Here is a 72089-nt window from a genome sequence, read left to right on the forward strand (position 1 = left end):
TCTGCTAAAGGAGCCCCTCATCCTGGGCTGAGAACAACAGATGTTCAGAGTGTAACCTTGAACCAGTTTCTTAGGGCCTGTTCTGGGCTGATTTTCAAGAACAGGATGTAGCTAGATGAGTTATCCTTATCATCCATGCATGTGTAACATTCTTTTCTCTGTTATATAAAAGTAATAATTATATAAGGCAATGATTGGCACAATTATTCACAACTTTCTTGGATGTAATCCAGCTAAAGAATTAATAAAAGCCTGTTAAGGCAGGGGCAAACTGCACTTTCTCCTCTAGAAAGTGACCAGTTTTGTCCCCTCTTCTCCACAGGAAAAAAAAAAAAGAAAAGAAAATGGATGATACCACTTAGCTATGTGAACTTGGAGAAATTATTTAGCTCTCTTGAATTGAGGCTCAGTCTCCTTACCTATAAAATGGAGATAACAATAAGTTCCCTTGTAAGTTTGCTATACGAAAAAAAATGGCAATACATATAGACTGCTTAGCAGAGTATTTCACATATTTTAGTTGCTCATAAAGAGTGGGGCCTCCTTACTGTAGTAACTGGTCTTTATCTACTCGTTAGCCATCTCTCTAATTCCTTGCTAACAGAATCCAAACCTTCACCCAGTTGCTTTGTGCCCAGCCCCAGAGGATGAATTGTGATTGGCCTAAACCAATGTTCCTCAACAGGGACATTATTAGCATTTTGAGTTTGGTAATTCTTCCTTGTGTGGTTCCGCCCCCAGTATTACAGATGTTGCATATCTCTGGCACCTGGGCTATGAATGCCAGTGTCATTGTCCAGGAGTCAGACAAGCAGTGCTGGGTTGTGTGGCTACATCACCAGGCAGACCACTCCTATCTCTCCTGTGAGCTTAGCCCACTTTATCCCAGAAAGAAGACATGCCCTCTCCCTCCTACAGGCTTATTGGCACCACCCTCAACAGGAGACTGTTTCGATGTACCCCACCACCACGTCCCAGTGGCCCACCCTGCTGAGCTCAGTTCCACAGGGCAAAGAGAGGGCTACTAGGAGCTGAGATATTCGAGTGTGTTTCCCTCAGAGCCTATTATCTGGGACCAGAATGAAGTGCTTGGCCCTGTCCTGCAGGCTCAGCCAGCATCACCCCCAGTGGGAGACTTCTGATCTGTCCCTTCCAGAGCCCCAGTAGCTCTGCCCAGCTATGTTTGTCCCTGCAGAGGGGCAGCTAGCTGTACCCAACCTGAACCTGTGGTGCACTTCTCCTGGGGGAGCTATTGTTGGTGACTCCGGCAGAGACTGAGTTGGTTGGCTCGGGATTAGGGGCCACATTCCTCTCATTGAATGTCTAATTGCGTGATCCCCAAGTAGAAGACATACAAGCCCCGTCCTCCTGACCCAGGTTGCCCCGCCCTACAGAGCTCGCAACCTGTGGAAGGGGCTGAGGGTCACCGCCAGCCAGGGCACACTCTGCAGTCTTCCTTCTGAAGGCTCTGGCAGAAGATCAGGCAACCTCAGTGGGAGGCATGGTAGCTGACAGATGGATGTGGACCTCATATCTTTTACAGATATGCCCCAGCTTTAAGCTGGAGGAAGCCAACTCTTGTACAAAGATTGGCCTCTCCCACACACACCCAGGCCTAGTAGACACAAACACAAAGAGTGAATAGTGTGGTACCTCCTGACAGGGAGACCAAGGCCGGTTACACAAAACATCTGAAAACAACCTGTACCTGAACACTGCCCCAGTGAAAACAGAACCAACACAAACACTGGTGAACTTTAGACCACACCAGAGCTCAACCCAACTAGTCACACAAGTGGCATACACAGAGGGGGATTCCGGCAGGCACAAGTCCCTGCACAGCATTTCATATACGGTGATGGAGGTTTCCCCTTACAGTCACCCAGCCTGTAGGGTTAACTCCACTCACAAAAGGGCCAATAGCATTCAAGACTGAACTACAGCAGGAAGGTACATGTAACCCACAAAATGCATTCCTGGAGCACAGAGGTCAAGTGATCTGGAAGAGTGTACCAGTAAGCCCAACAAAGACATCTTCATCACAAAGCCGTCATAACAAGTTTGAGAATCATAGAAGACCTACCTAATACACTGAGACAAGAAAGGGAGACAAAGAAATATGCCCCAAATGAAATAACGAGAGAAATCCCCAGAAAAAGAATTAAATGAAATGGTAACAACTGAAATACCAAATGCAGAGCTTAAAATAATGATTATAAAGATGTTCAAGAAACTTAAGGGAAGAATGGATGATCTCAATGAGAACTTAAAGAGATAGTAAGCATTAAATAGGACATAGAAACCATAAAAAATAACCAGTCAGAAATGAAGAATACAATATCTGAAATGAGAATACACTAGAAGGAATAAAAGTAGAGTAGATGAAGCAGAGAATCTAATCAGTGAATTGGAATATAAAGAAGCAGAAAACACCCAATCAGAACAGCAAAAAGAAAAAAGACAACCCCCCCAAATCAGGATAGCATAAGGATCCTCTGGGACATCAAGCATACCAATATTTACATCATGGGGGTATCAGAAGAGAGGACAAGGAATTGAAAACCTATGTAAAAAAAAAAACGATGGAAAACTTCCCTAACCTCATGAAAAAAATAGACATACAAGTCCAGGAAGCACAGAGTGTCGCAAACAAGATGAACCCAAAGAGGGCCACACCACAACACATCATGATTTAAATGGGAAATGTTAAAGACAAAGGGAACCATAAAAGTGGCAAGAAAAAAGCAGTTAACTACAAGGGAACTCCCATAAGATTGCAACATGCTTTCTCAACAGAAGCATTCCAGGGCAGAAAGAATTGGCATGAAATATTCAAAGTGATGAAAAGCAAGGACCTACAACTAAAACTACTCTATCCAGAACAAGGCTATCATTTAAAATTGAAGGTGAACAAAGAGATTCCTAGACAAAAAAAAAACTAAAGTGCTTTGTTACCATCAAACCAATACCACAAGAAAAGTTGAAGAGCCTCTTTTAAAATGAAGAAAGAAAAAAAGAAATCGAGAAAGAACAACATAGGTATAAAGAACAAAATGGCAATAAATAAGTACCTATCAATAATAACCTTAAATACAAATGAATTAAGTGCTTCAATCAAAAGACACAAAGTAGCTGAATGGGTAAGAAAATATGACTCATATATATGCTGTCTACAAGTGACACACCTCATAATAAAAGGTACACACAGACTAAAAGTGAAGGGATGAAAAAAATATTCCATGCAAATAAAAAAAATTTTTAAAGCTGGGGTAGCAATACTTATAGCAGACAAAATAGACTTTAAAACAAAGGCCATAACAAGAGACAAAGAAAGTCACTACATAATACTAAAGGGATCAATCCAACAAGAGGATATAGCCTTTGTAAACATATATGCACCCGATGTAAGAACACATAAATAATACAGTCATAGCGCAGGATTTTAACACCCCACTGGCATCAATGGACAGATCTTCCAGACCAAAAAAAAAAACAAGGAGACGGTGACCTTAACCCTGTAGAGGTCATGGCTGATCTGAGAGATGCAAACAAACTCTTTTCTTAAATATTGTTACATATGTCAGGTGCATAGGTTCAAGGTCATGACTAGCTGTGCGGTTTTTCATGACTAATGTTAAGCCTTAATATTTAAACTGTCACTTTGGTTATAACATGCATTAGGTGCTATACATCCAATATGAGTCACTAACCAAAATATCTTCGCAAGTGTTGTGAAAAGTATTTATGCCTTGAGCATAGCAATATTGTTTGCGGTGACTGTTACCAACGTTTTGGAAAGCCAATAACTTCAATTAAAAGTATATTTTCTCTTCAGTTTTCTAGATATACAATTCTGTATGACAGCTTTGTTTGTCCCTTTTCAACATTTGTTGCAAGGGTCTAGAAATTGTAAGAAAATGATAATATTGAAATTTGTGAGGAAGGGAATTGGATCTGTGAGAATGTGACATAAAGTTGAAACACTCAAAGGATTACAAGCTCAGTGAAATTGTGAAACATAACAAAAATTCTATTTATATTCAAGGGGAGATGGGAGGAGTGCTTGCATATCTCAGCCTTGACTAAAAGTAGAAAAAGCTTCCCCTGTGAATTTGTAACCATGTGCCTGCCTGCATATTAACTTTGAATTTTTACTATCCATTTTACCTGGGAACTACCAAGCTCATAATTTAACATTAAAAACTTATCTAAGTCCAGTGATACTTCCAAGAAGAAGCAAAAGCAAAACCTCTCTGGAGGGATACACATTCATACTAGGACTCGCAAGATTTATCTGCTGAGAAGAAGTTACAATCTAAATTTCAGTGCACAGGAGAAGACCACTGAGGGAGAGTCAGCAGTCACAACAAAGAGAAAAATTAAACTCACAAGAATTTCAAATAATATATTTATCAGATAGAAGTGATGAAATCAGCATGTTTAAAATGGCAAACATGAAAGAAATTATCAGTAGGTTTCAAAATAATACATATGACACACACACCGAGACCCTTTTCAATATTGATTTGAAAAGATACTAGTAACACTACTGAAAATAATCTTTACAATTATATTTATAGAAAATTTAAAAACTCAATAACTTTTTAAAGCAGCAGATTAACAGAAAATAATGAATAAAGTTTAAAAAATGAAAGATAGTTCTGAAAAATTATCCAGAATAAAGCACAGAGATTGAAGAGATTGCAGTTATGCAGTAGAGGTTTAAAGATTCAAAAGAAGAAGAATATCTAACATGTTTATTAGGGCTTCAAATATTGTGAATATCTGAACATGTCATATCTGAGAACTTTCCACAATTAAAAAACATTAATACTCAGATTCAGGAAATAACACCAAGTTCCATACAGTATTAAGTAAAAATGCATCCACACCTAGACATACTGAAGTGAAATTAAGAGAATATCAAGGTCTAAGAGATAATCTTGAAACACAAACTCTTACTCAAGAATGATAATTAAGTATTATGTTGACTCTCAATAGCAACAATTCTTGCCACATGGCAATGGAGTAGTATCTTCAAAATGCTAGAAAAGATGTTTTGATCTAGAATTTTATGCATATATAAATTATTTATAAATGGCAGCAAAATAAACACTTTTTGGGATAAGGACTGAGAAGCTTTTCCACTAATGGACTATCACTGAAGTAGTAAAAGGTGGACTTCATAAAGGAATTAATTGAAGCTTCAAAGCAATGAGACACCACAAGAAGGCATGGTTACTAAAAAAACTGATTACCATTTTGCTAATCTGAAGAAGCACTGACTCAAAAAGAGCATTAATACTGAAAATGACTAACATATAAAGATAAGTCAGACTTACGGGTCACTTAAAAATTCAAGGAATTTAAGTAGGTTTTGGTTGGAAATAACCAATTGCTTCACTAAAAGAGACTTAAACAATTGAAAACAATAATTATTTTGCATATCAAGAAGTCCAGAGATCAACAGTCCATAAATTGGTGCAGCAGCTCAGTTATGCAATTGAGGACATAAGCTCCCTTCCTCATTCTGCTCTTTCTTCTACAGGAAGTCTCTGCTATTTCCCCTCATGTCTGGGAGATGGTCAGAACAGCTTGCGTACAGCATTTTCATACAAATATGTTCACAGGCAGAAAGAAAGATGGCAGTGAAAAATATCTTCCCTTATATCTTTATCTTTTTATCAGGTTAGAAGATATTTTGCAATAGCTTCAAAGCAGACTTTTCCTAACATTCCATTGGCCACAGCTGGCACATAACCAATTGTTGGCAGAGGGGAATGTGATTTTCCTGTTTACTTAATCATGATTTATTGCCTTGTGATAGGCTCGCCATCCTTGAAGTTATTTTTTCTCAATACTTGAATAAAACCATGGCTGTGTTAGGAAGGAAAAAAAGAACAAAATGCCTGTTGTTTAGGCAACTAAAATTGCCTGTCTAAGCATTCTAAGGCCCTGATACTGTTCCAGAGAGGAGAGAGGCATTGGCTAACTTTAGACTTTAGATTAATTAGACATGCTAAAAATGTAAGGATACATGCTATAAGTAGAAATAGAATGTAAAACTTCCAGCTCATGGAATAATAACAAGGAATAAAGAAAAAATAGTTTAATCCAATACAAGGCAGTTAAAGAGGTAAACCTAGAACACTAGGCACGGTTTCATAGATAGGAAAAAGTTTTATGCACTAGCTCTGTCACTGACTGGCTATTCACTGGAAAGTTACCTGTCTCTCTGGTACTTGGTTTTCCTAAATGACTTTTAAGGTCCCTTTCAATTCTAACAGTCCATGAAACAAATGCATGTTTTTTGGAAGCGTTCATTAGTTTGTATACTCTAGAGAACATCGTCATCAGTTCTTTCAAATATGAATATGATGGATCATATCATCATTAGCACATATGCACATGAAAATTTCAGGAGCATCCAGGAACAAAAAAACATTGTGCTAAAGTTGCTTAATTTAAATCTCATAAATACCTTGCCTTAATGAATGCAGTTACTACCACTGCCCCTTTCTTCTCTTCCAAAGTATTTCCTATTGCAAAACAAATTCACGTTACTAATTCTCCCAGTTTTGTATGTCTTGGGGTTTAAATTAATTAAAGCAATGACTCCGTAGAATGAAGACCTGATTTAAGAAATCCTGAAAAGTCCTCTAAGTTCCCAAAATTGACCTCTATCGTATTTTGTCTTTGTTCAAAGTTGATGAAAGCTCTTTATTTTAGCTTCTCCCTAAGTTCACCTGCACCTTCTTAAGCCTTTCCTTAAGTGGGGACTTAAGTGTTTTCCCTTTGAAGCATTTCCCATTGCATGTAATCAAAGAATAAATAGTATGAGTTTTCAACAAAGCAGACAATTCAAACAAAGGCCTGTTAACTATCAGGAGAAGATTTTGCTAAGCAAGAAATAAAATAGAAGATGCAGGTGCTAGTTCTCGAAGTGAAATTATTTACCCACCTTTACCTGAGAAATGATTATACTTAAAAATGTACAGAGAAAGTGCTACACACTGGTACAAAGGCAATGGAATCTTACTAAAATAACCCCCCAAAAAATCTGTTTATGCAATGCTGGAGGTATAAATATAATGGTTAGAAAGACAGGAATTTAGAGATGATAAATAGTTTAATCTGCTGTCTCTTGGAGAAAAGCGTGGTTCCACGATACAGTGTCCTGACATGTGTCCAAGTACTTACAAAAGCTTGAACTAGCAAAGCCTTAGAATTAGCATGGCAGGAAAGGCATCAAAAGGGTAATTTTTAAGTCAATATTTTTATCTTCATATATTTTACCTTACCAAAGGGATAATCAGAGACAGATAGTAGGAATCAATCTACAGAATTTGGGTTTCTTTTTTACATTTATCTTTATTCACACAGTCTTTATTCAGTTCCTAATAAAATGCATGGTGCTGAAATAGGTACTGTGGGAGATAAAAGATGAATAGGACAAATAATCCTCTCTCAGAGAGTTTGCAGGCTAGTTGGGGAATTAGATATGCACAGAAGTAGCTATAATGTGTAATTGAAAATGTTGTATATGCCATAATAAATGTACAGATGATATACCATGAGAAAGTTCAGAGGAAGGAAAAACAACCTCCAGCTGGGATTTAGGAACAAGAGAAGAACATCTGAACTTGACTTTTAAGACGAGGTATGATATGATTATGCATAAAAGAATGCAAAGAATATTCCTGGAAGAGTAAGCCCTGGAAAAAAACATGGAATCCAGAAAGTATGGGATATAGAAGGAAAATGTGAGCAGAAATATTTGGCTGGATATTAATCAAAATAGCTCACATTTACTGAGCACTTTTGTAGCTGACACTCTGCCTGATCCTTAACAATCATTAACATTTAATATTCACAAATCATGTTGAAGCAGAATTTTTATTCACTTTTGAAAGTTAAGAAATTAATACTAAGTATCAAAATTTAAACAACATGCTTCTTTAAGATGATTATTTTGAAATCCTTGTCATACAATACTTATCTCAATTTCTTTGGGTTTGGTCACTGAAGCTTTATTATCATAGTTTCCTTCGGTGATGTCACATTTGCCCAATTCTTCATGATCCATGTAGCTTTGCTTTGCCTCTCTCTCTGTCTCTCTCTGTCTCTCTGTCTCTCTCTCTCTCATCATTCGCTCTGGAGGAAGTTACATACCATGTATAATAGTAAACCATTGTATGAAAAAGGTCTATGTCTTGAGGAACCAAAGATTCTTGCCAATATCCATATCCACAGTTTAGAATTAAATTCTCTGGGTTCAGTCAAGCCTTCAGGTGACTGTAGCCTTGGTGGACTTCTTGACTATAACATCCCAAGAGACCTGAGTCACAATCTCCCAGCTGAGCTGCTCCCAGATTATTGACATTCATAAACCATAGGACATGATAAAAGTTTGTTGGTCTTCAGATGCTAATTTTGGAGTGAGTTGTTACACAGCAGTAGATAACCAATACAGATTTTGGTAACTGGAAAGTGGGTGATGCTAACACACACCTAAAATACATGAATGGCTTTGGGAAAATATTAGTGTTTTCCAGAGTTCTGTTTTCACTTCAGATGTTCTTAACCTTACACATTCTTCTCTGCATGATCTTTTACTCTCATAGATTTAAATCAAATTTTATATGGATGACTCCAGAATCTATATTTCCAATGTAGATAGTTCTGAGATTCTTGTTCATATTGCTGACTTCCTACCTAGCATTTCTATCCAAATTTACAATAAGCATCTATAGCTAAACATGTCATTTATGAACTTATCGTCTCTACTTCCCAAACCAGCTCCTTGTCCTACATACTTTATCTCAGATTGTGACATCCTATTCTCCTCAGTCATTCATTCTAGAAATCTGTGAGTTATTATCATGTTCTGCATTCGAACAAACATCTTTTCCTGCCTATTTAAACTGTTAGGTATTCCCTAGATTTGTACCACTTTTCTTTCTTTTCCCACTGTTCCCTCATTTTCTCATGTCATTTATTTCATCTGTCACCTAACTGTACTCACTAGCTCTAAGCTTGCCCTTATAAAATCTATTTTCCACACAGTGGCCCGTATTATATTTCCAAATTGCAAACCTGATCATATTTATCTTTTTATTAAAATTTTCTAGTGGATATTTATGTCTTTCTGGATAAAGTCCAAATTCCTCAGTGTATATAGAACAGTTCCTATGATCTTGATCTTAACTATGTTCCCAGATTAATTTCATGCTTGCCTCTCTCTCACTGTACACTTGAACAAAGGTGGTTTTTATATTTCCCCAAGGACAAGCTTTTTTTGCCATTATTCCTTTAAACCTATTTCCTCTGCCTAAAATGTCATTGCCTTATATTTTAGCCTAGTGTACTCCTTCTTTTCCTCTAGAAATAAGGTACAATAATCTTTTGGGGGTAACCACCATCCATTTCTTCACCGGAAAGATTCAGGGAGCTCTCCTTGACCATCTCATAGTCCCTGGAGCACACTGTGTCATAATGAAAATTTTATCTTATTAAAATTGTCCACTCTCATGAAGAGCTCCATAACAAGGCTGTACTCCTTAAGGACGAAGTTTATGTCTTAGTTATCTTTTATTCTAAGTGCCTAGCACTGTGACTGGCTTGATATAATTTTGTCTCTTGAACAATAACATCAGGAATTGATAATTGATTGGAGGTTATAAGCAGAAGGAAAGGCTAGCCAAGGGTTAAAGATGACTCAAGAAGAAATGGGAGACAATGATTCCCAAACTTTATTGTTGGTAAGAATCAACTGGTAAACTTGTTAAAATGCTGATTCCATAACCTTACCCCTAAATATTCTAATTCCTTAAGTCTAAAATAGCTCCCAGGAATCTGAATTTTTCCAGGCACCCAAGTCATTCTGATGCAGACCTTTTCTGCACAACAGTTTGGGAAACATTGGTTTAAAAATGAAGTTACAATTTGATGTCTCTGTGGCTTAGCATGTATGTCCATTTTTCTTATCCATTGTTTCAGGCTTTGTGGCATATAAGATAAACTTAATTGCATTTAAACACCATTCTATCATTTTAAATATTGCATATAAAATTCAACCCCACCCTCCACCAGAATTTTTAAAACAACAAGGTAAGTTTCAAATCTTCTGAATGATAGATATCGGTCTTCAATCCACAAACGAATCACAAAGAAATAGATCGTCGTAATCATATGTTGGGGAAATCAAATCCAGACAGTCTGTATTAATTTATATATCTGGATATTGGCCTCTTTATTCTGCTGCCAGCATTACTTTTTTAAAAAGACACCAAATCCCTTCAAAGAAGGTCAAGTCAGACAAGGATTTTTGTTTTCAAGCTTAAGTAATCTTCTTGCTGAGACTTTAGGGAATCTAAAAAATCAAGTACACAACAACAAGGTCTGAAGCAAGTTATTTTAGAGTAATGATTTCTTTGAGAATATAAGATTCTTCTACTCAAGTGCTTATCCAGTTGAACTAATGTCAGTTTTATTCATATATGAATGTGGGTTTTATTACTTCTGTACCTTTAGAAAAATCGGCCTTGGCTGCTGTGGCTCAGTGGATTGAGGGCTGGCCTGAGAATAAGGGTCGCCGGTTTGATTCCTAGTCAGGGCACATGCCTGGGTTGCAGGCCAGGTCCCCAGTTGGAGGTGCATGAGAGGTAACCACACACTGAAGTTTCTCTCCCTCTCTCTCTCCCTTCCCTTCCCCCTAAAAGTAAATAAATAAAAAAAAATTTAAGTTACATAAAAAAAAGGCACCTAGCCCTAATGTTATTGAATGGAAATAGAATAAAATGTATATTCCATATTATGCACAATCATCATTTAGAAGAAATTTTGCTGAGAAAGAGCAATTATATCCACACGTAAGAAACTTAAGAAGTTAAATTGTTAAATTGCATGTATCTGCAGCTAAAATATAAAGAGATCTTTTGAAGGCATAGATGGTAAAGAGAAACAGCTGGTTATTTTCAATATTGGGAAGCATAATGTTGATAACAATTTTCATTTTAATCACCAGAATTGGACATTGAACAAACAAAAAGCTGGTTATTTGCATTTGGATACTTTGTCTGAAATTAGAGTACATTGTTAGGAGGCACTTGTACTTTAGCTATGACTTCAAGTAGTAAAAAATCACGTTTGTTTTATATTAATCTGAATAACAAAGAGGGATAGAATATTATTCCACTGACAAGTTCATAATCTTAAATAGGATCAAAACTGCTTTTATTTCAAAAAAAAAACCTCTGATATACTCATATAGACTGATAAATTGATGACCATAAAAAGAGATAAATTAATCTAGCATAAATAAATCCATAACTAAATGCAAACAGAAAAGGAAAATTAAGAACTACATATTTCAAAGATCTGAAAGATAAAAATTGTAACTGAATGAAGTTTAGAAAGTATCCTTAAAACTGATAATTTTCTAGGAAAAAAGAAATTAACAATTAGAATATGTAAAAAGACCTAAAAAATTAAAGACATTTTTTAAGTGTAAAAATAAATTCCTTCTTAGACTACTCTTGGCTAAGATTCTTCTGAGTCTTCATTGTTTCAAAGAGTAGATAATTTTTTAAAAGATTTTATTTATTTATTTTTTAGAGAGAGGAGAAGGGAGAGAGAAGGAGAGAGAGAGAAACATAAATGTGCAAGAGATACATCGATAGGTTGCCTCTCACACATCCTCAACTGGAGACCTGGCCCACAACTCAGGCATGTGCCCTCACTGGGAATCGAACCAGTGATGTTTCAGTTCACAGGCTGGCATGCAATCCACTGAGCCAGACCAGCCAGGATGAGTAGATACTTTTCTATGCTATTTAGTCTGTTTCAGAGGATAAAGAATGAAAGAAATTGCCCCCAGTACACCCTATGGAGCAAATATAACCCTGATAAAAATTTTAAGAAGCATAGAAAATATAATTTAAGTTATAGTTGGATCTTATTTATGATCATGCAAAAGAGAGATGCATGAATACAATAGAAAATACTGGCAGTTGGATTTAGCAATATACTGAAAATAATACATATTGGTTTTGGGGTATTTATTCAGATTGTAAAAATTGTTCAATATTTGGAAAACCATTCACATGATTTATAATATCAAAACAGATGAAAATAACATCAATATAATAGATACTGAAAAGATATCAGTGGAGGAAGTTCCCTAATTTGCTGAGAATTTTTATCATGAATCTCAGAGTTAATATCATACTTTATGATGAAAGACTAAAAGTTCTTTTGTTCTAAGTTCAAGAATAAGACATGGATGTCTGCTCTTACTTCTTCATTTCTACATTTTACTGGAGGCTTTAGCCAGGGAAATTGGTCAATAACATGAAATAAAAGGTATCCAGTGTGAAAAAGAAGAATAATACATTCAGCACAGGGCAAAAAAAAAAAAAAAAAGAATTATCTAGAAACCGTCTCATGAGAAACAGTTGGAGAAAGTGGGGATGATTAGGTAATACTAATTTTCTTATATTTAAAAGACTATTATGTGAAAGGGTAAAAAAAGCACAGTCATTGTTTAAATGGGAATGATAATAATTTTGTCTAATGTTGAGTTCTTTTGATGATTAAATGAGCATATTTATAAGTGCATGTTATTATTTCTGCTATTGCTAATATTCTTATTTTTCTAGAGGGCAGAGCCTGGGCCAATAATGTTAGAATAAATCATATTTCAGCCAAGCACAGATAACAATAATAGGTGTGCAACTGTAAGGGATCCTGCCTGGTTAGGTAGTGAGCTCACTGCCATTAAAAGAGCCCAGGTACCATGGCACAGCAGGTCAGTTGGTTGTAGCGTCGTCTTGTACACCAAAAAGTTTGTGCATTTGATCCCGGTCAGGGTACATGCCTAGGCTGCAGGTTCAGTATCTGGTCTGGGCACATATCGGAGGCCATTTGTTTCTCTCTCAGACCAATGTTTCTCTCTCTCCCTTCCTGTCTAAAAATCATTAAGAAGCATATCCTCAGGTAAGGATTTAAAAAAAAACAGATCCAAGGCAGAGGGTAGATTACCGCCAGGATAATTCAAAGGATATTCCCATTTTGAGTGGTGTGGGAGCTAAAAAAAATTGTCAGAGCAGCCTTGCTCTAAGAAATCACCTGGAGATCAATGTGGAAGCAAGAAACGGGTTTATTGAGGGTTAGAGGGTAAGGTCTCCTCCTGGGCCGACTTGAGGGCCTGTGGGAGCAAGGGGAATGGGGTGCAAGGGAATGGGGAGCAAAGGAATGGGGAGTGGGGAATCGAGACTCATGGTCCTCCTCGTGGGCCCATAAGAGTCCCACCTGGACTTCTGCCGGTGTGTTTTTGTTTTTTTTTATTGTTTTTCAATTACAGTTGTCCCATTTTTCCCCCATTGCTCCCCCCAACCCAGCCCACCCCTTCTCCCACAGTCATATCCCACCCCGTTGTCCATGTCCATGGTTTATTTATACATGTTCTTTGACTAGACCCTTCCCTTACTTATTGCCCTTCTCTCCCTCCCTCCTTCCCCCTGATAACTATTATTCTGTTCCTTGTTCAATTTTGTTCATTTGTCTGTGTTGTTCCTTAGTCTCTTGTATTGGGTGATATCATATGGTATTTTTCTTTCTTTGCCTGGCTTATTTCACTAAGCATAATTCTCTCTAGTTCCATCCATGTTGTTGCAAATGGCAGGAGTTCCTTCTTTCTCTCTGCTGCATAGTACTCCATTGTGTAAATGTACCACAGTTTTTTGATCCACTCATCTACAGATGGGCACTTAGACTGCAGGCATGCTTTTTAAACTTGCTGACCACACATTTCAGCAAGGGTTACTTTGTCATATTAACATATTCAGTAGATCGGGTCATCTTGTCATTCTGACCAGGTTAATTAACATATCTTGTTGTTCTGACTAGGTTTGCATCCTGGCTACCTCTATATTCTGACAAAAATATATTAATATTTTTCCTTCCACCTTCTAAATTCTTCTGCCTGGACCTCTAGCCAAATTAGCAGTGACAGATTAACAGGAGAAAATCAAAGTTTAATACATACATATGGAGAATTTACATAAGCATGATCATTCTATGAAAATCCCAAAGACAGTGAGGCAACATCAGGTCTATAAAACATTTTTAGGCAAAGAAGAAGGGGAACAGGTTATTAGATTATAGAAGTAAAAATGGGCAATTTACATGGAGTAGAACACACAGTGCAGGAAAATCCTTGCCAGGCAACTCAGAGACAGTGGGAGGGACATAGGGGTTATCTAGGTAACAGGCCCCTGCCTGAAGCTCTCTTGTTTACAATACATACTTAATCCAAATTAGGCTATGGCTACACCCTGAATTCTCCTTTTTGAAACAAGTTTCTCTGAATCTCTTGGGCAGGAAAAAGGAGGAGGGGGCGGGGGACGGGCAAAGGTTCTTTCTGAGTCTTTTGTTTCTTAACAAACAGCTTAAAAATCAATATCCCAAAAGCACCTTTGGGGTGGCAGAATTTGGGTCCCTTCAGTGGAAAGTTAGGCAAAGTTGGTTAAAGAAGTCACATATATAGCTCTAAGAATCTACAGTGTTCTGCTTTAATATTTAATTTTTATACATCTGGTACAAATAACATTTTTTACTCTGTTTTCCAGCTCTGTAGTTCCTCACCTCCTGCTACCCCCAGCTTCAGCCCCAGATAGAAGATGAATATGCAGGAATACCCTGTTTCTCCGAAAATAATTCATCCCCCGAAAATAAGACCTAGTGCAATTTTTTTTTCAAGCTTAGAAATATAAGGCCTCCCCTGAAAATAAGACCTAGCGGCAGTCAAGGCTACAGCTTCCCCCAAATTCTTGACGGAATTCAGAGTTTGGCTGGTTATGCTGATGTTTGTGATGACATGACTACAGTATATTAATAAATGCTGATTTTTTGTTCAACAATAAATGTGAATTCTTGTTCATGGAAAAATAAGACATCACCTGAAAATAAGACCTAGTGTGTCTTTAGGAGCAAAAATTAATATAAGACACTGTCTTATTTTCGGGGAAACACGGTAGGTACAGCCACTATAGAGAAATGTATGAAAGTTCCTCAAAAAATAGAACTACCATATGATCCAGCAGTCTCACTTCTGAGTATACAACCAAAGGAATTGAAATTAGAATCTTCTACAGCTAACTGCACTCCCAAGAGCTGAGATTACTTAGAATTTTTTGACTTGTTAAAGTCAAATCAAAGTAGAGGGAAATCCTCACTAATTCTGTAAATGCTATCATAATTTGTTACTGACTCAAGGTCTCTTTCAGCTCTCACTTGCCAGGTAACATTCCTTGTGTATTCAAAACTGTATGTTTCTTTTGTCTACCTGGAAGCTTTTTGAGGGTAGAGTCATCTACTACCAACTCTGCCATTAAATTGCTTTATTACCTTGAAAAATCTTTTTCTTTTTTGGTTTGGTCTGGATTTCCTGATCTGTAAAAAAATCGGGGTGGGGGTGGGAATGGATAAGGTGTAGAGGATGGTGAAAGCTGAAGTTACAAAAGGAAGGCCAACTCGCTTGGCCGGGATCAGGTATTTGCAAGGTCTTGCCTGTTTGTCTACATTTGCTGATGGGTCAGGTATTTGCAAGGTCTTGCCTGATTGTCTACATTTGCTGATGGGTCAGGTACTTGAAAGTCTTGCCTGACTGAATACTTCTGCAACATGTAGCCTTTTGATAACGAAAGCTGGAGCCGTGGGGGCTGAAAACAAAGCAGGAGCAAGGAACGTCCTGACTATTAGATTAGAGCAGAGGCTACTTGCAAGATATCTGAGAACACTCCGCCTACAGCTTTCTCAGGAGTTTCTCATCATTTTCGTTCCTTAGAAGTTTCACTTGTTAGTTTTACCTCGTGACTGCTGATGTCAGTAGCCGATGTAATGGAACATTATAAATAAACTTGGTGGACTCAGGACGGTGTCATTGTCTCTCCATCCGAGGGCAATGGACCACTTCACCTCGCTTTGCAGTGGACCACCTGACCCCCGCTTGTGTCTTGTGTCTTGTGTCTTGTGTCTGTGTTTTTCTTTTAATCTCCAGGTCGCCCTCCTCCCTGGTACGTTAGGTTTCAACATCGAGCTGCGCGGGTCGCGGCAATAAGGTAATATTCTTAACCTTTTATTTAAAATGTTATTTAATTGCATTTTTGCCCCAGAGTTAGCAGAATGGTGTTACTTCTGAAGAGCAAGTTTTTAAAGGAAGCAATGATGCTTCTATAAAGTAAAAGTACTGAAAAGAAAACCAAAGGAAGTAGTTAAGAGCTAAATATTCTTGAGTTGAAAAGCTGTAGATGAGGCTTGATGATAGCCTCAGAAGAAAATTACGTGCTGTAGGATTATATTTACTTCTCAGGAAACAGCAGGAACCATTAAGCATATACCAAATGCCAGCTTACAACTATTATTAATGAGGTTTTAGCTGTAGGTTTTCATATTTCTTTATAAAGGAAAGGTTACAGCTTTATAAAATACCTTGTCTATGGAATTGTCTAGTGGACGATAATAGTTTCTACTATTATCAGAGCATAAAGAGATGCCTCACGGTTTTATGATATCAGGAGAGTAAGAACTACCGCCAGATGTTTTAACTGCTCTGTGCCTATACCTTTGCTTCTTCTATATTATCAGTCTGGAGAGACCATGCAGAGTGATATGTAGAGGAAGCAAGTATCAGGTTGCCCAAAGAAGGTCTTCTTTTACTAAACTAGCGTGGCTCAAGCATTGTTTTTACATGAAGGTCAGGTTTCAACTACACGGATTATTCCCTAGATAAACTTGAACTAGAAAATTTAGCTCACTGAACTTTACAATCTTTATTTGTATAATAAGCATAACATTATCTTACCATACCAGTAAAAATTGTATATACCCGAGGTCTGTCCGGAAAAAGTCCAGCCATTGATAATATAATGAAAATGGTTTGTGCAACATCCATGTAACCTGACAACCAAGGAGAGGGGAATGGAATGCGCATGCATGAACTATGATGACCTCACTGTACTAATTATTGGGGGCAGTAGACGCTCCTGAGTGAGCTTGTGAGTGTGTGTACTGTGTGGTTGTCACATTCAAAATGACTGAGCAAGTAGAGCAACGAATCTGCATCACATTTTGCATTAAGCTTGAACATTCCTCCATGGAAGCTATTCAAATGATTCAGAAGGCTACAGCTATGGGCAACTGGTGGTTGGCAGCTTCATAATGACAATGCACCTGCTTGTTATCACATTTCATGCAGAGTTTTTTGGTGAAACATATCACCCAGGTGACTCAGTCCCCCTACAGCCCAGAGTTGGTGCTCTGCGACTTCTGATTTTTCCCAAAACTAAAATTACCTTTGAAAGGGAAGAGATTTCAGACTATCAATGAGGTTCAGGAAAATACAACAGGGAAGCTGATGGTGATTGGGAGAACTGTGTGAGGTCCCAAAGTGCCTGCTTTGAAGTGGACTGAGGCATCATTGTCCTATGTACAATGTTTCTTGCATCTTCTTCAATAAATGTCTCTATTTTTCATAGTATGTGGCTGGATACTTTCTGGACAGGCCTTGTATATTTTAGTGGTTCAGAACCAGTTGCCTCAAGATATGCCACTCTGTCCCTGGCTGGTGTGGCTCAGTGGATTGAACACCAGCCTGAGAACTAAAGGATCACCAATTTGATTCCCAGTCTGGGTACTTGCCTGGGTTGCAGGCCAGGTCCCCAGTTAGGAGTGCACGAGAGGCAACCACACATTGATGTTTCTCTCCCTCTTTCTCCCTCCCTTCTACTCTCTCTAAAAATAAATAAATAAAATCTTTTTTTAAAAAAAAGATGTGCCACTCTGGCACACAGATTATTTCAAACTGAAAACAGGGCCTCAGGAAGGACCTTTTGTTACAAAGTGGGGTCCCCCCCAAGTCCCCAGAGTCTGTGGGTTGGGGGATGGAGGGAAGGGGAGAGCTTTCAAGACGCCTTTGCGCACGTATGACTGGTAGCCAGTGTTTTAGCTATGCAAATGGCTTTGGTTCTTCCAAGGCCCCAAGGAGATAGGAGGGGTTTTGATCATAGAATGGTGAAGAAAGGGCGTACGGGGCCTGCGCAAGGTTCTGTGAATGGTCAGAATCGGTTACCCTGCCCACTGCATCACAGGCCATGGTGAGGGATTTAAAAATAAGGTGGCAGCCATTTTAGGGAGAGGAGAGGAGATCCACATGGTTTGGAGAGAGGGAAGAGAGAACCACGCAGTTTGCAGAGTAGAGTTCCACGCTTTTTACAAGGAGGTAGAGTAGGGAGAACCATGTGGCTTTGAGAGGGAAGAGGAGAGAACCACGCATGATCCAGTGCAACATGGCACATGTTTTCCTGGACTGTTATATGGAGGCTGATGACATTGTACCCCAGATCCTGAAGGAGGCAGCTGACAGATAAGGGATGGGGAACTTCTCAGCATGTTTTTGGCTTCTAACTTTTGGGGAGCAAGGGAAGTGCCTGGTCCTGTGGGAGAATAAGGCTTTGAGCTGAAGTGCTTGCTGCTTTTCTCAGGTTGGAATATTGTAAATAAAGACCTGTTTTCCTCAACACTAGTTGTTGGGTTTTACACCAAGGGGCCACGTGAAAGAACCCCCTTTCGCTCTGTAATACTTTGACCTTTCCTTTTACTGCCTTAAAGAATTTAGACAAAATACTTGCTCCAGAAGAGAGCTATCATCATAAATGACTTTTATTATGAACTAGGTGTGATAGACTGGAAGGAACCTAGGAAGGTCCATTAGACCTAACTGAAGTCCTCTCTGTGACCCACTGTTTCAAGATGGCCCAATACTGTATACATTTTTTTACTAAACACTGATTATTTTCATCCTCCTGCAAGTTGGCTTACTTCCTCTTCCTGAGGTCTGAATGACCAATATACCTTATTTTGCTTTACTCTCTTGGGATGTTCCATGTTTATATGAATTCCTTCTGCATGAGTACTAAAAGTTGATTTTTCTCCTCTTAATCTGCTGTATGGCATTTGACGTATTTACCAGCCAGAAGAACTAAGAGGGAAAAAGGAGTTTCCCCATCCCCCTAAGGATTATTTCAGGCTGATTATTTTTAGAAACAGCAGACACAGGAAAAACTCTGAAAACTGAGTCAAAGTTACTCTTTTGTAAGGGTTATTTACATTTATAAGGGAAATCTCCATTTTGTCAGGGTCATTTACATTTATAAGGGAAATCTCCATTTGTAAGGGTTTCTCCCTCTGTGGAGGGGGGTGACTCTAAATCTCTAGAAAGTTTTATCGGTTGAAAGGCAAGGACTTAATCTGCATCCTTATTTACTGAGTTTTGTCTGGTAACCTTCTATAACTGGGCGCTCCCCCACCCCCAACATCTTCTTTTGTGTTTTGCTGAAGATGGTAATTTAAGGTGGTGGCATGAGCCATTTAGGGGAGTTACTCAAGTTTTCCTGGGTCTCTTAGGTACATAAGAAGTACCCATATCGTTACATTTCTTTTTGTTTTTCTTCTGTTAATCTTTTATTACAGAGGCTATCTCAGCCAAAAGTTATTTTTTCTTCCCTACACACACACACACACACACTGCTTCTGACGTGATGGATGTAGCAAATACAGTGTCCTGATCCATATCACCTCATCCCACCTTGGATTTCTTTGAAGCTGCTGAATCCTTACTTTTCTTTCTTTCTTTTTAAGACTTTTAGAGAGAAGGGAAGGAAGACAGGGAGAGAAACATCAATCAGTTGCCTTTTGCACGCCCCCAACTGGGAACCTGGCCCACAATCCAGGCATGCGCCCTGCATGGGACTTGAACCGGTGACCTTTAAGTTCTTAGGCCAGCATTCAGTCCACTGAGCCACACCAGCCAGGGCTGGATCTCTACTTTTCTTCCACAATGACAGCTCAGGGTGAAAGGAATCTAGAATGAATAGTGGAGAAGAGAGAAAGAAAATGCATACCAGTTGCAGCCTCAAGATCCACTACAGTAACAGTAATTGTAGACTGTTCACCGAACTCTTGCTTCTCAGTCTCCCCTTGGGAAGATACAACCACATGGACCACAGGGAATGTTCCTATCAATGTAAGAAAAGTCCAGACCTGTAGAGAATTTTTATGACTTTATTTAAGTCAAACTGACAATTACTGGGAAGCAAAATCTCAATGGATTGAGAAAATGCTCTAGAGAATAACGGTTTTGTGGTTTTTCCTATGTATTAAAATCAAAGGAAGTGGTGTAAGGAGGGGTACATAAAATCCATTGGTGGTAGAGTAGGGAGGCCAGAGAAAGCAAAGCAGGGAATTCTCTGGGATTGGATAAAGAGTAAAATAGAGAGATAAATACTTATTTTACATTGGTGGGTATAGGATAGTTAATAATTAACACTTACAGCACATATTGTTGATATTTGGGCAACAGGATAACAATGAGGGGTTTTGGTCTTGTGTTCTGGTGGGATATAGTGCCCTGAGGGGTCTGGAAAAGATTAGTCTGACATTCCAAAGGTATGTTATCATAGATGCGAAAAGACAGTAAACAGGCTCAGGTGAGGTAAAGATTGACCTTTGTCTAGGAGGAAACCGGACTAGGGCAGGACTACCTGCCAAGACTCTAATTAGAAAGTTTTGATTTCAAACCATCCTATGCGGTCTTGAGTTTGTAAGGCCGTCACGCAGGCCTCCCCTGAGCTTGTCAGGTTTAGTATTTTTGTCCATATTCCCCAAATCTGCTCAGAGTAATGGACCTGTTTGGTAGAAGGGGTGAACCATGATAGGGTCATAAAAAAGTGCTCTCATGTTTCAGGGACTATGATAGAGCAATAGCTCTAGCCACTGCCCTTCTGGATCTACCATTACTGCCAAGGTCTTACTGCCCATGGGCTTCACCCAGCCAATGACTGAGCATGGTACTAAGGTAGGTGCATCGTGAAGTGACGTGGAGCTCCTACAATAGAATTTGGATTGAGGTCTCCCCACTGACCTGGCCAAATTACCCTTGGAGTTGCCCTATAATCTAAGTCTCTTTCAACCCTTTTTACCCTCCTTCAAGCCTCCTTTCTTCCCTTTCTTCTTCCAGTGGTGTGAGACCTGAGTTGCAATCTGAAGGCTCTCCTCACCTCCTGCTCCCTCCCCAAATGATCCTTTTACATACCTGATCTTGTTCTAGGATTTGGTTCTCAACACAACTGAGCCATTACAGCAGGGAAGATTATAAATATAGGAACAAGAACAATCTCAGGGGCAGCTTTTAAAACAATGGGGGTTGAAGTATGAGGACAAAAACTGTACCTTCTCACATTTTGGAGGGACAGGTTTAGAACAGATTCAGCAGTGGTGGTCCACGTGCAGTCCATAGACACATAGGGCTCCCTGAGAAACTTCCAGGGAGTCTGTGAAGTAAAAACTTTTCCCCCACTGTGTTGACGTTTGTACAGGTGGTAAAAACTCAGCAGTGGGTAAACTGCTGGTGCCTCAGCATAAATCAAAAAAAATTAATTTCCTTTGAGAAAGTTCTTTATTAAACAGTAAAGATTATTCATTTAATTAATTCTCCACCCTTGAATACATATGGTTTTTTTTCACACTTTTTAATAAAGATTTTATTTTTATTTCTTTTTAGAGAGAGGGGAAGAGAGAAAGAGAGGGAAACGACAATGTGTGGTTGCCTCTCACATGCCCCCAACTGGGGACGTGGCCTGCAACTGAGGCATGTGCTCTGATTGGGAATCGAACTGATGACTTTTCAGTTCTCAAGCCACCGCTCAATCCACTGAGCCACACCAGCCAGGGCTGAAGACATGTGTTTTTAATATGCTATGTGACAAAATAGGAAGTACACATAAAGCACTTCTGAAAGCACATATGAAGTTAGACTACTGTCTTGAGGAAAAACATTTGTGCAATTATTTGAGTAATGGTACAGAACTAGCTACTGTATTTCATGGAACACCATTTCTTACATGAAAGAATGAAAGAAAAAAACTGTGGTTATTCAGATTTTATTATTTTGCAGACATTTCCTCAAAAATAAATGAAATGAGCCTGCTCCTTCAAGAAACACAATGACAGCAGTTGGTTCCAATAATAGTATTTGATATTCAAGTGAAAATTAGACTTTTGGAAATTTTACATTCATCAGCATGAGTTTTATAGCTTCCCAATATTAAAGCCTTTTCTGATGAGATGGGTGATGATATTTAAAAACTGTGAAATAATGTTTTTCATGTGGCCATGCAGACATTACAAAACCATCTGTGCAAAAATCCATTCAACATGCCAAATGTTCATTGATATGGTTTTAGATTTCACATTGCATTTATCTTTTATTTTCAAACGGCAATTATCTTTAAGAAATTCCTACTTGTTGAATTTTGTTGTAATATCAAAAATATCCAGCCCTGACTGGTGTGGCTTAGTGGGTTGAGCATTGTCCCACAAACCGAAAGGATGCTGGTTCAATTCCCAGTCAGGGCACATGCCTGCGTTGTGTGCCAGGCTACTAGTTGGAGACATGCGAGAGGCAACCGATCAATGTGTCTCACATGCATCGATGTCTCTCTCCTTCTCTTTCTCCTTCTTTTCCCCTCTGTCTGAAAACAAATACATAAAATCTTTTTTAAAAAATCCAAAATAATTTGGAAAGGCAATTAAAACACTGCTTCCTTTTCGAACTAGGTATTTGTGTATGGCTGAATTTCTTCACATGCTTTGACCAAAATGGCATATTGTTCTAGATTGGATGCAAAATCAGTGTTGAGAATCCCATTGTCTTCTATTGCGTTAGACATTAAATAGGTTTACAAAAATATGAAATGAAAAAAAGGTAAAATGATCGCTTTTAGTGCTACATTATACTTCATTTTGAAAAAATAATTTTAACATAAAATGAATTATTTTTAACATGTAATGGATTATTATTATATTTAAGTGAAATAATGAATAATCATATTATAATTTTTCAGTTTAATTTCTTATGTGGTAGATAGCAGTTGATATAAACTCTTTAAACAAAAACTCTTTGGACTCTTTAGGATCTTTAAGAATTATTAAAAATGCAAAGGGGTCCTAAGCCCAAAACATTAAAAAATTGCTCATCAAGCATATTGCTTTTAAGAATTGCATATTACTACAAACATGAGGGCACTGTTGCTGTTTAACCATTTTCTCATCTGTGCACATTTAAGCTATTTCTCATCTTTTGCACAACTGCAAACATTGTTTTTGTTCCTATTGGTGACTCCTGAGTAGATCATCCTCTGATACGACTTTGTGCATTTTATCCTCCATCTAGTAATGTAGCTTCTAAGACTTTTCTCTTTCAAGCCCTGCTCACCTTATAAGACTCATCTCCAGTGCCACTTGAATGGGAGGACATAACCACAAAAACAAAACCTTTTTGGAGTTCTCAAATTTTTAAGTGTAGAGGAGACCCTAAGGCCTATTGTTTTGGGAACTGCTTTGCTACATGGTACTTCGTAGTGCCCCCACCCGCCCACCCACGCCCGTTATTCTCTCTTTTTTTTTCCTGTCTCATCGTTCCCATCCACTGCTGCACTCCTGCTTCTTGGAATAGCTGCCCAAATTCTTATCTCATGCCTGTTTTAGTGGAAATCTAGATTAAGATTGTACCCAGCCCATAGTAGGTACTTTAAAAGATAGATTATTAGTAGCATTTTTACTTCCTAGCTTTAAGATCAAGTATAAGTTATATAATGTTAGTTTTAGGGGTCTGCCACATCACCACTAAGTCACCTAAATTATGAACAAGATTTAATTGCTAAAATGAGTCACTCTAAAATACTTCTGTGTGTTATATCTATGTGGTTAGTCTTTCCTTCTCCTGACCTTTGTATTTCCAAAGGATTCAGACCTCTGATCCAAGAATAACATTGGCCAGTACCACCATGAGCACATCATTATTTCTGCCTCAGACATCTTATTGTTGGGATGCTGGAGTGTATAAGGTGAAACAGCCATGAACTACAAAGATTCATTATGCAACTGGTTTTGTATTTGTTTTGTTCGTTAATGTAGGTTTAACACAAATTGATTTAACTTATTTTAAAATAGTGACCTCTTACTCTGAGCAAGATAGGAGGTAGAGGAAAGATAGCCCGTTTCTACCTCTAACTTTGGAAAGTTAAGATATTTCCAATAGAATATAATAACTGTTGGTCAGTCAAATTGTCATAGGTCAGTAGGTAGTGAGACAAGATAGTAAGATGCTAGGAAAATTCCTTCACAAGTAAAATAAAGAACCTGAGACAGCCCTGGCTAGTGCGGCTCAAGGGATTGAACACTGGCCTGCGAACTGAAAGATCGGTGGTTCAATTCCCAGTCAGAGCACATGCCTGAGTTGTGGGCCAGGTCCCTGGTTGGGGGCAACTGAGAGGTGGCTGGCTGTTCAATATTTTTCTTGCACATTGATGTTTCTCTCCTTCTCTTTCCCCCTCCTTTCCACCCTCTCTAAAAAATAAATACAATCTTAAAAAAAAAAAAAAAAAAAGATTCAAGAGATTACATGCTAAACCAAAAAAAAAAAAGTCAGACTTTATTTTATCTACAGAGGAAAGTGTAACACATATAGCTAGTTGGTTGAAAACTATATAGTAACACTCGAGAATTTTTCACTTATTTTTAGTGATAGCAGTAATACTTAGCCTGAAAAATAGCCATTCTTTCTTTTTCTTTTTAAACAGCTTCATTGATCCCTGGCTGGTGTGGCTCAGTGCATTGAGTGCTGGCCTGTGAACAGAAAGGTTGCCGGTTCAGTTCCCAGTCAGGGCATGTGCCTGGGTTGCGGGCCAGGTCCCCGGTTGGGGACCTTTGAGAGGCAGACAACTGCTGTTTCTCTCCCACTCTTCCTCCCTTCCCGTTTCTCTAAAAATAAATAATTAAAGTCCTTAAAAAAAAAAAAAAACAGGTTTGCTGAGATATACTTTACATACCATACAATTCACCCATTGAAAGTGTACAATCAGTGTTTGCGTTTTGTTGTTATCGAGGTCCAGGACTGTCTGTCCCAAAATATCCCACAATAGCATATTGGTCAGTTTGAAATAAATTACTTATGAAACTGCCAGTACAAGAACACTCTGAACTCTCTGCCTGTCTCTTTCTCAAGTAGGAGATATAAATGTTAGGTAGGATAGACAGTAAACCAAGGAAGGGAGGAGGAGGGAGACATGTCTCACTCACTAACTCAGCAGTTCTGAGACTGGTCCAATAAGATTGCCAAGTGTTCTGAACATCACAAGAAACACCACGTTAACTAACAGAAGAGAAGGGGAGTCCTTGAAGTTCTGTATGTATCCTTTCCACAATCTGGGAAAGAAAGCCTCTGAAACTGTGTGTTCATCCCAAGGTCTGGAAGGGGGAAGAGCAGGGGGTCCACAGTACCCAAAAAAGAAGCCCTTAGCCCTGGCTGGTGTGGCTCAGTGGATTGAGCACCGACCTGAGAACCAAAAGGTTGCCAGGTCGATTCCCAGTCAGGGCACATGCCTGGGTTTTAGGCTGTGTCCCCAGTTGGGGGTGTGTGAGAGGCAACAATCAATGTATATCTCACACATTGCTGTTTCTCTCCCTCTCTTGCCTGCTTTCTAAAAGTAAATAAATAAAATTAAATTTGAAGAGAAAGAAATATATTTTTTTTTAAAAAAGCAGCCCATAAAATAGGTTAATTGCCTGCCCCTGGTTACTATCTGTTTTACGAGGGGGTCCCTAGTTCTTACAGAAAGAGCCCATAAATAACTTTGGGTAACTGCCTCAACTTGAATTAACTGCCTCCTGTCACATATCTGTTTTACAACAGGATGAACAAGTGTGGTCTGGAGCAAAGATAAGAATTCTGAGAAACAGACCCCCGACACAGGCCTGCATTTGGGTAGTCCCCCCGGAGAAGCTGGCACCACCTTTACCCACTAGTCAATACGTAACTCCCTCACCTCGTCCTGCCAACTAAGTAAGTCCTCAGGACAAGGGACCTGATGCTTTTGTTGCCCTTCCCTTCCTTTTACCTATGCCCCCTTTCTCCCCCACTTCAGCAAGACCCATTCTCTTCCATAAGAACGGATCACTAATAAACTTTGCTTGCATACTAATGACTTGCTGATCTATAATTATTTACTGCATAAGCAAGAAAAACAGTTTTTCCCATAACTTGCATGTGAAAAGTGCCCTCCTTTCACCTGGAAGCTAAGAGACATCCTTATCACCAGAGTAAGGGATTCCAGGGCCAAGAAGCATATGTAAACAAACCTTGTTTTATATGTACACATACATACATACACAGTGGTACCTCAGTACTCGTCATTAATTCGTTATGATGAGTGGTGAGCAAGCAACAATTGATAAAGCATTTGCTCTTGCGGGTGGCCTCATGACTCATACAAGTTCTACCAAGTGGGACAAATGGTGAGAAAGAACCTAGTGGTGAAACACTTTTCCTCATCAAAATGCAACAAACCAGGTTTGAAGAATTCTGAAGCCAAGTACCAAGGTTTGACTGTACATATTTTACTAGTTTACTACCTAAGTCCAAACTTTGCTTAGATTTATCACTAATGAGCACCCAAACCTAACATTCTTTGTCCTGTCAAATCTTCATAAATGTATTGTTTGTCTAAAAAGTATAAAAAGCTGCCTGCTTTGATCTTTTTCTCTGAGTATCATTTATGATCTCCCCTGTGCACATATTATATTAATTTTTATCCTGTTAATCTGTCTATGTCAATTTTATTATTAGTCCAGCCATATGAATTCAAGAGGGATAAGGGAGAAATTTCCTCCTTCGCAACATTATATTACAATATTCTTTTTTAAATTATGGTAAAATATATAAAATTTGCTATGTTAACTATTTCAAAGTGTATTATGTGGTGGCATTTTATATGTGTGTGTGAATCGTGCAAACATCATCATTAGCTTTTTATTCTTTTTTTTTTAAGTGCATGTATATAGCTACATTGTTATTTTTAAGATAGTAGAGTTTTTGGTACTTCTGCATAAATGGTATCAGGTTGTTTATAATAGAATTTTTGACCCAAAACTAAATTGGCTTCCTCACAAATTAAAGGAATATTTTGAAAAAAAAATGCATTCAATATATTCCAAGATCTAACTCATATTTTTTTTTTTTAAGATTTTATTTATTTACTTTTGGAGAGAGGGGAAGGGAGAGAGAAAGAGGGAGTGAAACATCAATGTGTGAGAGATACATTGAGCCTCTCACATGCCCCCAGCTGGGGACCTGGTTCACAATCCAGGTGTGTACCCTGACTGGGAATTGAACCGGTGGCCCCTTGCTTTGCAGGCTGGCATTCAGTCCACTAAGCCACACCAGCCAGAGCTAACTCATAAATTTAAAAATAGCATCTGAAACTGCCCCAACTAGAACTACATCAGCTGAAGGATCTTAACCCAAAGTTCCTTTTTGCATTCTGCCACTAACTGGACTTTCCTAGACAACACCTTACCCAATTCTTTGCTCCAATTTCCTTCCTCCTCTGTAAAATGAGAAGACGGATTAGATGGACCCCAAGATTCTTTTTTGGCCCTTCTTTTTCTAAAACAACAATCTAAAAAACATCTGTTACCTGGGGGACAATACTCAATGCTGGGAATACAAAAACTTTATTCTTTCTGTTCTTCAGAAGCAATTTAATTGGAAGGTTAACACAAATCAAGTGCTAATACACAGAGTAGAGAGTTCAAGTAGTGAGGGGTGCCAACAGTGGGAATTACAGAATTTTACATCGTGTATATCTGAAGGAGCAGGGTTTTGGGGGAATCTTCACTGAAGGGTCATGGTAAGCCTTGAACACTTAAATGGCTTTATATAGGAGTACAATTGAAGAAACTTAGCAGTTTGTTGGAGTCAATGATACTTGAAAGAGAACAGTTAGAAATGGACTTAGAAGGAATCAGGGGGTTCAGAAAGCCAAGTTTGGGAGTTTAGATTATATTCTTTGGAAAAGGGAAGTTAATACTAAGGGGAATCAGCTATGTCACTGATATACAATTGCTACTTCACAATGAACACAGGAGGTAATACTTTAACTGGGAGAAAAAGGAAAAAAGTAATATAAAAACATAAAGAATAGTATTTCAACCAAAAGAAATGCTATGTATAAAGGCCCAAAATGGTGAAAATTAATTACATATTCAGGAAATGGAGAGCATTCCCTAATAGCTGGATAAAAGAAGGGAATCACATACTATAGTGACAGAAAAAAATTGAAAGGGTAGGTGGGGGATCAGCTTAGGAGAGCTCAGAACAGCATGCTAAAGGATTTAGATGTTATTTTGTAAGCAAAGGAAGCTCTAAAGACTATTAAAAGAAGTCACAGGATCTGAACTGTTCTTTAGGAAACTCAAAATACGAACAACTCTAACTACAATCTAAAGAAAGGTTTGGGAGAAAGATAAAAAGAACAGTGACAATGCTTTTGTAATTGCCCAGGTGAAAAATGATCACAGCATGGATAGAAGGAGTGGGGTAAGAAAGGAGTAAATACCAAAGTAAAAGTGAAGTTGGAAAAAACAAAATTTAACAATATAAAAGGAGAAGTTAATGCTAGAATAAAACAATAGAAAAATAATGGAACAACAGTATTAATAGTAGTACATATAACTTACTAAGTGATACTTACTGTGTGCCAGAAATTGTATGAGGAACTTTACATATATTATTTAAGCCTTACAATTACTTTCTGACATAAGTCATTCCCATGTTTATTGATGAGGAAATTGAGACTCAAGAAATTTGCTTCTGGTCACACAGCTAGAATTTTAAAAATTCTCAAATATTATAGTATTTCTTGATTATTCTTCAGTCTTCTTTATGCTCAGTGAACACTCCACGTAAATTTAGGTGTTCTTTCTGCTTGCTGTAAACTTTCCACATGCATGCAAAATTATTATTGTTTATTTGCCTGTTTACTCTCAAAACCTCTTTAGGGAAGGAATCATATCTTATTATCTTATATTAAGATATCTAATGGGTTTCTCAGGTCATAGTGGAAACTCAACAATAATGTTAAAATGTTTTTAATTTTTAATTTTAGCAAAATACACAAAACATAAAATTTATCACCTTAACTTTTTAAAAAGATTTTATTTCTTTATTATTACAGAGAAGGGAAGGGAGAGACAAAGACAGGGAGAGAAACATTGATCAGCTGTCCTAGTCGGGGACTGAAACCGCAACCCAGGCATGTGCCCCAACTGGGAATAGAACCAGTGGCCTTTTGCCCAACAGAAGGACGCCCAACAGAGCCACACAGGTCAGGGCACCTTAACTATTTTTAGTGTACATTTCAGTTGTGTTAACTATATTCATGTTATAGTGCAACGGATCTATTTATATTATATAAGTGGAATTATAGAGGATTTCTTTTTGACTGTCTTATTTTGATTAGCATAATGTCCTCAAGGTTCACCCATGTTATAACATTTATCATAATGTCTCTCCTTTTTTCATAGAATATTTAATATGAGATATGCCCTTTTAACAAATCTTAAGTACACAATATTGTTAACATTAGGTATGATGCTGTATAGCAGATGTCTAGGATTTATTCATCTTGCGTAACTGAAATTTAATATCAATACTCCATTTCTCCCTCTGTCCCAGGCTCTGACAAAAACTATTTTATTTTCTGCTTCTACGAGTATGACTATTTTACATACCTTCTTTTATAAAATTAAAAAAAATTTCAATTGCCCTGGCTGGTGTGGCTCAGTGGATTGAGTGCCAGCCTGCAAACCAAGCGTCACCGGTTTGATTCCCAGTCAGGGCACATGCCTGGATTGTGAGCCAGATCCCCAGTTGGGGGCGCATGAGAGGCAACCACACATTGATGTTTCTCCCCCTCCCTTCCTCCTTCCATTCCCCTCTCTCTAAAAATAAATTAAACATTTTTTAAAATTTCAATTAAAGTTGACATGTATTAGTTTCAAGTGTACAACATAGTCATTAGACATTTATATAACTTACAAAGTGAGCACTCTGATAAGTCTAGTACTCACCTATACAGTTATTACAATACTTCACTACATTCCCTATGCTTTACATTATATCCTCATAACTGTTTTTATATCTGGGTTTGTACATTTTAATCCCTTCTCCTTTTTAACATACCCCTAACCACTTCCCATCTGGCAACCGTCAATATTTTCTTGGTATCTATGAATTTGTTTTCTCTGATTGTATATTTTATGTTTTAGATTCTACTCATAAGTGAAATATCAAATTTGTCTTTCTCTGACTTATTTCATTTGGTATAACGCCCTCTAGATCCACCCATGTTGTAAATGGCAAGAGTCCATTTTTTATGGGTGAATAATATTCCATTGGATATGCCTAACATATCTTTATCCATTAACCTGTGTATCAACACTTAGGTTGTTTCCATAAGTCTTTTTGAATTACTGTTTTGGATTTCTTTGGATATAAAACCAGAAGTGAAATTGCTGGGTCATACAGTTCTATTTTTAATTTTTTGAGGAACCTCTATATTGTTTTCCATAGTGGTTACACCAATTTACAATGCCAACACTGCAAATAGTGTTTGATTTTTTTGATAATAGCCATTCTATCAAGTACAACATCTCATTGTGGTTTTATTTTGCATTTTTCTGATGATTAGTGATGCTGAGCATCTTTTCATGTCTATTGGCCACATGTATATCTTTTTAAAAAATGTCTATTCAGGTTCTATGCCCATTTTTTAATCAAATTTTTTTATGTGTGTGTTATTAAGCTGTATGAGTTTCTTATATATTTTAGATCTTAACCCCTTATCAGATGTATCATTAGCAGATATCTTCTTCCATTTGGTGTCTTTTAGTTTGTTTTCTTTTTAATTGAATTTATTGGGTGACATTTGTTAATAAAATTACATAGGGTTCAGGTGTACAATTTTATAATGCATCATCTGTATACTATATTGTGTGATCACCACACCAAGTCAATTCTCCTTGCATCACCATTTATCCCTCCTATATCCTCCTCTACCTCATCCCAATCCCATTCCCCTCTGGTAATCACCATGCTGTTGTCTGTACCTATGAGTTTGTTTGTTTTTGCTTAATCTATTTACCTTTTCCACCCAACTCCGAAAACCCCCCTCCACTCTGACAATTGCCAGTCTATTCCCTATGAGCCTGTTACTATTTTGTTAGTTTATTTTGTTCATTTGATTCTACATAGGAGAGAAATCATGTTACTTGTCTTTCTCTGACTGGCTTATTTCATTTAGCATAATGTTCTCCAGATCCATCCATGCTGTCACAAAAGTTAAGATTTCCTTCTTTTTTTATGGCTAGATAGTAGTCCATTGTATAAATGTAGCACACCGTTTTTTTATTTTATTTTATTTTTCCTAATTTAAATATTTTTATTACATTTTATAGATTATATTCTCACAATAGTTCCATTTTTTTCCCTTTGTTCCCCCCCGCCCAGCACCCCCCTCCCCCAGCAATCCCTCCCTTCCCCAGTCCATGTCCATGGTTCCTGCATGCAGTCTCTCCAGTTTCTCCTTTTCCTATGTTACCATTATTTTAGAATTACTTCATTAATTGATTTTTTTATAACAATAAAAGAAGTAACATTCCCCCCCACTCAGACTTTAGACCCTTTGTAATCTTATAGAGGAGAGTAGGCGACGGTCTCCTGCTCTTCTAGCTGCTGGGCTCTTAGGCTGTTTCCAAATCTTGGTTATTTTAAATAATACTGCAATGAACATAGGGGTGCATATATTCTTTGGAATTATCATTTCAGGTTTCTTCAGATATATTTCCAGAAGTGGACTGCTGGATCACAAGGCAGTTCCATTTTCAATTTTTTTGAGGTCACTCCATACTGTTTCCACACTGGCTGCATCAATCTGCATTAGCAATAAGAGAGAGCAAGGGTTTCCTTTTCTCCACATCCTTGCCAACAGTTGTTTGTTGATTTATTGAAGCTAGCCATTCTGACAGGTGAGAGGTGATAACTCATTGTGGTTTCAATTTGCATTTCTCTGATGAGTAGTGGCATTGAGCATCTTGTCTATTGAGCATATATGTCTATTAGCTAGCCATCTGTATGTCCCCTTTGGAGAAGTTTCTATTCAGGTCCTTTGCCATTTTTGAATAGGATTATTTGTGCGTGCGTGTGTGTGTGTGTGTGTGTGTGTGTGTGTGTGTATGTTCATTCAGTTTTGTAAGTTCTTTATAAACTTTGGATATTAACCCCTTATCAGATGTATCATTGGCAAACATGTTTTCCCATTCAGTACGGTGTCTTTTTGTTTTGCTGTAGATTAACTTTACCGTACAAAAACTTTTGCTGTAGTCCCATTTGTTTATTTTTTGTTACTCACTTGTCTTTTAGTTGTTGATGGTTTCTTAATTTTTTAATTAATATATTTATTTATTTTGGAGAAAGAGAGGATAGGAGGGGGGTGGGGGAGGGAGAGAAAGAGAGTGAGAGAGAGAGAGAGAGATCAATTTGTTGTTCCACTTATTTATGCATTCATTGCTTAATCATTGTATGTGCCCTCACCAAGAATCTAACCAGCAACTTTGACATATTGGGACAACACTCACCTGGCCAGGGCTTGTTGATGGCTTTCTTTGCTCAACGAAAACTCTTTTAGTTTGATGTAGTCCTATTGTTTATTTTTTTCTTTTGCTCCCCTTGCCCAAGGAGACAGATACAAAAAAAAAAAAAAAAAATTAAAGATATAACTAAGAGCAACGTCAAAAATTTTACTGTTTTCTTCTAAGAGTTTTATAGTTTCAGGTTTTACATTTAAGTGTTTAATATATTTTGAGTTTATTCTTGTACATAGAGTAAAAGTGATCCAGTTTCGTTTTTTGCATGTGTCAGTCTAGTTTTCCCAGCACCATTTATTGAATTAACACATTGTAGTCTTGCCTCCTTTGTCACAAATTAGTTAACCATGTAGACATGGGTTTATTTCTGGATTCTCTATTCTGTTCCATTGATATATGTTCCTATTTTTGTACCATTACTCTGCTGTTTTGATTATATAGCCTTATAGTATAGTTTGATATCAGTTAGTTTGATACCTCCAAGTTTGTTCTTCTTTTTCAAGATTGCTTTGGCTAGCCCTGACTGCTGTGGCTCAGTGGGTTGAGTGTCGAACTACAAACCCAATGGCCACCGGCTCGATTCTCAGTCAGGGCACATGCCTGGGTTGCCAGCCAGGTCCCCAGTTGGTGGGGGTGTGTGATAGGCAACCAATTGGTGTTTCTCTAGCACACTGAAGTTACTCTCCCTTTTTTCTTCCCTTCCCCCTCTCTAAAAATAAATAAGTAAGAAATTTTTAAAACTTAATAAAAATAAAGGATTGCTTTGGCTATTTGGAATATTTTGTGGTTCCACACAATTTTTAAAATTAGTTTTCTGTGAAACATTAGGATTATTATGTTAAAAATGCCATTGGTATTTTGATAGGGATTTCATTAGATCTGGAGATTGCTTTGGGCAGTATCAACATTTTAGCAATGTTTATTCTTCCTATCCATGAGCACAGTATATCTTTCAACTTATATGTATCTTCTTCAATTTCTTGTAGTTTTCTGAGTACAGGACTTTTACCTTCTTGGATAATTTATTCCTAGATATTTTATTCTTTTAATGCCATTTTAAATGGGGTTGCTTTCTTAATTTCTCTTTCCAATACTTCATTATTATTTATTTTTGGAGAGGGGAGAAAAGAGGGAGGAAGAGAGAAAAAAAACATTGATGTGAGAGAGAAACATCGATCTATTGCCTCTCATGCATGCCCCAGTTAGAGATTGAACTCATAACCCATGCATGTGCCCTGACAGGGAATCGAGCTGGAGACTTTTCACTTTGCAGGACGACACCCAACCACATCAGCCACACCAGTCAGGGTGCAAATGATTTCTGAATATTTATTTTGTATCCCGCTACTTTACTGAATTTATTAGTCTAATTGTTTTTTGGTGGATTCTTTAGGGATGTATATATTTTCTATCATTTCATCTGCAAATAATGTTTTACTTCTTCCATTCCAATTTGAATGCCTTTTCTTTCTTTTTCTTGTCTGATTGCTGTGGGTAGGACTTCCAAAAGTATGTTGAATAAAAGCAGTGAAAGTAGACATCTTTGGCTTGTTTCTGATCTTAATGAAAAAGCTTTCATCTTGAGCAATCCTTCTCCATCAACACAGTGACCACGCCTTGCTGTATGAGGTAATTCAGCTGATGCATGCCACTTATGAAATTGTGTCCTTTTTCTTCTTGTATGGGATTATTATGTTGGCAGAAGGCTTTGATCGCAAAGTCAGTGAAAAAACTGCATAGGGAGTTTGTAACAACTGCCTGTGGCCAATGCGTCCATGGAATGTTGGTCTTCCTCATCTACTAGTGGAAGTGATTGGACTAGGGGTGTTTGGTTTCCCTGTGGTGCCGGTGTTCATGTTCTATAGCATATGGTCAAGTTGTTAAGTCCTCAAGCCACTCACATAAATGAGACATCCAGTGCAGAGCAGATTGGCATTGCAGTCTATCATTACTTCCAGTGCTTTCCCAGGAAAAATATGTGTCTCTGTCCTAGAACATCTGTGACACACGAGTTCTGCATGTCTTATTATTTCCTGTTCATTGTGGCCTATATGAGGGCTGGTGCCACTGTCATCTCCCTGGTCCACTTTCTTTTGATAATGTCTTCTAACAGAGCGTTCTTAAAGAATACAAGCAAAATGCAGGCTTACAAGGACATCAAAACAAAGGGAAAACAGGATTTGCTAGGTAGTTATTCCTGGTCAAAAGAATAACTCAGTTGTTTTTTGTTTTCTTTCTCCTCACCGAGGATATGCTCATTGATCCTTAGAGGGGAAGAGAGTGAGGAGAGGGAGAGAGAGAAAAACACTGATGTGAGAGCAAAACATCAATCGGCTGCCTCTCGTGCACACCCTGACCAGGACAGAACCCGTAATCCAGGTATGTGTGCCCTGACTGGAAATCAAACCCACGACCCTTAGTTTATGGGACATGCTCCAAACAACTGAGCCACACCAGTTAGGGCAAACGACTCAGTTGTTAAACATGAATGTTTACCAGAGAGCTTCGACCGACAAATTTACAGCTGCCCTGCAGTACTGATGTGTATCGCATCAAAGTAACTAATGCATAAGTACAAACACTTCACTGTCTGTCTCAAGCTGTTGGGACTTGTTTCTAGGAAGAAATTTCTAGGGAAACCTGGTAGTTATAGAACTGTCATAGAGTTATAGGTTACACAAGGAAAATAGTAAATAATATGATAACTATGTATGGGGTCAGGTGGGTAGTTAAAGCATTATGGGAACCACTATGTAAAGTACATGATTTTCCAACCACTTTGCTGTACATCTAAAACTAATACAAAATATAATGAATTAAACTATAATGAAAACTTAAAAGTTTAAGTGTTATCAGGCGGGGGGTGGGGGGTGTACCACGCCCCTCCCCCTACTGGCTGTTCCTTTTCCTTCCTAGCAACACCTAACCCCTCACGCACCTCCTATCCCTACAGGGCAGCTCCTTCCCTCTCCCGCAATGTACACTGGGATCACTTCCCCCCCGCGCTGTGTCCGCCGCCATATTGGGCTCCGGCGCTGGTGAGGTAGATCGGCCTGGTGGACTTACCTCGGCGGTCCACTAGCCCAGCGACATCCCAGCAATTCCTGTTCTTCTCATCCATCTAGAGGTGACTCTGCGGAATCCTCGTTCAGGTCAGCCACCTTAAACTTTCTGCCCTTCCACCCTCCGCTGCCAGCAGTGCTCAGTGTGCTCGGTGCGCCGCACGCCATTCCATCCGGCAGACCGTCCGGCAGGCCGCCGCGACCAGTCACCCTCTAGCCATGAGTCAGGCCAAGGCCAAGGGAGGGGCCAAGCGCCGTAAGAACAAGCGGGGAGGCGGAGGCGGGGACCAGAGCCGTGTGAGTAGCGGCAGGGACTGCCCAGAGGCAGAGGCGGAGCTATCCAGCTTCCAAGACACCGCCATTTTGGCCCCGGGCGCCCAGGCCGCGGCGGCGGCGGCGGCGGTGGCAGCGGCAGCGGAGGACAGGCCTTCTGTTGAAGGCGTGTGTGAAGGTGGCGCAGCCTCCAGAGGCTACTGGGAGCCTCCCTCTACCTTTAGTGAGACTGGGAGAGATCCACCCAACCCCACTCTCAATTTATGTGCCCTGTGCAAAACCAAGCGGAAAGACTGTGTAATCGTAAAATGTGGGGTTACGGCCGTCAGCACATCGGCTTCCAAGGGCGACAGTGTGGCGTACCAGACAATGTGGGCGTGCCAACGCTGCCGGCGGGCCTTGGACAGCTCCAGGACTTACGTTGGCCCTGAACAGCCAGCACAGGGCCCCCTTGGCAGTTCCCCGGCAGAGGCAGGGAGTGGGACGCTGGCTGAGGGGGCCCAGGCACTGCCTTGTCACGAGCCCAGACAGGTCTCGGCAGAGGCCGACCAGGAGCCACAGCTGCTACAGGAATACTGGTCAGAACTGCGCCTCATAGTCCGCTCCATATACCACCAGGGAAGGACCCCGCTATCGTCCAGCCTGGAGAGGGCAAAAGAGCTTGTGGATAGGCTCTGCAAGACAAGGCCCTCCCAGCTGTACCAGCGGTTGGATCAAGTAGCACGGAATTGCGTGCTGGAGTTGAAGATGGATCTCCTGCAGCAGCTTTTGGCCGAGCCTGCAGTGGGAGTGCAGTCCTGCCTACGCAGCACACTTCGGGCCCAGCAGTTCATCACGGTCCTCCTCAATAAGTACGGCGCCCTCTGCAAGGCGGCATGCACCGTCAGCACCTTCCTCTGCACTCTACAAAAGAATCATTTGGATATTTTCCAGGTGACATGGGAACTGCATAATAAACACCTATTTGAAAGTCTGCTGTTTTCAGATAAACTTATTCAGAGAAACTTGTTAGTGCTGGTGGCACAAATCAGGCTGGCAACTGTGACACAAGACCCCTGCAGCCTGGCCGCATACAACACCTTGCTGCAACAGTACTATGGCTTGGAGCTAGAGCTGCGGATGGTCGCCACAAGGTGGCTGGAGTGCCAGAACAGGATCGGCAACTACATTCTTGAGACTATGACAATGAAAACCAAGCCAACAAAAGTCGTTAAGAGTGTTAAACAAAAGCAATTGACTGAAGAGCACTTACCCAGTGAGAAAGCAGACACTGGTGAGGACAACTTGGCAGGTGCCATGATGGATATGCCATCATCACCCTTGGGTATGCCTGACCGCCACAGCCCGGGAACGTGTGCTGGCTCTGATGGCAGCCACTTGCATATTATGGACCGTTCCATACCAGGCAACACCCTTGACCACCAGCTGCCACTCCAAGTGGGTTCTGCTTCGTCCTGTCTCTCTCAGAGTCACCAGCCCAGCATCTCATCGGCAGGCTTGGGGTCAGGTTCCAGCTCTTCCGTTACAACCCAGCAGCATCCTAGGCCCATCCACTCAGAGGAGGGCTCTACGCCAACTTTTTGCAGCGACAGTGTGGCTTCACTGTCAGCTCAACTTGCTGATGTTCATCTGTCGAATACTGACAACGATGCCGAGGCTGTGACAGACACAGATGCCAAGGCTGTGACCAGTATGGGGTCTGACACCCTGGGGGACCCCGTGGACTTCTTCCATGATGGCTCATTTCTGACCACGGCGGCCCTTTTCAGTCCTGGCTCCGAAGGGCCATTCCGCATCAAAGATGCCTTTGGCCTGCAGCAGGACAGCAAGGACAGAAGTGCAAACAAAGACAGCTGCTCCAAGCAGAGCTCCAACTCCAACTCATGCACCTGCTTCTACCATGAGGGAAAGAAATACAGTGACTGCCCCTGTGAATTCTGCAAGCACAACTGGCCTTCAGCTGCAGCAACAGGTAGAAGTTACGGAGACATGAGAGAGAAGCTTCGTTTACGGCTGACCCAGAGAAAAGAACAGCAACCTAAGGAAACAAATCAGCCCTCAGAAAGGCAGAATGCAGTCGATGATCGCAAGGTGGAGGACTTGCTGCAGTTCATAAACAGCTCAGAGACCAAGCCTGTGAGCAGCACCCGCAGAGCCAAGCGGGAGAGACAAAAGCAGAAAAAGCTGGAGGAGAAGGCACACATGCACAGTAGCTCCCTAGAGCAAACTGAAGAACTGGAAACTTCATCTCACTCCTCTTGCGCTCACGAGGACTCCAAGCTCCTCCTGCCAAAGGAGGTCAGTGGGAAGCATCACAAAGATGGGACTGGCAAAAATAAGCAGAAACCAGGGAAGGCTGGCAGCGAAGCAAAGAATAGGCCTGCGGAGTCTGGCAGAGCCTCAACGGGTCAGCCCAGACCCCGGCCCCACTCTCAACGCAGTACTAAAGTACTTCACCGCATTTTCCTAGAGGAACAGTGGAGAATGGAGAGAAGCACCAAGAGCAAGAAACAGCTCAATCAGGTCAAGGAGGGGAAGGCAAGTTCAGGCTCCGGGGAGCCTGCCTGCCCCAGCAAGCACACACACGACAGCAAGCTGGCTCTGGCAGACACTCCTCAGCCCAGCAGCAAGAGCACAGAAGATAGGCAGAAGGGAGAAGGAGAAAACAGCTCGCTGTATGATGTCTTTATGCCTAAAGATATCGACCTAGAAAGTACGGATATGGATGAGACTGAGAGGGAAGTGGAGTATTTCAAAAGATTCTGCCTGGATTCCACCAGACAGACCCGACAAAGACTGTCTGTTGACTGGTCCACCTTTAGCATGAAAAAAACACCGTTCCTGCCCCCTAAATGAGGACCACCTGGAAAAGGACATTTGGGACACTGGCCTGGCCGCAGGGCTGCCCAGCTCACCCAGACCAGACGTGGAACACCCAGACTGAGAACTTGCTGCCTGACCTACGTTGGTAGTATATAGCTTGTGAGATTGCTTTTTTTTTTTTTTTTTTTTTTTTTTTTTTCCTATTACAGTTGTCCCACTTTTACCCCCCTTGCTCCCCCTCACCCACCCAGCCCACCCCTTCTCCCACAGTCTATGGTTTGTGAGATTTTGGTTGTATTTCATTTTTGTTTTATTTTTGTTTTCCTATTACAGTTGTCCCACTTTTCCCCCCATTGCTCCCCCTAACCCACCCAGCCCACCCCTTCTCCCACAGTCTATGGTTTGTGAGATTTTGATTGTATTTCATTGTGTCGGATGGGAACAGTGGCTCCCACCATTTATTCCACCACTACAGCCTTAGAGGCCTGGGCCATGGCCAAAGACGAGTTGCATCATCCACATGGCTCTGTTGCCTCTGCATCTTGACCTGCCCTGTCACCTGTCCCTGTGAGGTAATGCCATCACTCAGCTCCCACTCGACCCAATGCAAGCAGAGGTGGGGTAGGCAACTGTCCATTCTCTACAATATAGTGTTAAGAGTGTACATGGTGCACTGTTTGTGTCTGACCCCCTGACTTGCAGCCAGCTTGTCTTAAGAACCCTTGCAGAGTGATAAAGTTCAAAACAAAACCCACCCAGGACTCACACCATCAAGTCTGTTGGAGTGTAGGACTGTATTAACACCAGTGTTACTTGTGGTGTATCCAAGGTTTAAACTTTGGTTCCAGATATTGTTAGAAACAGGATAGAAGCAGATTCTGTAGTTATAGTCAGTTATAGTCTGAATAGTGAGTTTACATACAGTTTCATACCAACCATATAAAACCTAATTACAAATAGACCACCAAAGTACTTTTATAGACTTCAATACTTAAGCAGTTTAAATTAGAGTTTGTATTTATTCCATCTTTTCTTATCTAAATCTTAGTTTTATGGAATAATAAAGTTTGATGTTCAGCAAAAAAAATCCCTACAGAACACTTGAATTTAAGCCATTTTCAAAAGAAACTTGCCTTCTCAATCTCAGTGTTTCAGAACATTAACTATAGATATTGGGTATAAGTGATGGTGAACTTTGTTGTTCTTTATGAAACAATACATATATAACTGTTGGAGGTATCAGTGCTTTTTAAAGGTGGCTGCCTTTATGGATATTCATGCTAAAAATTTCCTTGTGATTTGGCTACCATGTGTAGAAAAGTTCTCTGTATAGAACAGTTGCTCCAGAATAGCTCGGTCTTTTGTTTTCCTTTTGCGTGACAGACGTAATTTTTTTTTTTTCCCCTGCAGTGGAAGTGCTGTTAGGAGTCCAGGATTCTAGAATAGGCAGAGTCTTAACAGCTAATTTTACTTTTTTAGTTCCATTAACTATTATTAGGAATTTTTGAAAGTTGTCTTTAAAATAGTCTGATATTTTTTATGTAAAGAGCGTACAGTTTTGCTCTGAATACATTTTTGTTTTCATATTCTCTGTACTATGGGCTTCCTGCAGTTCTATTCAAGTGTTACAATAAATATTTGTAGATAATAGTTAAAAAAAAAAGAACTGCTCAAACTTCCACTGTAAAAGTCATTTTGTATTTCAGGGAGAGCTGTTCTTCTCTTTTCAGTAAGCATCCCACAAAGCTTACATGGGATTACCAAGCTGACCTTTTTCACAGTCAACTCATGGTATATTTGGGTAATATAGAATTTTAGACTGGTATAGGTGATTTCATATCACTAAGCTGGCAAGAAAGAATATCCTTAATAAGATCTATGGATAATATTCATTTTTGGCTTTGTTAAACCAGTTGAATTTTGTGTGTGTGTGTTATACAACAAAAATGCAGAAAAACTTCACCTATATATGTTTTATTTAGAAGGAATAATAAGTCACATAGCATATAAAATTTGGAGATAAGATTTTAAATTTCAAATGTAAAAGTATCTGTTAAGGTGCTATGTAGTCTTTTTGTTTTTTCTAAGTAGTAATGTAAGTAAAAATTTTAGAATAAACTAGATTTCCAAAAGCGAATAAAAAAGCCCCCCATAAATATATGTTCATCAAATATTATTAATTTGAATTTTCTGCTACCAAAAAAAGTGTTTCAGCTATGTTATACCTGTATCATTTTAGATCCACTGTTTAGAAGAACTATTCTGTCATTTTAGTGAAAATTTTATTCTTTTGTTTTGTATTTCTACAAAATAAATTTGTATTTAAACAAAACATTTACTATGATGTGTTAAAATAGAAGATACTATTCAAAGTTTAACAAGTTCTTTGTTCATGTTCTAAACATTCAAAAAGAACTAACACTGGGTCTAGTCAAGCTAATAGAAAATGTAGAATATTAGTTTTAAAACTGGTGAAAATTAAGAATTTTGTACCACTTTGGAATAAATTACCTTATAAGACTTGACAATACACATAATATCCATTAAATATTAGGTTACTTTTTAAAAAAAACTTCACCCAAGGATATGTTTTACTATTAATTTTAGCGACAGAGAAATGGGGAGAGAGAGAGAGAAACATTGATGTTAGACAAAAACATCAATCAGCTGCCTCCCGTACTTGCCCCAACTGGGAATCGAACCAAAAACCTTTTGGTGCACAGGTTTGTTACTAAACAGGGAACCTGGCCCTGAGTGGGTCTGCCTAGGGCCAGCTGGTAGTGTGTGAGTTCTTGACTTTGTGTAAGAAAGATTTGACGACATGAGTTCTGGTGACTATGAGGATACATTTATTAAAGCTGGGGACAGTAAAACAAGAAAGGGCTTAGTGTAGAGGAAGCAACAGGAGAGCCCAGGCTGGGCTGCCTTAGCCCACCGGGAAGTCAAAAGAGGGGACTTTGGGGACAGGTTCATGGGGTTAGCCTGGGAGAAGGTGCCAGCTACCCATTGCCTTAGAGTTTAGGAGACACGTGCCCGTGAAGAAAGGGGGAGAGGGGAGAAATGACACTGACTGCTTCCCCAGAAGGAGAGCAGGCACTCTGGGTCCTTTGCCTTGTGTCTTATCTTTCTCTTGCAGGTGGGAACCCTTGGGGAAGTCTCAGGGGAGAGTATCAGCAGAATATACATAAGTTTTCCAGGTGTGCCCTTTCAGGGTCACAGTCTCCACTGACTGGTCAGTGACAGAGCAGGGCTCATTTACTCATTGCAGTTGGTTCTAGCATCTCACACCTGGTTTTGCTGCTTTTCTGGGCCTGGAGCTGAAACAACTGAGACCTAGATGTTATCTCCAGAGAGAAAAGACCAGGGGACAAGATGTTTACCTTGGGGTTGAGATCCCTGATTGCCCAGTTTTGCCCCCTGCTAAGCACTCAAGGCCTTCTGCCCTGGTGACAATCCGTACCTGGCTGTACAGTGCTCGGCCATTGTGTTCTCTGTCTCAGTTTCCCTATTACACTCACCAAGGAATTTTCCTACATTCTCATTATACTGTCTCACGTTGTTGCTCCATCCAACTGAGCCACCTGGCCAGGGTTTAGGTTACTTTTACTTCAGGGTTCTTCCTTAATTATTTAGATGTAAATTGGTATTATTTAAAATTGAGTTCTTGTTTTTCATTAATGTGACAAATATCGTAAAAATAAAAATGAATGACCTTTTAAAGAGAAAGGTGCTTATTTTTCTTGAACAGATTATACAGGTTTAAATCATGGTTATGCATTTACTTTTCTTAGATTCAAGGTATGGGGTCAAATTCAGTTGAGCATGGCTGGTGTGGCTCAGTGGACTGAGCACCGGCCTCTAAACCAAAGGGTTGCTGGTTTGATTCCCAGTCAGGATACATGCCGGGTTGCAGGTCTGGTCCCCAGTTGGGAGCGCGTGAGAGGCCACCACACATTGATGTTTCTCTCCCTCACTCTCTCTCCCTTCCCTCTCTCTAAAAATAAGTAAATAAATAAATAATGTTTTAAATTTTTATTTATTTATTAGGGGGGATCCCTACTCTTAAAAATTGCCCCCAAAATATTTTTAAAATTTACTTGAGCTTAGGTAATAAACTCACAAGTTTATTTTGCTCAATCAGTATTGACTGAGTGTTTATTACATTCAAGGCATGGGGCTAAGGCTAGAGGAGCGTAAAGGTAAACAAATTGAACATTGCCCTTGCCCCCAAAGAGTTCACAGTCTAGTGCAGGTAAGAATTAAATTTTTAAAAACCTGTAACATAAGATAAAGAATAAGTGCCTAAAAACTATAGAAAACAGAGTTGCAAATAGACCTAAAGCAAATCGTTTTTTCCACAACTGGTGTATGTTCTTTTGCCAATGAGGGTCATAGGTCTCTTCCCCTACAACCTTACTATAGAGTGGTATGTTACAATGCAATCAAAATTTAGTCTACATTTTACCACATGTATTGGGTTGGCCAAAAAGTCCTTTACATTTTTTCCACAAGTAAAAGACACATTTTTCATTTTCGTCAATAACTTTATTGATTTGGATATTTTGAGTATGTCAGCTGTCTCCCGCTATTAGCTTCTAGTGGGTAGATGCCAGGGGTACTGCTAAACCTCTTGCAATGCATAAGGCCACCCCACAGCAAAGAATTTTTTGGCCAAAATATCAATAGTACCAATAAACTTCACACTTTGACACGTTCAATCAGTCACAGCACTTTCTCCATACACTGCATAAATCTTTTTTTTATTTTGCATTTCAGGTGCATTTTTACTTTTCTTAAAATGATAAAGCATAACACATCAAAAATGTTGCATATCTTCTTCCAACTTCCATATTAACGTGGCTGCACAAAAATTGACCGATTTTGATAAGTTTTTTTAATGCATGCTGATACGACAGCTGTCACAATACAATCTAATAAAATCATTTCGAATGAAGTTTAGGATAACTAAGCGCTACTAGAGCCATCGTACGTAAAATATGTAAAAGGCTTTTTGGCCAACCCAATACATTTTTTTGCAGCCAGTTCTCCAGTCATTCAACCTATCTGTATGCTGGATAAAGCTTCTATTATCTGTCCCTTTGGACACTCCACAAGCATCTTACATGAGAGGTTCATTCAACTTATATATGGCAATAATCTATTTTTAAACCAGATGTGGCAAAATCTCATGTAGAATTCAACTATACTTTTAGTGCTGTCAGGCAGCAGGATCCCGTGAAATGGGTTAGAGTTCTCGGTGGAGGGAGTCACTGCAAAGAACACAAACTATTGGGCCTACTTTTTTCTTTTACCCTAGTTATGCAAAGGCAGCCAGGCCTATACAGTATTTCTAGGCAGTTCATGTATTTGGAATGTTATTTACTTCAAGTTTTAAACATGAAAACTCATGTTTAAAATTTGTTGCTCTGATTAGAACGCCCTCTATTACAGATCTGATAGGAAAAATGTTGACGGATTCTAGAGGCACATTGGAGTGTAAGCTTCTGATTTTTGTATTTTTGATATAAGAGCCAGCCCTGGATTGGTTAAAACTTCAATTGTTAACTAACTAATTTAAATAGTTAGATAATGGATTGGATACCTCATTAATTGATTAAATAATTACACACCCAAGCATGTGTGTGTGTGTGTGTGTGTGTACACACACACACACATATATATGTGTATATATATATATATTTCACACTACTGATCTAAGTATTTAAAATAATTACAAACAATATAATGAATAGTTTCTAAATGAGCAGTCTTATTCAAAAGTACTATACCATATGTTTCATGGGCCTTTTAAAACTGATTAACCTTTGATGCCTTTTAACTATACTAAGAGTGCTATCATTTTAAAAAACAATTACCATGTGATTTCACTTATATGTGGAATCTAATGAACAGACTGAACCAACAAGAAAAAGAGGGACAGACTCATAGATAAAGAGCAGGATGACAGCTAAGGTGTTTGGGGGAAGGTTAGGGGGTGGAGGAATTGAGGGGGGAAAAGAGAGAGAGAAAGAACTCATGAACACGAAAAACAGTGTGGTGATTGTGGGGGTGGGTGGAGGTGGAAGAGGGTATTGGGGGGGTGTAAATGGTAATGGAAAAAATACAGTAAGACATATTTGGGCCCTGGCTGCTATGGCTCAGTGGATTGAGCGTCGGCCTGCGAGCCAAGTGTCGCTGGTTCGATTCCCAGTCAGGGCACATTACTAGGTTGCACGTCAGGTCCCCAGTTGGGGGCACGAGTGAGAGGCAACCGCACAGTGATGTTTCTCTCCCTCTCTTTCTCCTTTCCCCTCTCTCTAAAAATAAAAAAATAAAACAAACGAACAATTTTTTTTTTAAAGACATTTGGAATGACATTTCTAGATTTCAAACTGATGAAGTTAATCACTGGACTTTATAACTATAATCATCCTGTTTTTACCATATTTGGTTCAAATATCTATTTCACTTCTAGGAAGCCAAATATACAATTTAAGGATAAAGGTTTGTCACTATGAACTCTGATTCAACATGATGGGTTGACCACATGTTCTCTTTTTCAATACTTTATTTTTTTATTGTATTTTTCCCATTACCATTTAGTCTCCTTGTACCCCCCTTTCCCCCAGCAGTCACCACACTGTTGTTCATGTCCTTGAGTCCTTTTTCCTTTTTGCTCAATCCCTCCACTTCCTCACCTTCCCCCTTAGCTGTCATCCTGCTCTCCACCTATGAGTCTGTCCTCATTTTCCCTGTTAGGTCAGTTTGTTCATTAGATTCCACATATGGGTGAAATCACATGGTATTTATCTTTCACTCACTGGCTTATTTCACTTAACATAATGATCTCCAGGTCCATCCATGCTGTCACAAAAGGTAAAATCTTTTTTATAGCCAAGTAGTAGATGCTTTTAAATCTACACTACTTTACAAAAACTGTGCAAATTCTATTTAATAAATATTTATAGTTTATATGAGCCAAGGATTGTTCTAGGAAGTGAACAAAACAAAATTAAACAAACATGCAAAAACACTTACCATCATACTGCTTCCATTCTTATGTTTTTTAAAAAGTCAAAACCCAAGCAGTCCCTCTCCCGTGAAATCCTGACTCAAATCTAACTGCCTGCTTGACTTCAATTGCTTGCACTATAGGCAAATCTAAATTAGCATCTCCAAAGCAAGATATTGATCTTTCCCCCTCCCCACTCACCCAATGGCAGAAGAGGAAGCCCCAGACCCTCTGTGGAGACAGCAACTTAACGACAGTGTGTGAACCAGTTTTGGGGGGGAGAAATCCAGAAACCAGTTAAGTGGCTCTTACACTCAAGGCACATGCAAAACCAGCCCCATCAAAGCCAGTAGGAAAAGTCCTGGCACCCTCTAAATAGTCCCTCCCCTGGCACAGTGCCATACAATTGAAAGGAAACTCCCAGCTCCCGATTCTCCAGGGGCGGGGGGGGGGGGGGGGGAGATTGGACCATAGTCCAACATGCTGACTTTTCAGAGGGGCTGCCTGATGGTCTGGCTTCTGTCTTGCCTGTTTCAGAGTGCTGCTGAGCTATGACATATTCTAGATGCCTAGAGGCCACTGAGAAAAAGAATTGGGCACTGTAGTGCTGCTCCAAAGGACCTGTGGTACACTGACAGAGGCCGCTACAGCTTGGCAGCCTCTCCTTCAGGGGAAAGAGAAGAGTAGAGCATGCACCCACCATTCCAGCTTCCCTAAGGGCTTTTGGTTTCTGTCTCCACTATCTTGAAGTGCTGATGGTACGTGGCATACTCAAGATGCCTCGGGGCCTCTGAGAACAGTATAGAGCTGGGTGTCTTGCTGCTGCTCCATAGGACTCTTGGTATAGCAGAGAGATTTTCGGCCAAGTACCTTAGATCCAAGAAAATGATCTTTCAACTAAAGAGGGAAATAACATTTCCAAATAAACAAAAACTGAGGGAATTTCTTGCTGGCGGATCTGACTTACAAAAAATACAAGTTTTTCAGGTTAAAAGCGAGTGACAGCAGACGAACTTTGCATCCCACAAACTATCAAAGAGCGCTGATGAAGGTACCTGTACAGTTATAAAGACAATATAAATGCATATTTGCTTTCTTTCTGTTAAATTATTTTTTAATTATATAAATTAATATGTAGTGTGTTGTTGGATCTATCATACAGAAAAGTAATAATTTGACAATCACAAAACAAAGGATGTAGTAAACATAAAGTTGTATTTGAGTGAGGAACTGAGACCAGATGAGAACTCAAATCCACAGGAATAAATGAAGAGGACAAGAAATGGTAAGTAAATTTAATATAATACACTCTATAAATATATACTTTCTTTTTTATTCTCTCAACTTCTTTATATTACATGAAATTACATAAAGTAATAATTAACATAATGTCTTCTTAGGATCATATATATATGTAGATCTATTAATAACTATCATTAATACAAAAAGGGGGAAATAAAATAGAGCTATATAATTATATAGAGAATGGAGCTATAGAGTTATAACATTTTTTACTAGAATTAAGTCAGCATAAATTTACATAGATTTTGAAATGTTAAAATGTTTATAGTAAGCCCTGGGGCTAAGAAAATAGTAAACGTATTATGAAAAAAGGAATTAAAATGTTAAACTAGGAAACATTTGCTTAATACAAAAATACCCTTAATATATTCAAAGAGAAGGGAAGACATAACATCCATAAAAAGGGATATTTAGAGAAAAATAAATTTGAGAAATTTCAGGAATAAATTTAGTAATTTTAGACAAAAAATAAAGAGGGAATTTCTGAAGTAAACAAATTATAGAACTAGAGTATGGTTTTCCAGATTGAAAGGGCCCAGCACAGTGAAGTCTGAAAAGAAGCTAATATGAGAATTATAGACGCCCTTCTTTCCTATAACTAGACTCAGGACTTAGAAAAAGTGATGAAAGAATGGGATATCAGCCATCAGTTAGCCCCCGGCCAGGTGTGTCTGTGCATGGCAATATCAGTGAAAATATTTTGGGGGAGGAATAATTGGTGTATATACATTTGTCACTGGTGTCAACAATGATATTGATGGCCATTTGTATTTGCATTTCATTGCAAGCTGATTAAGTATACAATTTGAGTTCAGTTATATTAAAATATGGTCAAACCTTATAAAGGAGTAGAGAACAAAACCTAGTTAGCAGAAGCTTTTAGGTGGTCCTTTTTAATCCATCCTTTCCCTACTTCCCTAGTTAGATTTTGGTGTTACTGACCCTGTAGTATTTCCAAACTATATTTAAATGGTGCCCAACCTCTCAAATAAATGTAATTGTATTATTGTATATAAATCTCTTCACTTGGTATTTGTTCGGTCCGGCAAGAGTGAGAGGAGAAACGACAGAAGACCAGGCATGCATGAGTTTAAAAGATTTATTTGGCCAGCTGTGACAGGTGGACTGAGACACTGAGGTGTCAGCCCTGAACAAAAGTAAGGCAGGGGGTTTTAAAGGGGATAAGGGATAAAGAAGTTGAAGGGACTTTCTGCAGATGGCTTTGTGGGAGTTGGCTCTGAGAACAAAGAAGTTAGTAAAATAGAAAAGTTATTAAATTCTTGCGGGGAAACTAAGTTATCTTTGAAGGACACAGGTAGTCACTGGTGTCAGCAGGTACTGGGGGGTGGGGTGGCAGGGAGCAGATTTATTGGGGCTTGCTAAGATTATACCAGAATTCTCGGAACCCAGGTCTTATGCCTAAAGAGTATTCTCTCATTTTCACATGCCCTAGAGACCTGTGACTTTTTGGCAATGCATCTGATTTTAGCTGGAAAGAAACGTCTGCACATCAGTGTTGCCAGACATTTTCTTATTTACGTTATGTTCTTGCAGTCTTTAATTTTTTAAGCCCCTCAGAGTAGTTTTCCCTTCAGGTACCCTGTGCAGTCCCAGGGCACATATTTTAATACCTACCCAATAAAAATAAAAACTTGAACTAAAAATATAAAAGAAAAAAAATGCCAGAGGTATAACTCCTCTTAAAAAGCTCTAAGTACATTAAGATATTTGTAGAAGAGAGTTTTTTCAAGAATTTTTTTTCTAAGATTTAAGAGCAAGTGGGTTCCTTTGTCAAAAAGCCAGGCAATCTGGTTTATTTTTGCCACCCCAGAGAATATAAAATGGCACTCTGAAATTTGCAGTTCCTCTAGCCTGACCAGGAGGGATGATTGTAATGTTAGCATTTTACATAATATGCCTGAAACAATGTCCTGGTTTGATTTGATTACTATCCAAAATGCAGTCATAATTTCACTACTTCTCATAGCCATTACTGCTACTACCCTACTATCCTGATCTGAGTCACCATCATATCTCACATGGATGCCCTCTGTGGCCTCCCACTTTCCATCCTTGTTCCTCTTCAGTTTGCTCACAGCACAAGAGCCACACTGATCCTATTAGGGCATATATCAAATCATATTCTGCTGTACTCCAAAAGCTTTGATGGTTTCTCACCTCATTCTTAGGAAAAGTCAAGATTTCTTTGGGGGCCTATGTGCCCCCAAAACATTTCCCCATTCCTTAACATCTCTGGTCTCACCCCCTACTGCCCAGGTACTCTTCCCTTGGGCATCTGCCTGGATAACTCCCTCATCTGCAGGTCTCTGCAGGCATAACAACTCTTACCCCTAACACCAGTCTTCCTCATCTCTTTTCCTTTATTATTTTTCATACCTTTTTCACCAATTAACTTGGTATATATTACTCTTATTTGGTTTTTGTCTAACCACCTCTCATCCCTCCCCCTCCCCAAAGTAAAGCATGAGGATAGGAATTTTTGTCTTTTTTTTTTTTTTTTTTTTTTTTTCACCGCTTACCTCCCAAAGCCTAGAATGATGCCTGGTATGTACTCAGAATTACTTGTTGAATGCCCAGACAATTGAATGGACAGGTGAATGGTTAATATTAGATATAGCAGGATTCTTCCTTTCAATATATGGCCAGTAGAACGTTGTATACTGCTTCTAAATTGCCTTTCTAAAAACTGTTAAAGATACTCATCAAGGGTATTACTGGTAGTTACAATTCTGAGTTTCTCCTCATCTGACCTCTTTCTCTATATTGGAAAATGAATATAACACATGTCTATTGGAAAAGGACTTTCTAACTTCCTCTCTCTATACTTCCCCACACCACCAAAACCTTGCACCCAGGTAGGTAATGACTGCAGTTATGTGAATCTCTATTTCTTTTGTATCTTCTAAACCTCACAAATAGAGTGTTTAGTCACCTATTGTTTAGAGAGGAAATGGATCGTTTTTGTAATAGAATTTCCTGAGAAATGGTGGAATTTAAAATAGAAGCAAGTATTTTTTTGAACCAAAATTAGAAGTGTAAGAAAATGGCACAATACCATGATTGAAAGGACTGCTCCTTCTTCATTGAAGTTTTGTTTTTGATCATTTAGCAGGACTTTTTTCTTTGCATGTGTTTATTTAATTATAGTCTTTAATGGGATACATAATATGGCAGTGCCCTGGGATAGAGATGTTTTGTTTCTCCTCAGAAACTTAGTTCACTGTTAGTAAAATAAACTGAATCAGGAAGAAACAAACTGTTCAGTTCAGGACCTCTGGAAATAATACATTCATATACCACTTTGCACTTCACAAAACATGGAGAAGCAACAGATATTATAACTGAGAGATCACATAGTGCAGTTTCCTCATTTGAAGGTAGTTGAACTTGAGACCCAGAGATGGGGAAGTGCTTGGCCCAAGGTCTAGGTCTTTCACAAAGATTCTCTCATTTGATGATCACAATAACTCTTATTAGGTATGCTGAGCTTGGTATCTTTAGCCTTAATTTACAAACAAGAGTTATGAGGCTCAAAGAACATGATTTATAGAAAGATCACCAGTGTATTTTTTTTTTTGCAGGGGAGAATTTTTTTTTTAAGATTTTATTTTATTTATTTACTTTTTATTTTAGAGAGAGGAAGAGAGAGAGGGAGAGAAGCATCAATGTTCAAGAGATACATTGATCCTGGCTGCTGTGGCTCAGTGGATTGAGCTTCGGCCTGCAAACCAAGTGTCGCTGGTTCGATTCCCAGTCAGGGCACATGCCTGGGTTGCATGCCAGGTCCCCAGTTGGGGGCACATGAGAGGCAACCACACATTGATGTTTCTCTCCCTCTCTCTCTCCTTTCCCCTCTCTCTAAAAACAAATAAATAAAATAATTTTAAAAAATTAAAAAAGAAATACATCAATTGGTTGCTTCTCGCATCCCTCAACTGGGGACCTGCTCCACAACCCAGGCATGTGCCTGACTGGGAATCAAACAGGCCAGCTCTCAATCCACTGAGCCAGACCAGCCAAGGCGAAAGATCATCAGTTTAAAGGAATGAACCCTGCTTTCTATTTCTGACTCTCCTTTCTAGTGTTTCTACATAACCCTGGCCAAGTCTCTTCCTCATTGTTGGTTTCAGTTTCATCATCTGTAAACTAGAGAAGTAAAAATGAATGACTTTCTAATCTTATGCTATGATTCTACAACTTTGTCACTGTAACACTATAAGATCTTGACTCCAGTCCTGTTTGACCTCAAACCCACCACAGTTCATGCCTGGAGTAGATGGATCCTTATTTTCCTGGGAAATAGATCAAAGTGAGGTACTGCTGATACTTGCACTTGAAGGCCCCTAAGTCAAGCTAAATGATTTCAGAACTGGGATCCAACAAACCCTTTTTTTTTTTGCATTTTATTTATTTATTTTTATGTTTTAATTATAGTTAATTAATTTTATACTATTACAGTTGTCCCAATTTTCCCCCTTTGGCCTCCCCCACCCCCCACCCCCCTGCACCCCCTACTTCCTCAGGCAGTCCCCACACCCGTGTTCATGTCCATGGGTCATGCGTATAAGTTCTTTGACTTCTCCATTTCCTATACTCTGCATCCCCATGGCTTTCAATGAAACCAGACAATCATCTTCAACCATACTGTCCTTGACCCAGATGCGATGAGCAGATGGTACAAATCCTTCTTTGCAATGAAGTCGGGAAGCATCTGCAAAAACATTTTCACTTTCTAAGGAAGAGGGAGGCTGTTATTTCAGCCCCTAATCTGAAGAGATAAAGTTCACCCTTAGCATTTTGTTTGCAGAAAGCAAAGCGTGTGATCTGTCGCCCTTCTTGGTCTTATTGGGGAAAAAGCACTGAGACAGATGGGACCATCAGTGAATTGCAATTTCTACATTTGAAGACTTTGTAGACAGTGTTGGGATCCCATTAGCACCACATAATTGAGAATTGTAGGACCATTGCTTACCAATATGATGAGAATATCGTGCATTTGGAGTCAGGCAGACCTAGGTTCAAACTTGATCATTTGTAACTTGTGCTTCCTTGTGCAGTTATTTATGTTTGTGCTCCCCAGTATACAGCAGAGTCTAGCACAGACTACTCACTGCATTCATGTCAGATGAATAAAAGAAGTTACCTTTTCTTTCTGATTCACCATCTTTAAAACATATATAATGATTTCTGTCTGACCGTGCTGTTGTGAAGATTAAAGGAGAACATTTGTTAGGTCTCTGTATTAGTTTCCCAGGGTTGCTATAACAAATCACCACAAATGTGGTGGCTCAAAATAACAGAAATGTATTCTTTCACAGTTCAGGAGGCCAAAGGTCTGAAATCAAGGTTGATTCCTTCTGGAGGTTCAGAGAGAGAAACCACATCATGCTGGTCTCCCAGCTTATGGAAGTTGCTGAAAATCCTTGGTAACCCTTGGTTTGTGGCAGCATCACTACAATCTCTCTGTGTCTCTGTGTAATCTGTGTCTGTGTGTCTTTGCGTGTCCAAATCTCTCCTCCTCATAAAGAAAACAATCGTTGGATTTAGGGGCTACCCCAAATTCAGGATGACTTCATGTTGAAATCTGCAAATAATTGCATCTACAGAGACCTTACTTCCAGATAAGGTCACGTTCTGAGGTTCTGGGTAAACATGCATTTTTAAGGACAATATTGAACCCACTGCAGCTCCTAACCCATAGTAGAATCTCCATTAAATTTAGTTGTTTTTTTTAAAGATTTTTTTAAATTTATTTTTAGAGGGAGGGGAAAGGAGGGGTAAAGAGAGGGACAGAAACATCAATGTGCAAGAGAAACTTTGATAAGTTGCTTCTCGCACGTCCCTAACCAGGGACCTGTCCTGTAACCCAGGCATGTTCCCTGACCGGGAATTGAACTGGAGACCTTTTAGTTTGCAGGATGATGCTCAACCCACTGAGTCACACCAGTTAGGGAAAAATTAGTTCTCTTTTAATGTTCTTATTTGATTATTGAGAAGTACACAATACTATTTTTAAAAAATGGTATCGTCTTTTAATATTTTGAATTGAAGATACTACACACATTTGTTCCAAAGCTGGTTGAAAAGCTGCATGAACAAAGTATATATATTTTTTCTCTCTACTTATTTAATAAAGGACACTTGTCGTTGTAGACAACTTCCAGCAAAGGAGGAGTGCACAGATAATTTGTGTATGTTTGATTTTCGTTCATTGAGACACTGTTCATCAAAGATATTGAGAGACACAAGTTAGTTTGTCCATGTATTTATTTTTTTACCCTTTCAGTAATTTATTAAGTTTTTATTGCATTCACTAAAAATTTCTGGAGTATCCATTCTATGCCAGGTCACACTGGGCACACAGAAGTGAATAAGACAAGCATCTCCTTTTAAGAAGACCTGGTATGGAAGACAGCGCGGTCCAGATATTGTCACACAGTGCTCAAGCATAAGAGAGGAAGGATTCCTAACTCATTTTGGAGGCCAGTAAGGTAGGTTCTATATGTATATATTTGATCTCATACTTTGGGCAAGTCACCTCCCTTCTTGGGGGCTCTGTTACTGCACATCTAAAAGGGGAGACATTTTTTTAAAATATTTTATTTATTTATATTTAGAGGAGAAGGGAAAGAGAAAGTGAGAGAAACATCAATTGATTGCCTCTTGCACACACCCCCAACCTGGGACCCGGCCTGCAACCTAGGTATGTGCCTTGATTGGGAATCAAACCAGACACCTTTTACTTTTGGGGACAATGCTCAACCAACTGAGCCACACCGGTTGGCTAAGACCCCTTTATAATAAAAGACAGATTAACAGGAAAAAACAAAACAAAGAACAAACAAGTTTAAAAACATGGAAACCTCCTGTAAACATAGGAGAGACCCAGGAAAACTGAGTATCCCCCACCCCACCCCCACTATATAACCAAGCTCCCACCTTAAATACTACCTCCAGCTAATGACAGACAAAAGATGTTGAGCAGGGGAGAACCAGGTTTTTTGGCAAAGCACAGTAAAGGAGGTAAGGTTGTTGTGAAGATTTAAGTTCATGCCTTCTCCATTGATAAGAGCTTCTCCAGATGTAGTCATCCCCCTATTCCTAGTACAGAGAGGGAAATACATTTGCAAATAAGATTTCCCCATAAATGCAAATATCTCTTTAAAAAGGGTAACTAACTTCTACTTGATTTTCAGAATTTCTCTCATTTCTGTCTTAAAAAAATAAATTCAGCCTAAAATAATCCTTGTTCCAAAGAGGCATATTTTGGACAGAACAGATTCTGTTTCCTTTCACTTCTTTAATACCCTGGCATCTGCTTTTCCCCATCTCCTGCTTTTTTTTTTTTTTAGCTTTGGGGACTTCTTATTGGTGTTTTCTATCAAATACTATTTGATTCAGCTGCCTAACACACACAAAAAAATCCAAATTGCTACTGGCCTAAGCAATAGGGAAGTTTATTGTTATCTTATCTAAAATAATTCTAGGTCTAGGGGTGCACCTTCCTTTTCCCCAGCTGGAGCTGAAACACTGATGTCTCTCCAGAACTGAGCAGACCAGCACAGGCCAGAGCAAACTGACACACAGCAGAGCGAAGCAGACCAGCAAAGAGGAGAACAGAACTGTCTAGCTGGAGAGGGGCCTGGCCCCCTAGCCATCTGGTTCTGCAGCTGTCTCACCCCAGGGCCACCTCATAGCCATGCTGTTTTCACAGCCCTGCTGTATCCTAGTTGGGCTATTTGGCACTGAATAAAGTTTCCTTCTTCACCTCACCACATACTGGGGATTCTGATTGAATGACCATTGGATGACAAAGCTTATGCTTTAAGCAAAGGAGAACCCAGTAAGAGTTTAACCCTTTGAGTGCCATGTGCAATTGCTAAAATTCGTGTGAGAAATGCCAGGCTATTTTGCTGAGAAATGTAGAGTTTATGAAAAATATCTATAAAAACATCATTATTCATTCCATTGTTATTTACATTTATAGTCATCAAAAAAAGAGTCGCTGGGAGTGATGCTGGCACTTTGGGGAAAATTTGTCAGCATCACTCACAGAGACGTTGGCACTCAACCAGATTTTAATTTTTAGTACATAAGATAAAAAAAGAAAAATAAAATAATTCCAGGAATAGATATCCAGGGCTGGAAGTACAATTCTGAAGGCACGAGGGATTCTTTTCTTTTTGTGTCTCACTTTCCTCATGTGTCTAAGACAACTGCTGAAGCTCCAGCCATTGCACCTGTGTTCCAGTCTAAATAGGAACAAGGCAGCTTAGGCAGTGAAGTCAATTACCTTTAAGGAACCTTCCTGAATGTCCCACGCAATATTCTGCCTACATTATATTGGCCAAAACTTAGTCCTCCCACTTATTCTCAATGCAAGGGAGGTTCAAAGATGCAGTCATTTAGTAAAGCACATTGACACAGCCAGCAAGTTTAGGGTACTGTTACTAAGGAAGGAAAAAAGGGATATTGGGTTAGCAAGTAGCTGTCTTTACTACATTAATACTGAAGTAACTTGAGAAAGGTGAGGAGATTTCAAGGAAAAACGTCTGAAGGACAGCTAGGGTCAATATTATGGTCTTGCATTTCTCCAAAGTCCTTTTCCCACATCCGGCTTATTTCAGACCACTTGGGTTTGTACACCTACCTCTGAAATTTTTTAAAATCTCATTTTTATTGCAAAATACAATGATTTCCACATTCATAAGCACTTGACACTTGTGGTAATAACCTGACATTTCTCTGCCCTTGAATTAACTGATGACCTTAATACATTTAAACATGAGTGAAAAAGAAATGGAGAATAGATAGCTGAGTCTGTGCTTTGTGAGCTCCTTTGTTGAGTCATGGCTTTATAATCCGATCTGTTCCCTTTTTGCCACTACTCATTCTTATGATGTATAAATGAAAGGTGACTACTTACAAATGAAGGAAACAGTGGTTTAAACTTAACTTATTCCAAAACACTTGAGCACTGCAATGCAGTGTTTCTTTTTCTTGGAAAAGGGTTATTTCACTTTACTATTTATGACTAAGGCATTGTGCCACTTTTTTTTTTTTTTTTTTGGAGATTTTAATCATGGGCTGATGCACTGATCACAAACTGCTAAGACAGAAATGAAGAATCCGTGTTGGAGTCTCAGAACACTTGAACTTGTATGATAGAGAAGAGAAGCTAGTTTCAAAGCCTACTTATGTGTAGCCATACTCCTTTTTGTTAGCCAAGAAAGGATGCCCAGACCACTTGAGCATCATGGCCCTAAAAGATAGAGTAGGTACTGAACTCCAAATAAATGACATTGACATTTGTATTTAGATTTTGTATTTAAAATTGTCTTCCTCTTTAGCTTGTTCTTTCTGTATTAGTAGGTATGTTAAAATCACTGTTCTTTCCAAGACTGAGAATGATCATAGTTTTTATTGATGCCCTTCTTTAATTTAATGCATCTTAAATTTCAAAGAGATCTTGAATTCTTATACGCTCATCATTTTTTATATTTTAAAACTAAATTAGCCTTGTTATTTTTATTTAGAAATAATCTAAAGTTGTAAGGTGATTCTGGCAACTCAAAGACATTTTTTTAAGATTTTATTTATTATTTATTTTAGAGAGAAGAAGGGAGGGAGAAAAAGGAGAGAAACATCAATGTGTGAGAGAAACATGAGTGGGAATTGGGCCTGCAAATCAGGCATATGCCCTGACCAGGAATCAAACCGATGGTCCTTTGCTTTGTGGTAGAATGCACAACCCACTGAGCCGCACCAGTCAGGGCTCAATGAAATTTTTTAAAAGCTTCTCCATTAAGGAAAATGACTATTGTATGGAATCATTAAAAGTAAGCCTGTGCATAAAAGCAAAACTGAGCAAACTGAAGCAGTGTTCCGTTCCCTTCAAAGGCATAATTTTCAAAGAACTGAACTGAATCTTTTGTTTCCTGTGAACTCCTTAGTCATGAGGAGCCATTCCACTGAGCTAGCCCTCTTCTTTTCAAGGAAGCAGAATTTTCACAGCTTGCCTTGCCAAGCTGTGAATTCCTCCTTGAAAACACCAATATTTTTGACACAATTTTCCCTTACATAAACCATTTACTTTGCTTTTACCAGGTTTTAATTGGGTGGCACAGATTCTCAGATCTAGAATATTTACTGTGCAAAGGCTAGACTGGAGATGGCTACTAAGCTGCTAGTGCTTATTCATCCACTGAGCTAGTCATGTATCTACTATTCTCTGTTCGTTGTTGCAGGTGTTGGCTCCTGGGATCTAATTAGTGCAATGATTTCTTCTGTAAGAGGTGTTAATCCCATGCATTGTATCTGGCATCGGTAGGACTCTACAACATCTAAATTCAAGAATTTCTATTTCCTATTTAAATACAGCTGGAGGTCAAGATTTAATTATATGAGGGCAAGTAAAAACATAATTCCTCATTACTTGCTTTGCTTCATGGCCTGTCTTTTAAACCCAAACCATTAATACTACTTTGCGTTCTCAGGCTGGTATTCAGTGTTTACCGGCTGGTATCAAAATCAAGGCTATCTGAGTGATTTTTTTTTTAATTTGTGGTTCACTGAGAAATCGTCAGTGCCCCTTTTCACACTGTTACTGACACCTCCAAATACAGAGCAGATTGACATAATATCTGCAGACAACGTGATATTTCTGGGTAGATACAATAATTTGAGATTGAAATTTTTAAGTGAATTTGTTACTTGAGTAGGAATGTTTCCTCCAATTGCTTGTTGCCCATTTATTCATTCATTTATTCCTTCAACAACATTTATTGAATGTCTGTCTGTTACATGCCAGGCGCTGTTCTAGATGCTACTAGATGCTGGGGACACCGCAGTTAACAAGACAGTAAGGGCTTGGCATTTACAGAATACATATTTCCATGCAGGAGACACAATAAACAAGGAAAAAAGTACTTCTGATGGTAATAAGTGCTATAAAGACAATAAAACAGATAAGAAATACATGAACATCCCTGGCTGGTGTGGCTCAGCAGATTGAGTGCCGGTCTGCGAACTGAAAGGTCGCTGGTTCTTTTCCCAGTCAGGGCACATGCCTGGGTTGTGTGTCAGGTCCCCAGTTGGGGACATTCAAGAGGCAGCCGAAGGTTGTTTGTCTCACACATTGATGTTTCTCTCCCTCTCTTTCTCCTTCCCTTCTCCTCTCTCTAAAAATAAATAAATAAAATCTGAAAAAAGTGTGATTTCTGACACTTTAAATGTACTCATCAGAGAGGTGTTCTGGGGTTTCTTGTGTAAGTTTCTAAATTTCAGTGGGAAAATAACGCAGATACAATCCATCACGTTTCCCATCTAAATGTATGCCCATGGTCCCTAGTGAAAACCAAAAGCCATCAGTTCAACATTGGGATGAAAACCAGTCGTGTCAGAGCAGGCACAGTCTATTAACTTGCTGTTTGGTGCTAGACACAGTGTCACAAAAATGCCTTTGCCAGACAAGTGCGTCCAAAGACCTAGAAAACAATCATCAGTACTACCATGTGCCACTTTCTAGGCCAAACTTAGTAGAGATGATTCTCTCCACACATAAGGGAAATAAGCAAATTGAGATGGGAGAGAAATCCCAGGCTGTGTCAGTATGGGTTCGCTCTCTTATTGGTTGAGTCACACATATAATCTGCCTCCTGTCATTTTCTGCTTCTGGGGATGTCTTATGTGATGACTCTGTGTTTGTAAATGATTTATTGCACTGGATTTCTGTTTGTTTTCCTGACTTTACTGCATTGCTGTCCTGACTCAGATTTATTTGCAGCCTAATTTACTAGTTCCAGATTTTCTCCTAGTCCTCTTGCTCTCTGGGTACCCACTGCACAGCATTTTTTTTTTCCTTAGGATAAGTCAGTTCTTTCTTTCACAATTTTCACCCAAAGTTTTGGTTGTCTAAGGTTAGTTTATATATAATTTGAGAATGTTAATTTTCCTTATTTACTAGTTAGAGACATAGAATGATATTCAAGTCTTATCCCAAATAGCAATATGGAATTCTCAATGGAGGGCAGAGCCCCTCCAAAAATTGAGCCCCTCTAGGGGACATGTGACAATGTCTGGAGACAGTTTTGGTTGTCACAACCTGGGGGAAGTTGCTACTAGCATCTATTGGGTAAATCCTTGATGGACACCACACGTTCTGCTAAACACCCAAAAGGGCAAGCCTCCGCAGCAAGCAGTCATCTGGCCTCAAATATCAATAGTACCTATGCTGAGAAACTCTGACACCGACCAAAGCAGGAAGATATAGGACTTTATTCTTCTGCAGGTTCCACATAAAACTTGCTCTCACCTTAGAAATATGCACGCTGGCTGGTGTGGCTGAGTGGATTGAGTACTGGCCTCTGAACCAAAGGGTCACCAGTTTGGTTCCCAGTCAGGGTACATGGCTGGGTTGCAGGCCAGGTCCCCAGTTTGGGGCGTGTGAGAGGCAACCCAACTGATGCTTCTCCTACACATTGATGTTTCTCTCCCTCTCTTCCTCTCTTCCTCTCTCTCTGAAAAATAAATACATAAAATAAAAAAGAAATATAATACTTTATGGATATAAACTTTGGCCATAGAGTGGCGGCAGAGAGCTCATGGGGCCTGCACGAGATTTTGGTGGGTTTTGGGGGGTGGCCACAACTGGTGACCGTAACCACTGCATCACAGGCCGCAGTTAGGATTTAAATGAAAGGCAGCAGCCATTTGCACGCTGGGCCACGTGGATTAAAAGACTGCAGAGGGACCCCACCAGCCCATTATGAGGACATATGTGTAAGGAGGTGCCACGCAGTTCTGGATAAAGAACATAGAGAGCACTGCCACACAGGTGGGACCTCCCCAACCAGGCATGGATGGATGGGAGCTACTGGGAACACTGATGGAGAGGACACTCTCTTAGGACTTGTGCCTTTCCTGGACTTCACCATGATACAGTGTAACAGGGCATATGCTTTCCTGGACTATTATACAGAGGCTGAGGACAACATACCCCAGATCCTGAGGAGAGAGCTGACAGATAAGGGGTGGGGAACTGTTGGGCTTGGTTTTGGCTTATAGCATTTTGGGGAGCAAGGGAAGTTCTGGGTGCCGTGGAAGAACAGGGCTCTGAGCAAGAGTGCTCACAGTCCTCCTCTTAGGTTGGAATATTGTAAAGACAGACCTGTTTTCCTCAACACTAATTGTTGGGTCAGACACCAAGGCACCATGTGAATGAGCCCCACCTGTGCTCAGTAACACCAGAGAGAGAAAGAAATGCTAAGGAAATCGCCTTGGGGCTGGAACTCTTATCTGATTAACCTTTTGTCCAAGCCCAGTGCCTACCCTTTTCTTCTCATAAAAAGGTCGGCTGCAGATGAGCTATTAAGAGGGGTTTTTTAGGGTACATAACCCATTGTCTTCTCAGATTGCGAGCATCTGAATAAGGTGCACACAAAGATTCAATCCTTGTCTCTACTTACCAGTTCTGTCTGCTGGTGATGGGCAGCACAAACACCTTCTTTTTGGGTTTCAAATTATTGCTGCCCTCAGTCTTAGGGCAGCCAACACCTCTGAGCCTGTGGTGTCCAGCCATGAGCAGTTTTTTTTTTGTTTACTACCATGAGCTATACAAATATTATCAGTTTCTGAGTTTATCATGTGATGGAAAAGGCTGGAAAGTTGATACTGTTTGAATCTCATTTTTTTTTTTTTTTTAAAAAAAAGGATTGCTATAAGAATCAGGTTACATTAATATTCTATCCGGTACATACTGAGAATTCAATATATGCTATATATTAGTAGTAGGTGAAGTGGAACAGACTATGCCACCCCAAAATGTCTCGTTGGCATAAGGATTATTTTAAATTGATTATTTTTAAGAAACAGCAGACATAGGAAAATCTAAAAACTGAGAAGTTATCATCCTATAAGAGCAATTTGCATTGATAAGGGAAAACCAGGATGACTTTAAATCTTTAGAAACTTATCAATGGAGAACATAAGGACTTAAATCTGCATAACAACCTTATCCTTTTTCCTGTGCTTTCCCTGGTCACTTTCCACAACTGGCTTTCTCACTCCCCACCCCCCAACATCTTCCTTTGTCTTTAGTTAAAGATTATATTTAAGATGGTAGCTTAGACCATTTGGGGGACCTACTCAGTTTTCCTGGGTCTCTTCCCTATTTATAGGAGGTATCCATGTTATTAAACTTCTGTTTGTCTCCATCTTGTTAATCTGTCTTTTATCACAGGTAGGTCTTAGTCAAGGACCTGAAAGGGTAGAAGGATAGTTATTTTTCCTCGATCACATAGTTGTTATGGTAGGATGAGCAGCAGAGGGGAAATAAAGGCAGGACCCTCACCATTGGAATCTAAAAAGAACTTAATGGAGGAGGCTAGAAGCAGAGGAACCTGCTAACTCAGCAGCCCTGCGTCTGGTCTGATAATAGTGCCAGGTGTTCCACCATCACAAAAAAACACCATGCTAACACAGGAAGAGGAAAGTCTTTGAAATTCTATGTGTCCTTTCCACCATCTGGGAAGGAAAGCCTTTGAAACTGCTTTCATCCCAAGGCCTGAAATGTGGGAGAGGGTCCACAGGGCCCAAAGGGGAGAGGCCCATAAAACAACTTTGGTTAATTGCCTTCCTCTGGTCCCTATCTGTTTTATAAGGGAGTCCCTAATACTTACAGAAAGAGCCCATAAATAACCTTGGGTAAGTGCCCCAACTTTAATTTACTGCCTCCCTTCACTTATGTGTTTTATAATAAGATGAACAGATTGAGTCTGGAGCAAGATAAGGATTCGGGCTAACAGATCCTCAGACATACATACCTAAGTTTGGGTAGTCATGTCCCCCCCAAGAAAACCTGACACCACCTTTATCCATCAATCAATATGTAATTCCTTCACCCCCATCCCACCAACTATGTATGTACTCAGAACAAAGGACTCGCTCTCTTGGCGCTCTGGCCGCAGGGCCTCTGGCCACCCTAGGGCGAGCCTGCCACCCCAGCCTTTGGCCACCCTTGCTTTTGCTCTCCCATTCACTGATAAACTTTGCGTGCACACTAATAGGCTCGCTGATCTGTAAGTCTTTACTGCTTGGTGAGAAGAACCAGGGTTTCTCCAATAACATAGCAAAGGTTCAAAATGATGGGGGACTCAGATGTTGGAAAATTTTAGTTTCAGGTAACAGCTAATAAGCTTAGTAATTGATGTATGTAAAAAGCTCTTGTTCCACGAACTGGAGGTGTGACCCACTTTGACTCCAGGAAACCATAAGCAGTCCCACCTTTGTGCCGCAGGAGGGCTGCAAGCAATCAAGACAATATCTGAGCCGTTGTACTCCAGGGTGAGGTGACCACCGCCCAGGACACAAGGACCACAGCCCAGGACACAAGGACCACCGCCCAGGACACAGGTGAAGGAATACTGCAGCTTTTATCCAATTAACTTCTTCCCTTCATTCCAAACCCCTACCTACACTTTTCTTCTCCTTATAAAAAGGGCCCGTTTATAATGGAATTTAAGAGGGTGTGTCAGGGTACAAACCCGCCATCTTCTCAGATCGCCAACCATCTGAATAAAGCACCCATACAGATTCAATCCCTGTCTCTACTTATGGGTCTGGTAGGTGACAGGCAGCATGAACACTGGCTTTTCCGGTTTCAAAAATATGTAATAAATGTATAAGAACCAATTATTTAAGAAGATTCATTTTGAACCTTCTTTCAAAATGAAAAGGGCATGGAAGGGAGAGTTATTTCAACCATATAACTTTATATTATGATTTGATTTGTTTTTATCTTGTGCAGATAATACTTCTTAAAAACTACTTAAAAATATATATGTTAACCTTCAATGTTTTCTATTGAGGGAATCTCCATAAAGATACATACTTTCTTTTCTTTATTTTCATTTTCACCCTCTGTGGTGCTTCATTCACGTTTTTAAATTACTCAGGGCACTTCCATTGTCAAGTGCATAGCTATCTGAGGAACACACTTTGTTTTATTCATTGGTGGTTGTTTATTCTTTCTGACCAGAAACACTATGTACCTTGCTTCTTCACCAGTCTATCAAGTTTTCCATTGTCCTTGGCTGTGAATTTAACAATTTTCTAAGCTTCATTTTGTTGTCAGTCAGAAGAACATTTACTTAGTTGTGAGCCTGCCATCAGCTTTTATTTCTAACTTCGTTATTAATAATGACTTGAAAGTGCTTGCAACTGGAATTATATTCTCCATGCTTGCTGGGAAGTTTCCCTGCCTATATTTAAGTCCACCTGGTGGTGCCTGTTATGAAGTTTTCCAAGTTGTGCAGATGCAAACTAGACTGAAGGGGGTATACTTAGCCAAGAGCTCAGCACCACTGGAGACCAAACCCAAAGTGCTTGTTGAATTCTTTGTTCTAAGTGTGCTTTCACCTTATTTGCTTTTCAAACATATTTAACTGAGAAATGCCTGAGACATTTCCCTTCTACCCATCCTTGTTCAAATGTGACCACAGTGGTTTCCAAATCTGTGCTCATTCACGTAGATGTGGGACAGGACACCCAGGAAATGACCTTTCTGGCATCAAGGGACGAAAGGCCGCTGAAACCAGAAAACACCTGACTCATGATCAGCAATGCTTTCAGAGAAAGATCTTGCTCCAAAGGGAAAAATGTAAAAGAAAAACTGGTAAACAGAAATGTCATTTTCAATGGCATAGGGAAGACAGAAAAGGAGTTCTCACACCCTATACCGATCACAAACCACAGCAGGAGGAACTCTTTATAATAGCCCTCCCAACTTCTCTTCCACTATGAAAGAGTTTCCTCTTCTTTGTTTTAGCTGACTTGCGCGTGACCCCACCATTGTTGCATGTACCGAATTGCAATTTCTTGTTGTTCCCAAATAAACCCATTTTGCTGGAGAAATCTCTGGCTCATGTTTAAAGTCAACACAGGCACTATGCCACAGACAGAGGAGATAAAGAGTGAAATTCCACGTGTCCCTGACTTGAGGAGCTCACAATTTAGCTTACATTAGTATCACCTGTTAAGCTTGTAAACCTATAGGTCCTAAGTCTCTAACTGCAGTGGGTCTGAGTTATGAGCTCAGGGAATCTTCATGATTTACAAGCATTTTAGATGATTCTCATATAGGTGACCTTTCGATGACACTTTAAAGAACGGTGCCTAGTAGGAGACACAGCATGAAGAAAAGCTTGTAATTGGGAATGATTATGTTGTTGGTGGAGAGTAAAGAGGTTCGTACTTTGACTGGAGAACTGGGTTCCTATTCTGGAATCATAGGATGAGAGTACAGAACATTGGCAGCTTTAGGCCAGAACATGCAAAGCCTTGAATGCCAGTCTAAGGACGTTAAACTAATTCCAAATGTCATAACATTTGAGCAATATCAAACAGGTCATTGAAAACCCACTGAATATTTGTAAAAGAAAAGCATTTTAGTAAGATTTACAATTTAGGCAAGATGTTCTGGCAGCAAAATCTAAGATAAATTGGAGCAAAAGGAATGTGTTTCTAAAATCAGGAAGCATCTGTTGTAACCGTCCAAGTATAAGGTGACAAGGATTCAGATTAGGATGGTAACACTGAACAGACATAAAAGGCATGCATTGGAAGAATTGCCAAGGGACCCACAGGAAACAGATTCAGAAAAGGCTTCAAGATTTGCTAACGGAACTAATGAAAGATTGAAGATAGCATTGATTGACATAAGAAGGTAGTAAAAGAGAAGAGATTTCTGGAGAAGATGAAGAATAGTCACTTAGACACACTTGATCTAAATTGAGAAGAGAAACATTTAAATAGAAGTCTTAACATTGGCAGACATACTGACTACAGACTATGGAAAATGTAGACACTCCCCCCCCCAGGTCCTAATAATGATGACATGACCCCAAACTATTTTTCCTGCTGGGTTTAGTAAGAAAAAAATTATTATTAATGCACCTTGAGTGATTTTTATCTATATATTTGTTTTTAAATTGTATCATATATCATTTTTAGTAGAGCAGCAGCTGCATAATTTTCTTATTTTTCACTTAAATTGTTTATTAAAAGTCAGTATTGGTGTTCCTGTAGGAACCAGGGTAAGGCTTTTGGAAGAGGCGTTTGGACTGACATTGCATCGATATTATTTTAGTGTAAAAGATATTACAGGTACTCCCCTAATGGCTGGTCAACTAAAAACCTCTACCACATTGAGGACTTGCAAGTATTGATAATTTCCAAGGGCAGAAACAGGCCCTAAGGAATGGGTAATAATGAAAAAAGGGAGAGGCTGAAGTTAGTTGATTTATAAAAAGATAACATTGTTCACGTCGTGTTTGGAAATTATAGGGAAAAAAAAACTGTGATTCATTGTAACAAAGGAATCAAGACATTCCAGCAGAGGAAATAAACACATAGTGTATTAAAGAACATATAGATATTAAACTAAAGTGTTTATTTCTTGCACAGTTTATAAGATATAGTAAATCAAAATTTTTGAAATTTTTTAGGTCTGTGATGGCATTCTCAGATGATCGATATATCTGAAAAAAAAAAAGTTATGTACTAATTGGTTGTAAGTCTCCAGGGACCAATAAGTATACTATGGACCACATGTCATTTAAAAGAACTATAGCCAATATATTAGCCATTAGTCATTGACTAAGAGATCTAGAAAAGTTTTCCAGAGCAGCCTGCATTGAACATTTAGGCAAAGAGTAAAAAACATCACTTCCTCTGCCAAACAGATGTAATTCTGGATTTGCATTTACTTTTAAGAATCAAAAAAAAAAAAAAAAAAAAAAAAAAAATTCAAAGCCTAATCTTATAAATGACGAGAATTCTGCTAACACATAACATTTACAATGATTATCTATGTAGGTTAAGAAAGGACTGTGTGGACAGGTGAATTTTCAACTTCAAACAGCAAAAAGCAAATGGAATTTTACTTGGCTATTAATAAGCCATGTGATTATTTTCTATCATGCTAAGAAGGTGTCCAAGGTGATACTGGAAAATCCCCTAAAGGTTCTTACACTGCTGACTAGAAACTTTTTAATGTTTTCTGGGTGGTAGTTTGGTAGATTTTTAATAGTCTTGTCATCGGAAAGGGACTGGGACTGGGTCAAAGTGGGTCTTCCCTGGCACGGTCTGTAATGTGTGGGTTCTTGATTTCATGCAAGAAAGATTTCACGACATGAGTCCAGGTGGTTTTAAGAGAGCAATGATTAAAGGTGGGGACAATGAAACAAAAGAAGAGCTTAAGATGGATGAAGCAAGATCACAACAACAAGAGTGAGCCTAGGCAGAGCTGCCTTGGCCCTTTGGAAATGTAAAGAAGAGTCGAGCCTAGGCTGAGGTACCTTGGCCTTTTAGAAAGAAAGTCACAGAGACAGAATAAGTGAGCCAGCTGGCCTGCGTGGACTCTGGTAACAAGTTACAGAGGCAAAAGAAGGGCCTGTGGAGACAGGTTCAGGAGATTAGGCTAGCCCAGGATAAGCTGCCACCACCAGCTGCTCTCCTGGTTGCAGGTCTCTTAGGAGCCTTTAAAGCAGTGGTTCTCAACCTTCCTAATGCCGCGACCCTTTAATACAGTTCCTCATGTTGTGGTGACCGCCAACCATAAAATTATTTTTGTTGCTACTTCATAACTGTAATTTTGCTACTGTTATGAATCGTAATGTAAATATCTGATAGGCAGGATGTATTTTCATTGTTACAAATTGAACATAATTAAAGCATACTGATTAATCACAAAAACAATATGTAATTATATATGTGTTTTCCGATGGTCTTAGGCGACCCCTGTGAAAGGGTCGTTCGACCCCCAAAGGGGTCGTGACCCACAGGTTGAGAACCGCTGCTTTAAAGCTTAGGAGAAAGAAAGCAAAATACACACCTGAGGAAAGAAGGGAGGAAGGCAAAGGCATGCTCAGGGGAAAGCAGTTTCTGGCATCTTTTGTCTTGAAAGTTTTTATCTGTTTTCTGAATGTGGGAATTTTCAGGGAAGGCTCAATCAGAATATTAATCAGCTTTCCAGGTAAGTTCTTGGATATGCTGATGTATCAAAATGAACACATAGAGGGATCAGGGTAATTATCCGGTCAGTTTCATCTTCAAAGAATGTCACAGGAAAGGGACCAGGACCAAGGTGGGTCTGCCCCAGCATGGGGCATGTGTAAACCGTTTGCATCTAAGTGTCCTTGGTTAGGGAAGGTAAGATCTTGTGATTTATTAGCTGGCTGTAAATCGCTCAGTATTTGTCCAGCTATCTGTCTCAGTTTCCCCATTCCACTTGCCAGGAAATTTTCTAGCTTCTTATTAACCTGTCTCAGTCTCCTATTCTTGACTCCAGTATTTTGAATAATTATTTAGTTGTGTATTGAAAGAAATTAAATATTCAAATATAATGAGCTTAATCATCACAAAGTATTTCTTTAAAGAAGATGCAATAAGGCTAGTGTTACATTTACTCTTTGAAGCATGGGCAGGTAAAGATATTTAAGCTATTTGGATTATATTGGCAGTAAGAAAGTGCATTTAAAAACACATGAGAAGTGCCCTGACTGCTGTGGCTGAGATGGTTGGGCATGGTCTTGCAAAGCGAAAGGTCTTTGGTTCAACTCCCAGTCAGGGCACATACCTGGGTTGCGGGTTCGGTCCCAGTTGGGGTACGTACAGGAGGCAGTCAATTCATGTTTTGCTCCCTTTTTGTACCCCTCCCTTCTCCTCTTTATAAAATAAGTAAATAAAATCTTTAATATATATATATATGAAAAGTGAGGGGACTCCTACAGGCCCACGAGGAAGACCAGGAGTCTCCATTTCCTGTTCCCTGTTCCCCATTCCCCTTGTTCCCATGGGCCCTTGAGTTGGTTCGGGAGCTGCCTCTCCCCTCCCCCCTTCCCCCTTTTTCCCTCAATAAACCCATTGCCTAATCCCCCCCCAAAAAAGAAAAAAAAAGTGATTACCTTCCTTTGTAGCCTCTATGCAAAGCATTTATTGCTTTAAAAGCCCCCCCAAATGAGGCCACCTACCACTGCCAAGGTGGGTTAGTAACTTCATGCCCCTCATATAGACTGGTTACAGATTTCAGTTTCTGAGGGAAGTTTTCACACAGATATCAACTCCTCAACTTGTTGGAGGTCAGTTATACATTTCTGAAATTACAGGATTGTCCAAATTTCTCTCTCTCAGATGAAACCTGGTACAAGATACAGTTGGTACTGCAGCCCTGTATTTATTCTCCATTCTTCCTCTAAGCAACATAGCCAGGGGATCTAAGAGATATGAAAATAAAACAGATGTGAGTAAAACTACCTATTGGCCACTGCCTTTCTTTGTGTGGCAACCAGTGCTATTGTTATGAGGCACAAAAGACAAAACCTCATTCAGACATTTTAAAAAGCAAACTTGATGTAAATTCTAACACCTTTGTGAGTATGCATTATCTCTTTCCTATCTAGTATTCATTGAAATATATTGCTGCTTGTTATACTTTTCCTTGTAAGTCTAGAACAAGACCCTGCAACTTCATTTAACTGTTATACCACTTTTTTTTTCTTCCTGTTTTACCAATGACAATGGACACTTCTGATGTTTTGTACAGGGAAAAATATATGTACCATAAAAAGTTATCTATTAGAATGCAAGCTCTGTAGAGCATGGATTTTGTGTTTCTCCTGCTCACTGATATAGTCGTAGTTTCTGGTACTTAATACTAGGAATGAATGAATGTGATTATTAATGAATGAATGAAAAGTTATGTTTAAAATGTGAATAAAATAACAAGTCATATAAAATGAATTTCCTTTAACAGAATATTTGTTCCTTTTTAAGTATATTTTATTTATTATGCTGTTACAGTTGTCCCAGTTTTTTTCCCTTTGCCGCCCTCCACCCGGTACCCCCCTTCCCTCCAGCAATCTGTCCCCTCTTAATTCATGGCCATGGGTTGTGGGTGTCAGTTCTTTGGCTTCTCCATTTCCTACACTGTTCTCTTTTTTTTTCTTTTAGATTTTATTTATTTAGTTTTAGAGAGAGGGGAAGGGAGGGAGAAAGAGAGGGAGAAAAGCATCAATGTATGATTGCCCCTTACATGCCCCCAACTTGGGACCTGGCCCGCAGCCCAGGCATGTGCCCTGGCTGGGAATCAAACCAATGACCCCTCGGTTCACAGGCTGGTGCTAAATCCACTGAGCCACACCAGCCAGGGCTCCTACACTGTTCTTAACATCCCTCTGTCTATTTTGTTCCTACCAATTATGTTCCTCAATCCCTGCACCATTTCTTCCTCCATTCTCCCCCTTCCCCCTGTCAGCTGATAACTCTCCAAATGATTTCCATACCTATGATTCTGTTTCTGTTCTAGTTGTTTGCTTGGTTTATTTTTGTTTTTTAGATTCAGTTGTTGATAGTTGTGAGTTTGTTGTCATTTTAGTATTCATCATTTTACTCTTTTTCTTAAATAAGTCCCTTTAACATTTCATATAATAATGGCTTGGTGATGATGAATTCCTGTAGCTTTACCTTGTTTGGGAAGCACTTCATCTGCTCTTCCATCCTAAATGATAGCTTTGCTGGATAGAGTAATCTTGGTTGCAGGTCCTTGCTTTTCATCACTTTGAATACTTCTTACCAGCCCCTTCTTGCCGGCAGTTTCTTTTGAGAAATCAGCTGATAGTCTTATGGGCACTCCTTTGTAGGTAACTCTCTGCATTTCTCTTGGTGCTTTTAAGACTCTCTTTTTATCCTGAACCTTTGGCATTTAAATTATGATATGTCTTGGTGTGGTCCTTTTTGTGTCTAGCTTGTTTGGGATTCTCTGTGGTTCCTGGACTTGTATGTCTATTTTCTTTGTCAAATTTGGGAAGTTTTCCTTCATTATTGTTTCAAGTAAGTTGTCAATTTCTTGCTCTTCTTCTTCGCCTTCTGGCATCCTTATAGTTAGGGTGTTGGCACGTTAAAAGTTGTCCCAGAGGTTCCTAAGCCTCTTCTCATTTTTTTTTCATTTTTGTTTCTTCTTTCTGTTCTGCTTGAATGTTTATTTCTTCCTTTTGTTCCAAATTATTGATTTGAATCCAGGTCTTCCTTTCCTTCACTGTTAGTTCCCTGTAAGTTTCCTGTATACTTTTCTTTATTTCACTTTATTCTTCCTTTATTTTTTAGAAGATTTTTAAAATTTATTTTCAGAGAGAGGGGAAGTGAGGGAGAAGGAGAAAGAGAGAAACATCAATGTGTGGTTGCCCCTCACACGCCCCCAACTGGTGACCTGGGCCGCAACCCAGGCATGTGCCCTGACTGGGAATCAAACCAGTGACCCTTTGGTTCATAGGCTGGCACTCGATCCACTGAGCCACACCAGCCAGGGCTATTTCTTTTTTTTTTTTTCTTGCTGTACTCTATGAGTTCTCTGAGCATCCTTATCACCAGTGTTTTGAACTCTGCACCTGGTAGGTTGGCTGTCTCCATTTTGTTTAGTTCTTTTTCTGGGGTTTTGTTCTGTTCTTTCATTTGGGCCATATTTCCTTGCCTCCTCAATTTGGCAGCCTCCCTGTGTTTGTTTTTGTGTGTTAGGTAGAGCTGCTTTTACTCCATCTTAGTAGCGTGGCCTGTGTAGCAAAGGCACCTGTAAATTGTGTGGAGTGCAGCCTTAGGTAATTGCCTGGGCAGGGCCACCTGCTTCATGTCTTTCTGGCTCTGTTTGTGATTGGGGGCTTGGAGAGGGGACAAAGCTGCTGCCTGGCTTCTGGCGACTCGCCCGGCACTCGCCCTGTTTCCACTCACTTCACCCACTTCCCATATGCTATTGGCGCCCTTCCAGTTGCTGCCCTGGGGTTTATGTCCATTCTAAGGCCATGCAGGCCCTTTAAGCAGGGAAAATCTGGCAGTTTCTTTCACCATCCCTGTGCGGGCACTTTAAGTGGTGAAAATCATTTTAAGTGGCGTGGCTCAGTGCATTGAGCACCAGCCTGTGACCCAAAGAGTCATTAGTTCAATTTCTGGTCAGGGCACATACCTGGGTTGTGGGCTAGGTCCCTGGTTGGGGACATACGAGAGGCAACCTATTGACGTATTTCTCACACATCCATATCTCTTTCCCTCTCTTTTCTCCCTCCCTTCCCATCTCTCTGAAAAATAAATAAATAAAATATTTTAAAAAGAAAAGATAATTTATCTGGACCCTGGGCTGTGTGGGCTGGCCTGGGGCTGGGATTGCTCCTTTCCAGAGTATCCCTCCTGATTTTTGTCCTCCACACGTGAATGTGGGACAGTTTGTTCCACCACCACTTATCCAAGCCATACAGCCTCTCCTCTCCGTCTCCACGACTCCACTCTTCCTACCTGTCTGGATGTATGTGGCTTCTTTAAATCCTTGGTTGTTAGACTTTCATATAGCTTGATTTTCTGATGGTTCTGGTTGTCATTTGTTTTTTGAGATCTCGTTGTAATTCTTTCTATGGTTGCGCAAGGAGATGAAGCATGTCTACCTACGCCTGCATCTTGACCAGAAGTCAGAATATTAGTTTCTCAAGCAAAGCCTAGCATTATTCACTGAGACTAATTATGCAACATGGTATAAGTTCTCTATTGTTTACAAATTAGTGGTAGTTCCTCATGTCCTAAAGATTCTCCTTTCAGGAAAATGATTATTATCATTTCAATAGCTCTGTGTCAGAGAGTCTTGTTTATTCTCAGTGCTATATAGTGGAAACTTCAGCCAGTACATTTTAAATTTTGTATATGTCAGTATTTTCTTATATTAAGCAAAGTTGAAGCATCAGAAATTCTCTTGTGAATTTACTCTTTGTGATCAGGAGCAGCTACACCTTATATACTCTCTTATATAAGGGTGGTCAACAATCTTTGTCATTAGTGTGAATTCTGACTTCTCTCACATTATTAAACAGGCACATACATTTTTTTAAAGATTTCATTTACTTATTTTTAGAGAGAGGGGAAAGGATGGAAAGAGAGAGAGAGAAATATCGATGTGAGTGAGA

General features: G+C 39.5%; 1 protein-coding gene and 1 pseudogene across 1 annotated transcript; both read left to right on the forward strand.

Moving 5' to 3' along the window:
- Nucleotides 1-26323: 26323 nt before the first annotated feature.
- On the forward strand, nucleotides 26324-34814 carry LOC149990580 (neuronal membrane glycoprotein M6-b pseudogene; annotated as a pseudogene).
- Nucleotides 34815-36386: 1572 nt separating this feature from the next.
- On the forward strand, nucleotides 36387-38792 carry LOC149990581 (protein FAM193A-like). The gene has a single exon (XM_090264020.1). The coding sequence runs from the start codon at nucleotides 36684-36686 to the stop codon at nucleotides 38790-38792; it is 2109 nt and encodes a 702-aa protein (XP_090120146.1). The 5' UTR covers nucleotides 36387-36683.
- The last annotated feature ends 33297 nt before the right edge of the window (nucleotides 38793-72089 follow it).

This window comes from Furipterus horrens, unplaced genomic scaffold, assembly GCF_987537825.1.
Source record: "Furipterus horrens unplaced genomic scaffold, mFurHor1.1.pri manual_scaffold_17, whole genome shotgun sequence".
Lineage (NCBI taxonomy): Eukaryota > Metazoa > Chordata > Mammalia > Chiroptera > Furipteridae > Furipterus > Furipterus horrens.

What these genes read in the sequence shown, in the direction of transcription:
- LOC149990581 (XM_090264020.1), top strand. Translation starts at nt 36,684, where the DNA reads ATGGATCTCCTGCAGCAGCTTTTGGCCGAGCCTGCAGTGGGAGTGCAG.